Below are 72,089 nucleotides of genomic sequence, written 5' to 3'. Positions count from 1 at the left end.
ATGGGAGATGGGAGACTATTGATAGAAAGCACTGAGTGTTCCTGATGTAATGTTATATAACAATGACTGTGCTGTGCAAAGGTACATTTTACTGTCTCTGGAAAACAGGAATACATTCTCCTGGGGAACCGGCTTTTAGAAAAGATTCTTGTAGTTTCCTTCCAAGGGAAATGAAAGCAGAGAGAGAATGGAATTAGAAAAGCATCAGAGAAAGTTTAGAACACCATGAGCGACTACAAGATGATGTTTGAGAAATCCTCTGACTACTCTATCCTCCTCACTGCTTGAAAGAGATGACATCATTCGGGCTTTGGAAAGATGGCTTGGGCTATTTTGACCCATCTGATGGGTGACTTGATTACTTGCTTTCCGTGTTGCTTGATGCAGTCAGCAATATGAAATCGTCTTTAGAACAGCTAACGGGTTATGTAAATAACAAAGCCAAAGGCACTTTAAGATGTGCTACTAAACCATGCTCTTTATTAAGTTAACTAATATATGTAAAGAGTTTAGAACAGTATCTGGAATACAGTAAGTGCTCAATAAATGGTGGCTATTATAGCAGACACTATTTTTAAAATTTTAATTTTAAGTTCTGGGGTACATGTGCAGAATGTGCAGGTTTGTTGCATAGGTAAATGTGTGCCGTGGTGGTTTGCTATACCTATCAACCCACCACCTAGGTATTAAGCCCAGCTTGCATTAGCTATTTTTCCTAATGCTCTCTGTCCCTGCACCCCACCCCCCAACAGACCCAGTGTATGTTGTTCCCCTCCCTGTGTCCATGTGTTCTTATTGTTCAGCTCCCATTTACAAGCGAGAACATGCAGTGTTTGGCTTTCTGCTCCTGTGTTAGTTTGCTGAGGATAATGGCTTTCAGCTCCATCCATGTCCCTGCAACGGACAGGATCTTATTCTTTTTTATGGCTGTATAGTATTCCATGGCGTATATGGGCCATATTTTCTTTATCCAGTCTATCATTGATGGGCATTTGGGTTGATTTTATGTCTTTTATAGCAGACACTATTAATGTCCGCCCCATATTCCTTGGCCTTCCCCTGAGTTTGCCTGCATGTGCCACCTAGTTCCTGTGCACATCAACAGTTGCCCATTTTGAGTGCTGGGCTTCCTTGGTTTCTCTGCCCAAGGGCCTCCTTGGGTAACAGTGGAGCTTGTACACTTCTTTGCAGGAGAGGCTAGAAATGCTGGGGCATTTAAGGGTCCCAGGAGCAACCGTCAACCCATGAGAAATGGGACCTGATGAATAAGTAACCCAGCTTCCATGTTCTTAGCTGGGAAAATTCTGAGGAGTGTTCTACAAGCTTCCTAAGAGGATCCTCTTCAGGATTGAACTCTAGTTGCCCACAGCAGAAGCCTACTCATTAAAGCACCCTTTTCTTGTCCTTTCACTATTTCTTATCTCACTTTATCCACTCTATCAATTATGTTTCCTGGGATCACCTCCCATATACACTGCCCAAACCTAAGTTGTTTTTCAGGGTCTATTTTTTGGATGATCAGAACTGAGAAAGTATAGTTGGCATTAACTGCTGCTAAACATGGGGACCATAAAAGGTCATGGCAGAAAAGTTCATTACAGTATTATGTAATATGGCTACAAAGACCAATAGATGCGTGCTGATTTTTGGATTTATAGAAAATGACCAAAAATTATTCAAGTAATAAGAAATGGGCTTTTGGAATAGTAGCTATAGCTGGAATTTCCCTCCCTCAAAAAGCTCATGTTTACCAAAATGTAGAAAGAAGTAGTGGCTACGTGGTAACATTTACAGCACTCTTGTGCTCACATTTCATCATCTTTATTGTGTCCCAACATGGACAGCAAGACGTGTACAGTATGCATACACAGTGGCCTTCACAATTGTATTTGTTTCATGAAAAAAATAAGCAAAAAAACTGTTCAAGGCTTTTAGTTCAGTATAAATTCATTCCTCTAAGGAAAATGCCATCCTAAACATTTTTTACTTGCAAAACAATCTTCAAGCTATAGAGCAATTTATTTCACATGACATTTACAGAAAATCAACAGAAGTTGCTTTTATAACGTGTGAATCCACAAATCACGTTTCCTTGCTATGGTTATGCATTGAAATCTCTTGAGGTCTCTTCTGGTGCTGCCCCTGGGAGAGGGCCTTTAGAGATGATTGTTTCTGTTCACGTAAGTATCCTTTTCTCAATGGAAAATTTATATTATTCCCTACTGGGGTACCACTGCTTTCTCTACTCCCAGGCCCTCAAAGACAGTATTTGATGAGGATTGCTACCTTCTGCCTTAATACCTTCATAGTCTCCAACATTTCATATGGTGCTTTACTTGAAACAAACAAGCAAAAATTGAAAAATGAAATAACAAACAGGAAAACTGAAGTAGATTCAACATTAATGGTATGTAATTTAACTGACATAAAAATAATTTGAACATGGAAAAGTGGGTGAGTTCAATGAGTATAATTATAACAGAATCTTGAGATTTCATAACAACATTAGCATCCAGCCTTAGCACACTGTTATTCCAAATGACCTTTTCCCCCTTCCCATTCACTCCCTTCAGTACTTGGAGGATGGGTTTCATAATATCAGCTGAGCTAAGTGGTACTGTGGGCTCTCACACAGTGATGCTTAATCACAGCATCACTTCTCCAGCCTGGGATATTGCTGTTTACCTTTTAATGCTGGTCAACAGAAGACAGATGGTAAGCAATTGCTTTCTAATGACATGTTTGGAAATCATTACATTTAAAATGTTAATTTATTAAACTTTTTTTTTTTTGTTCCAACTGAGCCTAGATCTTTGATCTGAAGGAGTTATAGGTTATGAACAGGGACACAATGGTTACCAAAAGGAGGATAAATTAAAATAGGTTTGCAAATGAGTAAGGTGGTGTTGAAAGGGCAGAGGATGTGCTGTCAATGAAATGTAGGTGAACACAGAGTTTAGTTGTGATGAATATATTTTGTCTACAGTAAGCAAGGCATCCAGAAAATGGTCTATAAGAAAGTAACTCCCAAAGAAAGATTTTTGAGTGTCCACTGGCCCAAAGAAGGCAAGGATCTTGCCAGATCTTCCCACATCAGCTAACCTTTCTGGTATTGTTAATAGCCTTAAACACACAAAGCCACCTTGTGCAAGTGAACCGAGACTGCAAAGATTCTTTTAAAAAAATCTTTTTTATTTTTAATAAGTAGAGACAGGATATCACTATTGTTGCTCAGGCTGGTCTTGAACTCCTGGCCTTAAGCGATCCTCCTACCATGGCCTCCCAGAGTGGTGGGATTACAGGTAAGAGCCACAGCATCGAGCTCAGATTCCTTTTGAAGAGTATGACCACAAGAATTATGCAGAGGCCAGGCACAGTGGCTCGTGTGTGTTAATCCCAGCACTTTGGGAGGCCATTGCAGGTGCATCACTTGAGCTCAGGAGTTTGAGACCAGCCTGCCAACATCATGAAACCCCATCTCTACTAAAAATACAAAAAATTAACGGAGGATCACTTGAGCCCAGGAGCTCAGGGCTGCAGTGAGCTGTGAGCTGTGATCATGCCACTGTACTTCAGCCTAGGTGACACAGTGAGACTCTGCATCAAAAAAAAAAAAAAAAAAAAAAAAAAAAAAAAAAGAGAGAGAGAGAGATTATGTAGAGACTTTCAAACTTACAGGGGGAAAAAGGATTCTTGGTAGCCACAATGGCCTTCTCAGGACAGTAGGTCTCATTAAATCGGGGCTTTTTATTGTGATAGAATTCATATAAAACTTTTGCCACTTTCAATCAGGGCTTCGTACTCTTTTCTTATGCCATCGATCCCATTGGCAATTTGGTAAAATCTGTGGACCCCCTTCTCAGAATCACGTTTTTAAATGTATAAAATAAAATGCATAGAATTTCATAGAAAGGCAATTACTTTGAAACTTTGTGTCAAAGAATTTTAAGAGTCAAATATGTGAAACTGATATATGTCCTTCTTAATTAATCTATTAATAGCAAGATCTAGCAGGCAAGACTAATAACTAGCATAATTTTAAAGTGGTGATGAACAAAGAGGATATTTTGATTCAGCTGCAACAATTATGAGGTGAAAATATCTGTGACTTCTCCTGGTGGTAAGGGTCTCAAGTACAGATAATACTGCTGTAGGTTGTTGATTAGATTCATAATAGAAGCAAACACTAAGTTTTAGTCAGAGGTTAGTGTAATAAAGTAACATTTTTCTATCCAAGTTTATGAAACCCCTGAACTCTTAATACCAGATTAGGAACCCCTGCATGAAATGCAAGCCCCGCTGCCTCCGCCCAGTTTGTGGTTATTTAAGTTTGGAAGCAGATAATAGAGGGAGGGTAAAACAGTTGGAGCCAAGAGGGACTCAGCCAGGAATCCACAAGGTGAGGCCAGTACAACCATAGTGACAAGGTAACCATGGGGCACTTTTAAGTCAGTGATGCCTACTTTAACTCAAAAAGTTTTTTTTTTTTTTTTTTTTTATCACGTAGTGTCAATCATTTCTATGTTTCCCTCTGAACGCTTCAGTAAAGTCAGGTATATTCCAGAATGTATTTTGGGAGTGGCCTTTCCATGGCCCTTGAGGAAGGGTCTGATCTACACACTTGAGAGGCAAAGGCCACTGATCACCCAGGCAGATGCAGGAATTCTCAAGGATCACCAAAGTTCTGTGGAAGGCTTTGGACTTCTGTTGCATATAGAGCTGGGGGCTGGGTTGACCTAGACCTCCAAAAAACAGAGGGTCCAGATGATATCTGTTGTACTTGGTTTATATGGAATAAGTATTAATAGAACTACAGGAGGTGTGGGACAGATCCAGTGAGACGAGCTGCCTTCCCCTGCTCTTCAGCTAATCTCTGCAGTCTGGAGTATCTATTTTCCAGTAGAGTCATGCAGTGTAAATTAGGATTCTAGTTAAATGAAGAGCATCATTTTGCCTCCTCTGACCTTACACAGAAGTCGTTGCTTGCCTTTGCACTTGGATTGCTCCAACCATCATTGCTTACTCTTCCCAGTCATCTTATCTCAGATGTGAAAGATGGTGACACCACAAGCAGAGCTCTGTCATGGATTCCAGGGCCTGAGTGAGGTGGTGAGGTGTAGTGGTCTACACCTCACACTTTGGATCTGATCCGAGTTTGAATCCTGGCTCTGCTAATTGCCTTGTGCAAGTTCCTTCACTTTTGCAAGCAACAATTCTCTCCTGTGTAAATTGAGGAAAACAATTACACTTGATTCATAGGACTTTTGTGAGTACTAAACCCAATAATGTGGGTAGCACCTTTAGCGTGGTTTGTGGTGCATAGCAGGTGTTTAATAATATAGCTATGGCTAGGTGCGGTGGCTCACATCTGTAATCCCAGCACTTTGAGAGGCCGAGGCGGATGGATCACCTGAGGTCAGGAGTTCAAGACCAGCCTGGTTAACATGGCGAAACCCCGTCTCTATTAAAAATACAAAAAAAAAATTAGCCGGGCGTGGTGGCGGGTGCCTATAATCCCAGCTACTTGGGAGGCTGAGGCAGGAGAATTGCTTGAACCCAGGGGGCAGAGGTTGCAGTGAGCCAAGAGCAGGCCACTTCACTCCAGCCTGGGCAAAAAGCAAAACTCTGTCTCAAAAAAAAAAAAAAAAAAAAAAGTAGCTATGTTTGTTGCTATTAGTATTATTATCATTATATCACACCTCACCATATAAGAGAGGTTAGCCCTATTTTTTTTAATGTTAGCAAAAAGCACAGAAAATCTTTCCATAAAAATCTTAAATGTTCACAAGAATACCTTCTCTCTACTCCAGTTCCTACCCATATACACCCCCACCATATACACCCCCACCATATACACCCCCACCATTTCACTTCCTCATCCCCTTTCTCCTCTTCGCCTTTCTTTGGAACGACAAATGTTAACCTTTTTTCAAAAGAAACAGATTTTTTGAGAACCTGTTCTCATCCTCTGCCTCCTTATTAGCTGCTACTGTAAACACATGCATGTATACACACACGGCATGCACATACACGCACATGCACACACACACTCTCTCTCTCACGCACATGCACACATATTCCTCTCTCCCTGCAGCAAAAGAATCAAATCCAGGCCTCCTGCCTGGAACTGCAGAGCATTACCATCAGGCTGGTCCATTAAATATCATTTGAAAGTCAATTTTATCCCAGAGTGGTAAGTAGTATGCGTGCTTATGTCTTCATCTACCTTAATTAGGAAAAGCAATTTGCTGCACATTTCTTAAAAAAAGAAAAAAAAAAAAGCTGATCAAATTTGAGTTCCTGATAGATTGAAACACAGCGTATGTTGTGGTGGTGATACAAAGACGTGAAACCACTTCCCACATCTAAATTATGGCTTGGTCTAAAAACAGTCCAGCCTTATGACTCTCGTGTTTTCTAAGTAACTTGTGCAATTGCCCATAATTATGGAAATAGGGGCCATCTCCTGAAAGCTAGCCCCTCCTCATTTTGTTTCCCAAACCGAGAATAGAAAACTCAATTTTGAGTCTATCATTGGAGATCTTTCCATTCCATCATATTTTCTGTGATTCGATACCATTAACAATCTCAAGACCATTTTTGCACATCTACTTATGCCAAAATGGTTAGAGCAGCTGAGAAGCTACAGCTCTGTTGAAGGCGGGTCTCTGCTTTGCTCATTTGTTTCTTTTAACTAGGCCAGGCCAATTTTAACTCACATGGATACCTCTGGCTTGAGTCTTCCTGGTATATGAGGAGGGTGCCAGTGGCAACTTAGCTGGTGCTCCAACGGCCTTGGAGTGTCTGGAGGGCTGCAGGGACAAGCCCATTGGAAGTCTTTGTGCTTGAGGAACTAAGGAGTATCCTAAGAGGGAACAACCCCTCAGAGAAGGATGAACCAGGGATGAAGCAGCCAGGCCTAAGGAGCGTGGCCTGGTAAGACAGTTTTGGACTTTAGAAGGGAGGTGTAATTATGAGTACACGCCCTGTGGTCATTGGCATGCTAAACTGACCCCTGTGCAGCCTCTGAACTCCTGTTTGGGTCCTGGTGAGAAATGAACTGTCATTCTTGCACCACTCTCTATATTCCATTTGCCAGGAAGCAGCCAGATAACTACTTCCAAATCATAAATCAGATCACTCCTCTGCTTAAAAACCTTCTATGGCTTTCCACTCCACTTAGCAGTAAATAAAACTCCCCTTCTAAGAGCCTACAGAAAACCGACCTAAGCAGATTCTGCTGGCTTCTCCCACCTCATTTTCACCCCTTTGCCCTGAGTTTTCAACCACACGGTCTTCTTTGTCTTCCTTAGCCAGGCCCATTCTCACTCTACTGCCTACATATTTGCTATGTCTTCTGTCCTGATTACTTTGCCCTGGAGGATCTCTCCATATCCTCCAGATCTCAATTTAAATATTACCTCCTTAAAGAGTCATTTTTCTGAGCCCTCTGTCTAAAGTGGCTGCTGTCTCATGCCCTCTCATGCACCAGTAACTCTCACGTACCATTCCCCTTTGTTTTACTCCTAGTCCTTATCACCGGCAAACATGATATTGCTTGCTTATTAATTGTTTGTCTCTTACCTCTTGAGTATGGGGTCTGTCTTAGTTAGCTTCCCTCTCAGAAGCAGAGCCTGAGACAAGGGTTTGGTGCAGGTTCTCTATCTTAGAAGATAGAGCCCCTCTAAGTATAATATTACATAAATAAAGGGGTTTGATGTAGGAATCAGAGCTTACGCAAATATGGAAGGATGCAGGGGAGTGAAGATCAAAGAGACTGAAGCTGGAAGGTCAGAGAAATGGCCCCTGATGACCTCAGCCTGCAGCAAAGCACGGAAATGGTTGGTTCTCAAAAGTTCTCTGGGAAATTATGTCACATCTGTCTTCTACAACTTTCTGAAAATATTAGCCTCTTGGCCTCTCCTAACTTCTGCCTTTCCAATCTCACTTAGGTTCCTCTCATTGGCAAAGTGTCTTGAAGTGTGTCTGGAACTATTCACTGTAGCCATGCTGGGATCAGAAATGAGGCTGAACGGAGATGAGGTGCCTGATGCAGAGATACTGCCTGTCTTTTCATTTCTCTGCCCCAGACCCTGAAATAGTGCCTGGTGCACCATAGATATTCAATAAGTGCTTGCTGAGTGACTGATTCACAAAAGGTCTGTAAGTAAAAACTCACAGAGTTGTGTCATTCAATTTGGGAACCCAGCAGCATCCAAGCCACCTTGCTATGGGACCACTTTAGTAGAGGGTACCTCAAAAATCTAAGAGGCATTTGCTATCTATTGTTCCAGACAGTTGGGCTCTGACAGTGCCTCAAGGTTCCAGGCTTTAATGACTGTGCTCAGTGGATAGTAATAGAACAAACCGGCTAACAGCAAGGGGTGGTGTATAGACATAGAGATATCTGAGCAAACTTGTTCACGAGCACGTGTGAAACACCCCTGGGACCTCCTAGAACTACTATTGATAGGGGGAGGGATGACTAAAATGTCTGCTATTATTTGTAATATAAGTCCATCAGGACCATTGGCTTGGCCAGGAAAAACTCAAGTAATAACAATATCTATGAGAAAATGTGTCATGAACATAGCACTCAAGGATGGGGCACATTGCGTAAAAGTTCAGAAACTCTTAGAATAGGAACTACCCATGGGATTCCATTAACCAGTACAAAATTGTACTGGCTGGGAAGAGGGAGGAGGCTATGAGTTTTACAGTGTTGTTCCTGCATCTGTTGATAATGTGGCATGGAAGACAGCATGAGTCCAGAGGCCTAGGGCCTGAAAGAAATCAAGTGGTGGAAAGTTGCATTAGAATTTAAATCAAAAAGGGAGACCAAAGCATGAGTCATGTACAGGGCAGAGCATTAAAAAGCCCTGTACCTCTGTGTAGTAAGCATGAGCCTGCTGAGGTCCGGGGGTTAGTTGATGAGATATATGAGTGCTGTTCCATGAATTCCATAATGGAAATACATGCTGTTCCAGACGTTATTCAGATAAGATGTTTATAAACATCTATGCAGTGTACAGCTACTTTAATTCTCAGCTTTTACTTGAATCCTCCTGGGCATGAAGATGGCTCTTCATCATTTGGAATATGCTATTTCTATGTTCACTCATTCAACAAATATTCACTGAGACCCTACTATGTGCCAAGCAATTAGTTAGCACTAAGGATGCACTGGTGAACAAAACAGTGCTTATATTGACATATTTATCCAAAAGAAATAAAAGCATACATTCATACAAAGACCTATAGACATACGATCAAGGCAGCTTTATTTGTAACAGATGAAAACAACCCATCAACTGGAGAATAGATCAACTAGCTGTGGTACATCCATAAGACAGAATGACTCAGCAACAAAAGGAAACAAATTATTGGTAAATGCAATCACATGGATGAATCTCAAAAGGTATGCTAAGAAAGAAGCCAGGCACAAATGACTACACACTGCAATTTCTTTGATATGATACCATTCTGAAACAGGCAATATTATAGGAACAGAAAATAGATCAGTGGTTGCCAGTGGCAATAGAGGATTGACTGCAAATGGGCAGAAAGTAACTTTTGGGGTGTTGGAAGTGTTTTATATCTTGATTGTGGTGGCAGTTTTACGACCGAATACACTTATCAAACTCATTGAACTTTACTCTTCAATGTGGACTGAATGCTCAAAAGGCTGCGTATTACTGTATGTAAATTGTACCTTAATAAACATGACTTAAAAAAAACCATGATAGCATATATTCTAGCAGGGGAGCAGAACTTACGACTTAGATGCAGCAGACCCACTTGTGCCCCACAACACTTCCTGTCAGCCCACCTCTTATTTCACCTGCTGCTCCAGGGGACAGTCTCCTGCAAACTTGTGCTTGCCTCACATTCACAGCATCTCTCCTCAAGCATGCACTTTATGCATTTTTACTTTCAGTTCTGGGGCTTCTCCAACATCTTGGGAATTTTTGGCCTGCAGCCTGGATGTGGGGTGCATTAACTACCAGGGGTGAGCTCAGCACTTCAGGCTGAAATTTCTAGGAGGCATTCTGTATACTTTTCAGGAGGTCTCAATGGAACTGAGCCCTCATGGCCCAAGTGGCAACCTTATGAAAGCACCCTTACATTGGCCATTGGCTTTTCCTCCTTCCCCATCTCACTTTCCCCATTTCCTCACTCCTGCTTCATGGGATAACCTCCCCTAATAAACTGCCTGCACTGGAGCCCTTCTCTCGGGCTCTGTTTATTTATTTGTGATTTCAGGGACCGAAACTGAGACATATTATAATCTCAGATGATAGAAAGAAAAAGCAAATAGAGGAGCTAGAGAGATAGTAATGCTACAACAGATAAGGTGAGGAAAGATTACTAGGAAGTGAGGACTTCTGAGCAGAAACCTGAACTCAGCAAAGGAATGAGCAATGTGGCTTTTTAGGGGAAGAAAATTTGGGGCTGAGGAAGCAGTAAGCCTAAATATGGAACATTCTAGAAATGTCAAAGAGTTCGCTGTAGCCGTAGCTCAATGAGAAAATGATTAGGGCCTAGAGCTAGTAGGGCAAGTTCATGTAGGATTTCATAGGCTACAGAGGGGATTCTGGACTTCATCCTGAATGATTTAGAAACCAGTGGAGAGTTTTGAGCAGAGGAATAAAATGATCTAAGTGTTCAAAAAGACAATTCTGACTGTTGTGTTATGATGAAACTGTAGGGGTTATTGGTGGAAGCAGGGAGAACAGCCAGAAGTCTGTTGCAATAGTACTGATAAAAAATGATGGTAGATGAAACCTTGGTGGTCATGGTAGTTTCTGCTGAAAAGTGATCCTGGATAACTTTGCAATTATAACTGACAGAATTTGCTGATGGATTGAATGAAGAATATAAGAATAGGGAGAAGATTCAGGATCGATAGCAAGATTTTTGTTTTGAGGTATTTAAAGAATGGTATCATCTGTTGCACTGGTTTGGGTAAGGGGAATAAAGATCCTGGTTCAGCCATGTTAAGTTTGAGGAGCGTAATCTAAGTACAGATTGTTGAGGAATCAATTGAACATACAAGCTAGCAGGTCAGGACAGTTGCCAAGGCTAAATAAATAAATTTGGGAACTGTCAGCAAATGGCTAATATTTAAGGCCCTGACATTCAGGATGAGATCACCTAAGCATCAAGAGTAGACAAAGAAGAGAAGAGGTCCGAGGACTGAATGCTCTGTCATTTAGAGGTCAGGAAGATGAGGAGTAACCAGCAAAGGAGACTGATATGGTTGGCTCTGTGTCCCCACCCAAACTGCATCTTGAATTGTAATCTCCAGGTGTTAAGTGAGAAACCTGGTGGGAGGTGATTGGATCATGGGGGTGGCTTCCTCCATGCTGTTCTTGTGATAGTGAGTGAGTTCTCACAAGATCTGATGGTATAAATGGTAGTTTTCCCTGCACTCTCATACACTCACACTTGCTCCTGCTGCCTTGTGAAGAAGGTGCCTGCGTCCCTTTCTGCCATGGTTGTAAGTTTCCTGAGGCCTCCCCAGCCATGCAGAACTGTGAGTCAATTAAACCTCCTTTGTTTATAAATTACCCAGTCTCCGGTGTTATCTTTACAGTAGTGTGAGAACGGACTAATACAGAGACTAAGAAGGGAAATCAATGAAAATAGGAGGAGATCCAAGAAGGGATGGTGTCTGGCAGGCCAAGAGAAGAAAACATTTCCAGAAGGAGAAATGATGCTGATGGGTCAAGTTAGGGAGAATTCTGAAAATTAGTCTTGGACTTAATTGTAGGGACCGTTGGTGATACTAAAAGTGAAGTTTCAGTGGGACAGTGAGGATGAAAACCTTGTTAGAGTGAATGCAAGAAAGAAAAAAGGAGGAAGTAGAGCAAATAGAAACAACTTTTGAGTTTTGCTGTAGAGGGAGCAGAGGAACAAGGCAGTAAGTGGAGGGAGATATGGGGTCAAAGAATATTTTTATTTCTGTTTTTGTTGTGTTTTAGATTCATAATGTAAGAGTGAGTTTGTGTGCTTGTGGGCGTGTTTTAGCAGGATGGGCTAACTTCATGATGCAGCAGCAGACAGGAGGGAAGTCTCAGTAGGCTGGGAGGGTATGGGATCTGATTAACATACGGATTGCTTTGGCTTTAGAAAGGGGCATGGATAGTTCGTCTACTATGACAGAAGAGAAGATTAAGTATTTGATCACAGAGGCAGAGAGACTGGGATATATGGTGGAGGATATGGAAGTTCTCTTCTGATTACTTTCGTTAGTGAAATAGGCAAGATCATCAACTAAAAGTGAAAATGAGAAAGGCAGTATTGAAGATTGGAGGAGAGAAGACAAAGGGTGATAGAGTTGTTTTAGAGACTGAAAGAATAGACTGACTAGGGAAGTGTAATAGGCAGCATTACAGACCTACTTGGAAGTTTCTGGTCATGAATTTAAAGTGAGACCAGTAATCATGGAGCTGCCTCAACTCCTTGCATGTCAGTGCCAAGGAAGTGGAAAGGTGGATTTAAACAGCATAGGATGTGAAGGTAGGAGAAAGAGGTGAGGGAACTGAGGTAGTTGAAGTGGTAGGAAAGGGAATGGGTGTTATCGTGGGATGAAAGCCAGGTAAGAAGGGAAGCAAGGTTACTAAAGGAGTTAAGGGGAGTGAAAAGCTGTAGGATCAGTGGATAAGAACTCCCAATGAGATTCAGGAATCATTGGAGTTGGGAGATGAGAGAGTAATATGGAAAGCTCGAAAGTGGTAACTGGAAAGTGGGAAACTTGAAACTGAGATATGTTGGGAATGCAGTCACTGGTAATGACAGGTCTAGAGTGTGACCTGCTGAGTGGCTGAGGCAGGGCAGAGACACAATTGTTGGAGGAGAAAAGGTCAAAGATCTGAGAAGCTGGAGATTTGAAAGGATCAACTCTGTTGGAGTTGTGGTCATGAATTTGAGAATTTGACCACAAGAATTATGATAGCACCAGCGGTGGAGGAGGTCATGAACCAGGTGCTTAAATATTTAAGAAACGAGGAGAAAGGGGTGACTGGGAGATGTATGATAGCAGCAAGACATTTTGCATACTCTACCTGTGATGTTCATTCTTTTGGTTTGTGGATTTTTTGTTCAACCCCTTCCCACCCTTTTCCCAACTAGTTATGCTGTGAGGTCATGGAAGGAAGGGACTATAGTGTTATCTTCTTTTTGGCAGCTAAGCTAGTGCTTAGACCAGAGGTATTGGTTACTTGATTGGCAGAGGGAGCAGGACCTTCTTTCCTCAGTCCTTTTTCTAGAAATTCTAAAATACCAGACATCTGTCCAGATGCATTTCAGCCCTTGTAGCAACTACCCTTGTAGCAACCACATTTCTAAAGATAGCACAGTCAAGTTAACTCCACATTACCAGTTATTTTTAGGGTGCAGTCAATGCCAAGCCTTGAAGTTGAGGAAATAATTTCTTCAAATCTACATAATTGTGGCCAAAGGTTAGGCCTTAGTAAAGCTGTGAAGCAGTCAATGTTGTTTCAGATGCTTTTTAATCTCACTGTATGCAAACCGTAGCACCCAGTTCCCCACTCCTTTACTTCCCCTAATCAGAGCTTTTCAAGAATGACCTGTTAATTCCTGGTCTTCGCCCTGACTAATTAAACCAGCATCATCGGGACAAGGCCCAGGAATCGGTATATTCAATGCTTGTCAGGCATTTCAGTGGGCCGTTTGAGAAGCCCTGAACTAAAATAGTGAGTGGTAAGGTTGGACCTCTCCCAAGTGTTTTCATATTTTAACAGTGACCTCTTTAAGGAGACAACACTGTCAAGTCCAAAGGAGCCCATTTTGGCTGGGTGTGGTGGCTCATGCCTGTAATCTCAGCACTTTGGGAGGCCAAGGCAGACAGATCACTTGAGGCCAGGAGTCTGAGACCAGCCTGGCCAATATGGTGAAACCCCATCTCTACTAAAAATACAAAAGCCGGGCGTTGGTGGCATGCACCTGTCATCTCAGCTACTTGGGTGGTTGAAGCACAAGAATCACTTGAACCTGGGAGGCGGAGGTTGCAGTGAGCCAAGATCATGCCACTGCACTCCAGCCTGGGAGACAGGACTCTGTCTCAAAAAAAAAAAAAAAGAGACACTCTCTAATGGAACTTGGGGCACCTGTCAGGATACTATTAAGCAGCAGAGGGCTGGTCTGAAGCTGTTAAATTTTTTAAGTCAAGATTAAGGTGGAGCAAGAGATGCTACCAGGTGTAGTCAGACTTTAATGATTTAATGATTCTCAGTACGTGGTCCCTGAAGCAGCAGCAGCAGTTTCGCCTGGGAACTAGTTAGAGATGCAGCTTCTTGGGTCCCACTCCAGACCTGTTGAACCAAAAATTCTGGGGGTGGGGCCTAACCATCTGGATTTTCATGAACTGTGATTCTTTTTTTTTTTTTTGAGATGGAGTCTCACTCCTTTTGCCCAGACTGGAGTACAATGGTGCTATCTTGGCTCACTGCAACCTTTGCCTCCTGGATTCAAGTGATTCTCCTGCCTCAGCCTCCCAAGTAGCTGGGATTACAGGTGTCTGCCACCATGACTGGCTAATTTTTGTATTTTTTAGTAGAGACAGGGTTTCACCATGTTGGCCAGGCTGGTCTCGAACTCCTGACTCAGGTGATCCACCCACCTCTGCCTCCCAGGTGCTGGGATTACAGGCATGAGCCACCATGCCCGGCCCTCATGAGCTGTGATTCTGATGCTCACTCAAGTTTGAGAACCACTGTTCTTCCAACTTGTGAGTCTGAGCCATGGGGGCCCCCTTCCCATGTGACTGAGCTCAATGTAGATTGATCTCACTCACTCTGTAGATGTACAATGCTCCCTATGCATGGTAATCTGGGATGTGGGAGTGGTTCCTTGCTCTGATTACTGTGCCAGGCTGCGGGGCTGCAATCATGTCTATCTTTTCTGACGCCACTCTGATAGGTAGTGGGACAAAGACTTTTGCATAGACAATAGCTCTTCCTCTCACTCCAACATCCGAAAGTCTCCTCTATGAGTGGTCACCCCACGTTTACTCTCAAAGCAGGTCTAGAGTAATACACTCTGATGTGTTTATACAGCAAACCATTTGTTCTGACAAGGGAGGGTTGCCTCCTGATGAGCTTCATGAACATGCAACTGTTGGTGTGGCTTTCAATGCTAAAAGCTATAGGCTAACACCTCCCAGGTATTGCCAGGGCTATCCCACTACAGCATTAAAGAATGTCACTAATTTAAACAGACACTTAAGTAACATCAAAGTAGTAGTGTCCGTCTTATGCAAAGTCACATACAAATGATTTGGAATTATTTCCCTCCCTGCCTCTTTCATTAGTCCAGAAAACAGGGGTTTGATTAAATTATACAGGAGTCTTACATTGGCTGTTGATTATTTTTCAACTTGTTCTATTATTTAAAAGTAATAGAGATTGCACAGTTTTATATGATCTGATTTTTATTCAGATTTGTAAGTCATTCACATCAAATTAAAATTCCTATGGGCCCTTTAAAATACCTTGAATTAAAGTTTATGATTTAATAACTAAAGGGTACAGAGGGAATGTGAACTTACTTTCTGAATCTTCAGTGATATGGAAATTTCCAGAAGCTTCACAGCTTCTCCAAATTAACATTTCCTCTGTTTAGCAGACAGGGTAGTGATGGGGGGAGGATCCAGGTCTGTGAACCAAAATACCTGCATTCAGTAGGCTTTACTGAAAGTGAGTTAGTACAAAGAAAAGAATTAGAATACTTGGTCACTGGCCTTAAACGACTTAGAAAACCAGAGGACAGACAGAAGGGAAAAGGGGGAAAAATTAAATGTGTAAAAGGCTGGTAGTTTTAAGAAAGTCACAGTGAATACAAACTCCTGTACCAGCACAATGTCCAATTCTAGGGAAAAGATCTTCTGTCTTTTCCCTCCTCCTTGTTTCCTTCCTTCCCTCCTCCTCCTTTCTCTCTTTATTCTCCCCCCCCGCAACATCCCTTTATCAATGAATCTATATTACTGAGCAGGCATTCATTAAACTTCTCTTGGTCCCAGAAGTGTGGGAAGTGCCATGTATTCTTAGACCAGAGCTAGAGGGACCTCTGCCTGGGGCCTGGGGGGTTCAGACCCTTGCTACTGAAAGTGTGGTCCATGGACCAGCAGCATCAGCATCACCTGGGAGCTTTTTAGAAATGCGGACCTTGAGCACCACCCCAGATTCAACGCATCAGAATCTTCATTGTAACAAGATCCCTGGGTGATTCATGTGCACATTAAAGTTTAAAAAGTGCAGTCAGTAAGTCTTCCCTTGACATCATGGATTGATTTTTGGAAACTGTGACTTTAAGTGAAATGACATATAATGAAACCAATTTTTCCATAGGCTAATTGATATAAATGAGAGTTAAGAGACCTCCTATGGCAGGTCACAAAAACATCACCAAATTTGTAAATGAAGACCAAAACATTGAAATAAATGTAAGCCATACATACATTTAAGAGCGATTAATGAAAACACATAGGATAATTATTTACCTACTTATTCCAGTTCAGGGTCATGGGTGGCTACAAGTCCTGAGTCTGCTTGCGGGGCCTACTATGAGCTGACTGTACAGCCAGTTCCCCTCGACCTGCAGGGTGGGTGTGTCTGTTTAGAGGGCAGAACAGGGAGGTCTGTGGAAGGAACTTGGTGAGGCAGCTGAGATAGCCACATACATGGGCTGCCAGGCTCACTCAGTGCAGGATGGACCTGCAGGGGGTGAAGGGTGAAAGGGGATGGCTGAATGTCAGCTCTCTCTCTCTCTCTCTCTCTCTCTTTCTCTCTCTCTCCCTGTCTCTCTCTCTCTCTCTGTCCCTTTGCTCCTCCAAATTCCGGTGTGAGACTCCAAAGAGCCTCCAAACTCTAAATGCACACCTGGCCTTCCAAATTGTTATGACAGATTACTAGTCAAGATAGAAGGAATAACTTTTTTTTTTAATTTAAGCATTTGTTAGCTTGATACATAACTTTTAAACATTCATACATATGGTATGTAGGCCTCTGTTTGTACTCTTGCCTCAGTCCTGCAGATGTTAAGGGCGAGCCTGCTCCTGGTGAGATGTAAAGACATCTGAGGCTTTCATGTTTTCCAAGACAGCATGCCCCTCTTTGTCTTCCGGAGATTCAAAGCTAGAGTGGCTGTGCCGAGTCTTGTCTGCCTAGCTCTCTCCCTAAAGCTGCATTCCTTTGTGTGCTTGAAGACTCTTCCTAAACCTCATGGCCTTCTGTTTAGATTGCCTTTAGGATTTCCTTATAGGAGCTATTTGTCCAGCCTTTAACAAATCTTCCTCTGGCTTCTCTATGATTGCTCCATATCGCTGTTTTGGGGTTCAAGCTTGTAATAGAAGTAGCATTCTATCATAAGCACCTGCCCAATGCAGGGTATAGAACCCAGGACCTCCAACTCAGCACCGAGCATCCTGGGCCTGATGCCCAAAATTATGATTCGCTAAAGGCAAGGCCCAGGGGTTTGCATTTTTAGCAAACACCCTGGTGACTTTGAGGCTGGTGGTTGGCGGGCCACACTTGGAGAAATCTTAGTATGGAGGGAGGGTGACCTCACTGTCCCTGTGCTGCCTAGTTCCGTTTATATCCTAGGTCCTGACTGCCAATTAGCTGTACAGACACTGGTGACTCACAAGTGGCTAGGAGCTCATGAAATCCCCTGCACTGAACTGAACTAATATTTATTAGGCATCAGCTCTACATGGAGGAATGTAATAGGCACTGGGAACCCACTAAAGAATGAGACGTGGCTCCAGTCATGAGGAGCTTGGACTCCTTTTCTGTCTATTTACACTAAGTTAGGACTGTCATTAATATAATTTAGGAATATCTATTTTGTTTTGTGAGTAGTCCTAGGTTGGAGAGGAAATAGGCGCAAGACAATACAGAGGAATGATGCAATATCTAATGGTGAAAGAGGATGTATTGACTGTATGTATCTATAGTTACAAAATAAAACATTCTAACGATCCCAACTGCAGTTATAAGAAATCCGTCTTATCAAAAACCATCCATTTAAAAAAAAAAAAAAACAAGCCACCAAAGTGGAACTTTTGAGTTCATGTGAAAGAATTTTAAAAAGACTTTCAAGGAGCTATTACTAAGTCTGTACAGCCACACAATTACGTGATACATGGGAAAATATCTATTTTGATTTATTATCTGAATAAGAGGAAAACTTTTTTGTTTCTTTTTAGCCTGGAATTACCCAACTTGATTGTCTGTGTTGTTCCCAAAACTCAAGGTAATCATTTGGCCCGAGCCTTTGATATAGCTGGGGTGTGGAATTAGAGATACAAACAGTATTCTTTTTGTTAAATTCCATGCATAGCTTCTGAAGCCTAGCACAGTGGCAGGCATCCCCAGACAGAGCACAGAAACCCACCTGGACACTGTTGTCAATGTTCCTCTCACACAGTTCTCTGAGGAAGTTAAGAGCCTCTGAGGGAGTTTGTTAACTAAATGCCTTTTAGTCATGAGGCTTATTAAGACTGCTTTTAACATATATTTGGGGAATTCATGAAATATCTATTTTTTGTAACACCCTCCATGCCTACCACACCCATCAGTCCCTGATTTCTGTCTCAGAAAAAGCAAAGCTGTGTTTATGATTTATTATCAGGCCAGAGCTAATGATTACAAACCCCTCCCAGGCTGCGTCTGGGGAGTAGGGATTCTGTCTGTGCTCACTAGGCACTTGTGGGGAGGATACATTTCTCACAGAAATGCACCTAAACTGTGGGAGATCCTCTGCCCTTTTCTGAGAACGACCCAACTGTTTGGTTCTCCGCTTACTACCCACTCCTTCCCACTGCCTTTCTTATCTTTATTCAATATGTAGAAGATACTCAAGTGGTCTTAGGTTAAAATTCTGAGCTCCCAAAGCAGATTTCAGAAAGGAACATCATCATGCTTTTGGGATTGTGAAATAAAGCCACACCGGACCTCTACGCAGAGGGCTCCTCTTTTGAACTCTGTAGGTGATCCACACAGTTCATTGCACCAATCATATTCCCTGGCATTTCAAGTGTGGGACCACTCAAAGCGGCCCCAAGCCTGGTATTTCTCTATTTTGTCCTCCATTGGAGAGCATGGTTGTGCCAAGGCTCTCTAGCCAGGACAGCCCATCCTCAGGCCACCCAGCTCTGTGAGTGAGTTCCCTGCACAACCTGTGACTGACTCACGGATGCAGTGGGGCTGATCTTCACACGGCACCCCAAGTAGCCTTTTCCAGTTCACATCTGCCACAGGGCAGCCAAGAGGGTGGTTTAGGAAGTAGAGAAAAGGTGAAAAGACAGCAGAGTGAGCCAGCTGTCCTCTCTCTCCTCTTTTTCCTGCCCCCAGTGACTTGCATTTTCTCGGAGACAGCTGTCATTCTGGTCTCCCAGCCATTCTTAGGAAGAGACGTGCCTGGCTCCGGGAAGGGGCAACTTCTCTGCATGTCAGAGGTAAGGGGAATCATGTGACAAGTAGATGGGGGAAGAGTGGGAGTTAAGGGTGGGAGAGGGCCCAATCTAAAGTCAACAAAAATCCTATTTTTCTTCCCTTAACTTTACACTCTCTTGTTTTCCCAGGCTGTATATTATCTGCACACACACACACACACACACACACACACACAAACAAAGCTCGAATTCTCTCCACGTTGCCCTTTGTTGATGGCTATCCGGACACCTGCCTTAACTGCTTCCAATGATGAGGCTCACTCTCTTCTGAGGCTGCCCTTTAAAGTCCACTATACAAATATCCCAGATACCCACTTGTATGAGACAGGTTCAATGTTGAGAACTCAGCCAGACCAGGGCCTCTGAGGACCACAGGCTTAGACCAAAATGGTTTTGGCCTTTAAAATGAAACCATGAACTCAGTTGCCTTCCGGGTCCACCACTCCCTGGCTTTGGACAGCTGTTAATTCTCAAGGAGCCTCTTGCTGGGTCTTTGTATGTTTAATGTAAACAACACTGTTGTGTTTCAAATTCTGTTACAACTACCTTTGCTTCCTGTATTTGCTGAAAGTGGTGTTCTTGTTTTTGTTTTTAGTGGGAGTAGGGAGTCCAACTAGCCTAGGTGAAAAGTCTCTAGGTAACTCTGTATAAAGAGGTGCATTTTTCAAATGAAATGAAGATAGATGGAAGTTGGAATCACACAAAGGACATTGGACTTGAATTTGTCCCGAGATACTTAGATACTGGAATACTTTTTCACTATGTTTTATGTTTAATTTTCTTCTGGTGTTTGTTTTGCTCCATTCTCCTGGAGGCGATTCAGCTGTTTTTTACTAATGGTTCTGAGGACATTTCTGTTGCAAAAATTTATCAGCTAGGATCCTTTGCAAGTATTTAAAAACCCAACTCCAACTGTCTTAAGGGGCAGTTAGAGAAAGTGCAGGTTTGCATAATCGAGAAGTTCAGGGTAGATGGTGGCTTTAGGTAAGGCTTGATCCAGGGGCTCTGGTGCTGTCACCAAGACCCATTTCTGTCCATCTGGAGGTTGAGCCCGACTCTTCTCCTTCCATTGGCTTTCTTCTCAGACTTCACAAGGCAATACGGCACTGCCAATAACTTCTCATTATTTTCTCATTTTAAATTCTGCTAGTCCAAATCAGAGGGAAGCTACCAGACATGAGCTACCGGAAAATAACTCCCTTTCTGTTTCTCTTTTTTACGCCCTGATATGAGAGGTGGAGCCCTGCCTAGATCATTTGGACTTAAGATCAAGGGAAGAATCTGTGTCCAGATAAAAATCTGGGTTGTTGTTAGAAGAGAGGGTAACGGGTACTGAGAGACAAACAGGGAATGTCCATAAGAGAGACACATCAGTTTTCTTCTTGGATGCTGTCACCCCCTCAGTAGGATGCATATGTAAATATACATAGGAAACAGTATTGGCAGCTACAGCTTCAAACAAAGCAGGGACAAATCAGGAGCTTTTTTGGAATGGAACACCAAGAGGAGTTTCAAAATAAGTGACAAAACTAAGAGGGTGATGGAGGAAATTCCACTCTGGGTGGTGGGAAGAGGAGAAAAATGAGGAGAATCAGAGAACACAGTTCAAGTTGTTTGGCCATAGTATCCTCCAATACTATATAATAATATGAATAGCAATACTTTGCAATAATGTGTATTATGACTTCAGAAACTACCTAGGTACTTTACATGTATTAATGCATTTAATTCTCACAATAACCCTATGAAGGGAAAACAATCAATATTGTAATCATCCGCATTTTACAGATAAGGAAATCAAGGCCCAGAGAAGTTAACAACTTGCCAAGATCACAGAGCCAATAAGTGGCAGTGCTGGGATTTAAATCTTGGTGGCTCTTAACCCCCTGTATTACAGTGTCTCCAGTGTATGAAATGAATGCACAGAAATGGCAATACTCTGGTGGCCCTAGGGACAGAAATATGGCTAAGAGAGTGCTTGAGTCATTCTCTAAAACTGGCAGCCTCAAGGACATAGAAGGATGAGGACCAAGGAAAGGAAAGTTCACTTCTTCATGACAGAAGTTAAAAGGGAATAATTATGTTCCACACAGCACAATAAAGTATCAAGACTACAGACTACGGTAGAGTAGGTGAAATGTAGGGTGTGGATTAGCAATCAGAGGCCCTGAGTTCTTTGCCAGGTCAGCCACTAACTCGTAGTGCAACTGTGGACAGGTCACTTAACCTCTCTGTGCCTCAGTTTTCTCTTCTGTGAGTAAGGATGACTGTTGTCTTGCCTCCCTTCTTGTATCATTATGGAGATTAGACAAGATAATGTGAGATGAAACACTTTGTATAGAGAACTCATAGTCATAATTATGCTTTCTATAGCCACTTAAAAGCTTATTTGCAGTAATTTATGACATTGCCACTGAGGTACTTTTATTTTTAAAAAGCCTGTTTTTCTAAAGGATATTATACAGCATCTTCTAGAAATAACTTACATTTTTAAAATTATGTATTCTGTGTAGATAATTTAAAAAAACAAAGATGAATACAAAGAAGAAAACAATGAAGTCACCCAGAAAAAATCTACGCAACATTATTTTTTCAATTGATTTTCTATGCCTGTCTATGCTTTTTTAAAAGCAAATAATGTTTCAATCTAATATTTTTTCTTACATACATGCACTCTTTATTTTTTGCTATCTACTTTTTTCCATTTAATGCATTATGAATGTATTTCCTTGTCATTAATCTTTTGCAACGGTGATTTCCAAATTTTCTGACCATGATCTGTAATAGAAAAATTATTATATTGCTACCCAGTAGGCACACATATATAAACACACATTTGCCCAATAGTTATCTTCATTATATATTGTGTATTCTGATATTTTCTATTCTATTTTATAATGAATTAGTATATAAGTTAATACACTATGTCATGATTCACTACTTGATTACATGAGCCACAGACAGATCATATTTTGTAGTTTGAAAAATATTAACCCACAACATCAATTTTGTTGGTTAGATCGTAGTCCATTGGTAAATAATTATTTACCATAATTATTGAACAAATCTCCAATTGTTGGACTTTCTTATTATTTCCAATATTTCGGCATTCATTCTCTTGTTTATTAAATTGTTAAACCAATATGTATTGAGTGTTTACTACATGCCAGGCACTATTCTAGTTGCTGAGGACACAGAGGTGAACCAGACATATTTGGTCCCTACTGTTAATGCACTTGTATTCTATGGAGGATGGGGAGACAGACAATACACACACCTAGAGACCAGGAAATCCCAGGAGACTGTGATAAGAATGGATGGAGTACGGTTACTTTAAGTGATGGTTGGGAGCTCTCTGAGGGCCACTCTCTGGGGACTCTCTTAGATGCCAGCTCTCTGAGGGTTGGCATTTAAGCTGATATTATAGTAACAATAAGATATTGTTGAACTAATTCTTGAGAAAATCTGGGGTAAGAGAATCTGGGCTGGGAGAACAGCTAGCAGAAAGGTCCTAAGGTCGTTGAGAGCTTGGCACATTTGAGGATCAGAAGGATGGCCTGTGTGACTTGAGAACAGTGAAGAAGGGGGAGTGGCTATAAGAGATTAGTTTGGAGAGGTTGTTAGAGGGTAGATCATCCAGAACTTTCTATTACAAACATACTCCATCTTTGCTTACATCCGCAGTTAAGTAATGAAGAAAAAGCTCAAGAAGTGTCCTGAACAGCAGCAGCTGTGGGTGGGGAATGTTGAATGTCTGGGAGACTGAGAGCTGCTCCAATTTTTTGAATGAAGACTTCTGTGCTAAAGAGGATCTAAGGTTTGTTGGAGGAGCATGGCCCTGGTACAACACTTTGTCCTTTCCCAAGTAGGTCCTTCACAGAGGATTTAAGCAATAGAGTATTTTGTTTTAAATTCTGAGCTAATTTATTTTTTAAAATTTGTATTTCAGTAGCTTTAGGGGTACAAATGGCTTTTGGTTACCTGGATGAATTGTGTAGTGTGAAGTCTGGGCTTTAGGTGTACCCATCACCCAAATAGTGTACATTGTACCCAACAGGTAATCTTTCATCCCTCATACTCCAGCTAGCCTCCCCCATTCTGAGTCTTCAACATCCATTATACTATGTATGCCTTTGCATACCCATAGATTAGCTCCCACTTATAAGTGAGAACATGAAGTGTTTGGTTTTCCATTCTCAAGTTGCTTCTTGCTGCAAAAGACATTATTTCGTTCTTTTTTAAGGCTGGGTAGTATTCCATGGTGTGTGTGTGTGCGTGTGTATGTGAATACATATATATGGATATATATGAATATATATGGATATATGTGGATATATATGGATATATGTGGATATATATGAATATATATATGAAACTGGATCCCTATGTATATACCACACTTTCTTTATCCACTCATTGTTGATGGGCACTGAGGTTGATTTCATATCTTTGAAATTGTGAGTTGTGCTGTGATAAACAAGTGTGCAGGCGTCTTTTTCATAGAATTGACTTATTTCCTTGGGTAGACATCCAGTAGTGAGATTACTGGATCTAACGGTAGATATACTTTTAGTTATTTGAGAAATCTCCATGCTGTTTTCCATAAAGGTTGTACTAATTTACATTCCCACCATCAGTGTTTAAGCGTGCCTTTTTCACTGCATCCACACCAACATCTACTGCTTTTTTGCTTTTGAATAATAGCCATTCTTACTGGGGTAAGGTGGTATCTCATTGTGGTTTTAATTTGCATTTCCCTGATGACTAGTATACTGAGCATTTTTTTCACATATCTGTTGGTCATTTGTATATCTTCTTTGAGAAATGTCTGTTCACGTCATTTGTCTACTTTTTTTTTTTTTTTTGAGACGGAGTCTTGCTCTGTCACCCAGGCTGGAGTGCAGTGGCGCTATCTCGGCTCACTGCAAGCTCCACCTTTCGGGTTCATGCCATTCTCCTGCCTCAGCCTCCCGAGTAGCTGGGACTACAGGCTCCCGTCACCACGCCCGGCTAATTTTTTGTACTTTTAGTAGAGAGGGGGTTTCACCGTGTTAGCCGGGATGGTCTCGATCTCGTGACCTCGTGATCCGCCCGCCTCGGCCTCCCAAAGTGCTGGGATTATAGGCTTGAGCCACTGTGCCTGGCCATTTGTCTACTTTTTAACAGAATCAGTTTTTTTTCTTGCAGATTTGTTTGAGTTTTTTGCAGATTGTAGATATCAATCCTTTGTCAGATATACAGTTTGCAAGTATTTTATCCCATTCTGTAGATTTTGTATTTACTCTGTTTATTATTTATTTTGCTGTGCAGAAGCTTTTTAGTTTAATTAAGTACTATTATTTATTTTTGTTTTGTTTCATTTGCTTTTGGGATCTTAGTCATAAATTCTTTACCTAGGCCGATATCTAAGACTTTTCCCTATGTTATCTTACATAATTTGTATGGTTTTGGGACTTAAGATTAAAGTGTTTACTTCATCTTGAGTTAATTTTTGTATACAGTGAAAGATAGGGATCGTTTCATTCTTCTACATGTGGCTATGCAATTTTTCCATCTCCATTTATTGAATAGGGTGTCCTCTCCCCACTTTATGTTTTTGTAGGCTTTGTCAAAAATCAGTTGGTTGTAAGTATTTGACTTGATTTCTGGGTTCTCTATTGTGTTCCATTGCTCTATATGTCTCCTTTTATATCAGTACTGTGCTATTTTGCTTACCATAGCTTTATAGTATAATGTGAAATTGGGTAATGTGATGCCTCCAGATTTGTTCTTTTTGCTTATGATTGCTTTGGCTATTTGGGCTTTTTTTGGTTCTATATGAATTTTAGGATTTATTCTGTGAAAAACAGTGTTTGTATTTTGATAGAAATCACATTGATCTATCAATTGATTTGGGCAGTACAATTATTTTCACAATATTGATTCTTCCAACCCACGAGCATGGGATGTATTTCCATTTGTTTGTTTCATCTATGATTATTTTCATTAGTGTTTTGTAGTTCTTCTTGTAAAGATCTTCCAACTCTAGGTTAATTATGTTCTTAGGTAGTTTACTTTTTTGCTGCTATTGTAAATGGGATTGTGTTCCTGATTTGATTCTCAGCTTGGTAATTATTGGTGTGTGGCAGTGCTACAGATTTGTGTACATTGACTTTGGAACCTGAGACTTGCAATAAGGTTTTTGCTAATTTACGGCCTGGTGCTCAACACCTATGGCAAGGCTTGACACATAGTAGGTGTTCAATAAATGTTTGTGAAGCAAACAAATGAATACATGAACATCCCCCAGGCCTAAAGGCAAAGAACGGTGGTAATTTTTGACAAATCATTATTGCACATTCAAGTTTTTTCGAATGTGACTGTCCATTATCATGCTAACAGAGAAAAAAGGACTTTCATGTGATGAAGAAGAAGAGAGCATCTATTTCAGCCCCTCTTCAGTAAAGTCACAGATAATCTCTCAAAAGCCACTATGTATTTATTTGGTTTTTTTTTTTTTTTTTTTTTTGTAATGAAATGCCATGACGCTTCACCAGCTGCTTTTTGCAATGAAAAAAGATAACACATTGGGATTACCAGGAACAGATGTTGAAGAGGCCTAGAAATCTGATTTTTCCACATCAGGGACCCTGTTGTGTACTGAAATAAATTGACAGGGTTGTTGGAAGTTAGATTGTTGGTTTCTTTGAGATTGCTTATTGCCTTGAAGAAGGGAGGGTGGGAAATACCATCAGAATGGACAGTGCTGGAAGAGCCTCCAAAGGAAGCCTTTGCCTGCCAGGGTCTCCCTGCTGCTTTGGCACTAGCTCCATGTGACACAGCTTTCCCCTACTCTGCGTGCTCATCCTCATCATAAACCCACGCCCTGGGTAAACATGAATGGGGCAAGACAGACACATTTTATTCTGGTGCTTAATGAATGCCTCTCTTGACTGTTTTTCATCTTCTGAGTAAATGGCCTAGGCCTGGTGCTTTGAGATACAAAAACCATTTCAGTAATCCGTGTAGGGCAAAACATGTGGAATAGGAGAGATCTCTGAGAGATCAACCAAATACCTCCCTAAGGAATTTGAACTTACAGGTGTGGTCGCCGGGTAAGAAAACTGCTTTGATCTTCATTGAAATAATTTTCCTTGTGGAAAGAAAGAGACATCCTGTCTATGTGGGAAGGTTTTCTTTCCTTTTTAACAAGATTGTTCTCTGTCATTTCTTCAACTTCTAATTGAAGCATAATGTCCATACTGGAAGTGCACAAATCATAACCATATAATTTGATAGATTCACATAAAGCCAACACAGCCACGGAACTACAACCTAGATCATCAGAGTGAATGTGACCGGCACTCTGGTCCTTTCCCCTCATGCCCCTTTCCAGTCACCTCCCCCACGAAGGGTGGCCACTATCTTGTCTTCTAATACAATAGATGAGTTTTGTCTAGTTTTGAACTTAATGTGAGTGCAATCATGTAGCATACACTTCTTTGTGTGTGTTCAGCTTCTTTCATTCAACACATTTGTGAAATTCATCTATATTGTTATGTATCATTGTAGTTCAGTTATTCTCATTGGCATAGAGTCATACGTTGGATGCATATACCACAGTTTATCCTTCTTACTTTTGATGGGTATTTGGGTAGTTTCTAGTTTCTTTTACAGTTATAGCTAATGCTGCTTTAAACATTTCTTTCCGTGAGCCTATGTACCCATTTCTATTGGGTATATTCCTAGGAGAGAAATTGCTGGGTCATAGGTTTGTGTATATCCCACTTTAGTAGATGCTACCAAACAGTTCTCCAAAGTGGTTGCACCAATTCACACTCCCACTGGCAGTGCACAAGAGCTCTGGGCTTCATTATTTTGCTGTTGTATCGTCCTCCCCTATGCCTCTATCTTGGGTAACTTTCAGCCACCACCACTGTGAATATCTGAGTATGCCTTGGCAGGATTTCACTTGAAAAAGGCTGTTCTCTGGAACTGTCTTTCCTGCTTTCTCTTAAGTACTTTCTGTAGCCACGGAAGTACAGACCGCTTAGCATCTGCTCAAGTACAAAACTGATCTTTACATAATGCTGGCTGGGATTGGGGGAAGTGCAACTGGAAGAAACCATTCTAGTCATTGAGCTTTGTTTTTCAGAATTATAGTCTTAAAATGTCCCTGATTCCCTGGATGTTAATGCTTGCAGAAGGAATAAGTGAGAGTTAAACTTTCCTTCTGAAAAAGAACATAAGCAGGGATTAAAAATGAGTTATAAGAATCAGTAAGAATTATAGTTAAGGGTTGGACTGCCTGGGTTCAAATCGTGGCTCCATCATTTACCATGTGACATTAGGCAAATTACTTGAAATCTCTGCTTCAGTTGCCTCAGCTGCCAAGCAGAGAGAATAGTAACATCTACGTCATAGAGGTAGATTTGTGAGGACTAAATGGATTAATACAGGTGTAGCTCTTGGAAGAATGCTTGTCATGTGGTAAGTGCTATGTGAGTGTTAGCTGTATGAAGTGCCTATCTTAAATCTTGAACCCTAGAAGTAGTTCCTGTGATGCCACAGAGTCATACATTGGGTACATATACCTACGCTGCAGCTAATAGAAGTGTGAACTGGTGCACCCACTTTGGAGAACTGTTTGGCAGCATTTACTAAAGTGGGATATATACAAATCTATGACCCAGCAATTTCATTCCTAGGAATATACCCAACAAAAATGGGTACATAGGTACACGGAAAGAAATGTTTAAAGCAGCATTAGCTATAACTGTAAAAGAAACTAGAAACTACCCAAATGCCCATCGAAAGTCAGAAAAATAAACTGTCTTGTTCAAGTTCAATTGAAAGAGTATTCTCAGGAGGGGGAAGACAGGAAGCAGGACAGGGCACAGGAAGGAACTAGGGATGTGGTTGAGTTGGAGCCCAGCTTTAACCTGATTCTAGGGTGGTTCTTGGAGCATAAATGACACCAGAGTTATCTTACCATGAAGCAAGGGGGTTGACATTTTATACTCTTATGTTGGTCAGTCATTGGCTACAAGATGCCAGGGCTGGGGCACTTTGGACTGGGGACTCAGTTCCTGTTAGCTGAGGACAGTCCTCCAGGGAAGCCTGCAGCTGTAAGCTCTCAGCAGTCAACAGCTCACAGCACCTGGAAGCTCGGTGCACCTGCCAAAAAGGGGATCTGGGCAGGGCAACAACACTGTTTATTTTTCATAGCCAGGCTTTTATTGTAGTGACATCAGAAGAACTGCAAGGCCAATGATAAAGAAAGTCTTTTAGAGGTAAGACACATACCTTCCTCGCATTCTTTTTCAGGAACAGGACTGTCCACATGTGCTCATGAGCCTGAGAAGTCTGTACCTGCAGATGAGTGATGAGCTTGTGAGTGTACCTGCTCCTCCAACAGCAGTTGCCTCTGTGTAAGCTTAAAGCATTAAGGCTCCCCTTGTCATCATGTTCCTTCCACTCAAGCAGCCCCTCCCTTAGCCTTGCTTCTTGGGATACTTACCTTTCTAGACCAATACTTTTAATCTAAGTTTTTCTCTGCCTTCTGACCATCTCTATTCCTGTGAGGGAAGTGAAAAGAAATATACAAAAGACATCATCATTTATTGGAGGCTCACTGGCTCCTTGATCTGTTTGCTTGGCAGTGAAATGTCACCACACCAAGAGCTCATGACTTAATCAGCATTTATATAATCTGCCCCTCTCTTTGGAGATGAAGCCAGTGAGCTCTGCTAGATGCATGTTTGATTTCTAGGAGGTATTTCTGCTGGCCGTGACTCTCTCAGTATCCAGCTCTCCACTTGCACAGAACAAGGCAACATTAAAGCAAGCTGAGTCACTCTGTAGACAAATAGGAAGGCACTTACTTCCCTGTCTCTGCTCCTGGGGAATGCTGGGAGAGCCTGTGAACACCCCGGCACTAGTGGAGCTGGGAGTTTTAAAGCACTACATGAAAAACCAGACTCATACTAACATACAGGTTTCCTAATTTCAATTCAACAAAGTGGGAGAGGTGCACCTCAGCCTACCTGGGAGGTAAAATCTGGGAAAGGAAACTAGAATGTACAGTGGCACTAAGCTGAAGTCTGCAACATGTACCATTTCCGAGCATTGGTTTGTTAGATAGTAAGTAGTTCGTTTGCTCATTCATTCATTCAACTGATTGGTATTCAGCAACTATCCTCTATGTGTCAGTTTCTGTGCTCCATGCTGGACCTATCAAGGAAATTAACCACAAAACAAATAATTGCAATTGTAATAAGTATTATAAAGGGCCAAACCCAGTAGGAATTGGGAGCTCTAGCATATTGCTTATTACTACCAGGAGAGAATTTGGGAAGATTTTTAGCATAGGGACTACTATTTCTGACACACATGAAACCTTGTAGGTTCATCAGAAGGCCAAAACCAAAAAGGTTAAAAAATAAATTTCTGGATTCCAGTGCTTTGCATGCAATGAATGACTGCACAGATGCCTGCCAGTTCATTCACACAATCATGTGACAAACATCTGAACACCTCCAGGACACACCAACTGGACGGACTCATTTTTGATTCCTCAAATATAGTCATGTGCCACATCATGACATTTCAGTCAACGACAGATTGCATATACAACGGTGGTCCCATAAAAGTATAATGGAGCTATATGATGGAGTAGGCTATACCATCTAGGTTTGTGTGTGTAAACTCTATGATGTTCACACAATGACAAAATCGCCTAATGATGCATTTCTCAAAGCGTATTCCCACCCTTAAGCGATGAATATCTGTAGTAACATTTTTACATTCTGTATCAAGGGCATCATCCCTTTCTTCTATCTTCCCTGTGCTACTCTGCTCAGATATACCTGAAGATCAGCTGGGTAGGTTAGAATTTAAAAGAAAACCCTGATGGAAGAAGAAAATGATTCCATCAAAAAAAATTGCTAATTGTGTTTTCTAGACCTTTTCCCCAAGGATGTTTTCAAGCAAGCGGTGAATTGTCATGTGCAAAGCAGGAGGGCTTGTTTATATCTTTAACCTTGATGAACAATGGGAGAGCTGGCCAATGTCCGTGTGATTGTTGGTCACTATGTGACTCAGTGGTCAAAACAAAACCCATGGGACCTGACTCCTGAGGCCCGTGCTTCACTATCAGCCATAACTTCCTCATTTCTTTTTATGGCTAGTGGATTTGGCCCTTTAGATAGCATGGCATGAAGCTAGCACAGTCATCAGTTCAGCATTTGAGCTAAATGGAGGCAGCATAGGCCAGATAGGTAATGTAATATAGTAGCACAGTGGCAGCAAGAGCAGCAGTAGTAATAGTGATAGCAGGAGTAGGAGTAGCAATCATATTGTGTGTGTTGTGCCCTGCACTTAGCGCTTGTCCGCATTATCTTATTTAATTCTCTCAATGGTCTCAGGATATATGTACAGTTGACCATCCACATCCATAGTTCCACATCTGTGGATTCAACCAAACTTAGAAAATATTTTTTAAAATAACAATACAAAGATAAAAATAATACAAATTTTAAAATCCAGTACAGTGTAACAATCGCTTTGGGAAACTGAGGTGGGAGGATCATTTGAGGCCAGTAGTTTGAGACCAGCCTGGTCAACATAGTGAGATAGCATTTACACTGTATTAGGTATTATAAGTAATCTAGAAATGACTTAAAGTATGCAGGAGGATATGCATAGGTTACATGCAAACACTAAGCAATTGTATATAGATTTTGGTATCCATGGGAGGTTTTGAAACCAACCCTCCACAGACACCAAGGGACAACTGTGTTGGTATTATTGTTCAATAGAGGTCAGCTAACTTGCCCAGGGTTACAATGGTTTAAGTGGCAGACTCAGAACTGGAATCAAGATCTTTCTGACCACAAGATTTATTTTCTTATTTCAATTCATCATTTCTCAAGAAAGTGAGCTTTGGCATAAAAGAATAATAAAACTGCCAGTTAAAACTCTATGACCATGGTGAGGATATTTAAACATTTTGTCCTTTGGTTTTCTTCTCTGAAAAATGAAAATAGCTCAGAAGGGTTGTGAAAATTATATGGATTAATTAATTTAAAATCTCTGGCACATAGTCGGCACTTAATAAATGTTGGTTTCCTTCCTTTTTGAGAAAGCCACTTGGATTCCTTTGCAAGATGGAATCAAGGAAGCATTAGCTCAAATTGAAGCTTTTTAGAGATCTGAAACTAATACTGCCTGAGTTTTTCCAGCTCCGGAAGGAGGCTAGTGAAATATCACAGCCCTCAGCCAGGTGGCCTATTACTGAGTAAACCCTGACAGGAAATGGTGGCAGGGGACTACTTCTGTTAAACACGGTAGCTGATATGCAAATATAAGCCATTGTACTGCCATATAAATATTTAGTTTGTGTGATACTATAGTTACTCTGAGAGAAGAGAACTAAAAAACTCAAGCTGTAGGTCACTGAAATTGTTCATTTTTGGTAAAAGAGATTCTGGCAGTTTGAGACTCCATCCATGATTGATTGTTGAAGCTTCCAGAGAGTAAGTCCAATGACTCTGCATCTCCTGTACTATGATTGGGCACTGAGTCACACTCCCAACCCCACCCTGGCCCTCTATGGCACTCCCCAACTGGCATTCCTGCAAGCTTTCCAAACCAGGACACAGTCATACTTCCCACAAACCTGCTTAGGGCTTCCTGTGACAGCGGACACTTGAGGAGCGCTTGGTCAAGGCCTAGGTTTAAGTCATGGTTTTGCCTCAAGGGAAATGAAACTCCTATCACTCTTGCTCATAAGTCTTTTTGAAGAACCAACTTTTTTTTTTCAGTTCAGGGGTACACGTGCACGTTTGTTATATAGGCAAACTTGTGTCATGGGGTTTTGTTGTACAGATTATTTTGTCACCCAGATATTAAGCCTAGTGTACCGATAGTTATATTTCCTGATCCTCCCCCTCCTCCCACCTTCTTTCCTCTGATAGGCCCCAGTGTCTGTTAGAACCAACTTTTCACTTCTTGAGTTTCTCTATTGTCCGTTTACGTTCTTCTGCTTATCTTTATTATTTCCTTCCTTTTGCTTTCTCTGAATGTAATCTGTTGTATTTCTCTTCTTGGAATAAATAATGACATCACTAACTTTTAGCTTTATTTCCTAATTTATGAATTTGAAGCTATAAATTTCCCTGTAACATAGCTTTGACTGCACCACACAAGTTTTGCTATGCTATATTTTCATTATTACTCAGTTCAAAGTTTTTTTTCTAACCTTTATTGGTTTCTTTTTTTTTTTTTTTTTTTTACCTAGGAGTTATTTAGAAGTATAATACTTAAGTTCCAAATATTTGAGGATTTCCAGTTATATATCCTTAAATTGCTTTTTAGTTTAATCTAGCTGTGGTCAGGGAACATACTCTAAGTGATCTCAATTGTTCAAACTTTATTTTGATGTGCTTTATGGACCAAGTACATATAATTTTGGCAAATGTTTCAAGCACACTGGATTTATATACATATACACACATATATAATGTATATTATATATATTATATATAGTATGTAATATTAAATATATGCACAAAATATATCAATCAAATCAAATTTAATTGTGTGATTCAAATCTTCCCTATTGTTTCTAATTTCGTGCCTGTTGTTTTTTTCTTTCTCTATCAGTTGTGGAGGGAAATAACTAACAAGGCAGAAATTATAACAATGATCCAGGTCTCATAATGAAGCACATATACCTACATTTTGCATTCCTTGGATTCTTTTTCGATAACTTCCTGCTAACCAGAAAGATGTGAATTTGGGAAAGGTGGTCCAAAGGTTTTCTGGTGGGCTTGTATTTTCAAATGTAAGGGAGTTGCCTTACAATCCTCACCATGATTGTGAATTCGTCTGTTTCCTCTTTATTTCAGTCAATTTTTGCTTTATATTTTAAAGCTACGTTATTACATACATATAAGATTGTTTTATCTTCCTGGCAGACTGTGACCCATTTAATCAAATGTCCATCTTTTTTCTTGAGATAGGGTTTCACTTTGTCACCCAGGCTGGAGTGCGTGATCTTGGCTCACTGCAGCCTCCATCTCCCGGGCTCAAGCAATCCTCCCACCTCACTCTCCCGAGTAGCTGGGACTACAGGAGCACGCCACCATGCCTGGCTAATTTTTGTGTTTTTTGTAGAGACGAGGTTTTGCTATGCTGTCCAGGCTGGTTTCAAACTCCTGGACTCCAGAGATCCACCCATCTCGGCCTCCCAAATTGCTGGGATTACAGGCATGAGCCACTGCTCTTGTGAATGGAAGTTTACTTCTTCTGGGAACTTTGGTTGTTACTATTGTTGGATTTATCACTTTTTAGTGAAACAAGTTACTTCCTAATGGTGGTAAGAAGACCCAGGGCACGATTCCAAACACTTTCCCCAAAGGCTCACTCTTGAAAACACAAGACCATCAACAAGCCATTGGACCATCCTTTTTCAAATACACATCTTTCTGGCAAACAGGGGATTCTTCTAAAATAATTTGAAGAAATGAAAAATACCAGCTTATGTGCTTCACTCTGAGTCATTTCTGTCCTGCTAGGTGCAATCTTAGGGTTTATTCCTGACTTTTCCCCCTGAGCAAGTCTTACTCAGCTCAGGTGATATAAGACAGTTGCACAACTTATTGGTCTTTTTGAGTAAATATTTACTTGAGCTTCAGTTCTTTTTTAATTTTAAAATTTTAATTTTTAATTCTTGTGGGTATACAACAGGTGTAAATATGTGTGGGTTACATGAGGTATTTTGATACAGGCATGCAGTGCATAATAATCACATCAGGGTAAGTGTATCCACCACCTCAAGCATTTATCCTTTGTGTTACAAACAATCCAATTATACTCTTCTAGTTATTTTTAAATGTACAATTATTTTTGACTATAGTCACACTGTTATGCTAACAAATACTAGATCTTATTCATTCTTTCTATTTTTTTGTACCCATTAACCATCCCGACTTCCCCCCCACCTACCCCACTACCCTTTGCAGCCTCTGGTAGCCATCCTTATACTCTCTATGAGTTTAATTATTTTAATTTTTACCTCCCACAAATCAGTGGGAACATGCAAAGTTTGTCTTTCTGTTCCTGGCTTTTTCATTTAACATAATGACCTCCAGTTCCAACCATGTTGTTGCAAATAACAGGATCTCATCCTTTCTTTTGGCGGAATGGTACTCCATTATGATTACTGCCATATTTTTCTTTATTCATCTGTTGATGACACTTAGGTTGCTTCCAAGTCTCGGCTATTGTGAACACTGCTGCAATAAACATGGGAGTACAGATAACTCTTTGATATACTAATTTCCTTCCTTTGGGGTATATACCTAGCAGTATTCCATGGTGTATATGTGCCACATTTTCTTAATCCAGTCTGTCACTGATGGACATTTGGGTTGATTCCAAGTTTTTGTTATTGTGAATAGTGCCGCAATAAACATACGTGTGCATGTATCTTTATAGCAGCATGACCTATAATCCTTTGGGTATATCCCCAGTAATGGGATGGCTGAGTCAAATGGTATTTCTAGTTCTAGATCCTTGAGGAATCGCCACACTGTTTTCCACAATGGTTGAACTAGTTTATAGTCCCACCAACAGTGTAAAAGTGTTCCTATTTCTCCACATCCTCTCCAGCACCTGTTGTTTCCTGATTTTTAATGATTGCCATTCTAACTGGTGTGAGATGGTGTCTCATTGTGGTTTTGATTTGCATTTCTCTGATGGCTAGTGATGATGAGCATTTTTTCATGTGTCTGTTGGCTCTATGAAAGTCTTCTTTTGAGAAGTGTCTGTTCATATCCATTGCCCACTTTTTGATGGGATTGTTTTTTTCTTGTAAATTTGATTGAGTTATTTATAGGTTCTGGATATTAGCCCTTTTTCAGATGAGTAGATTGCAAAAATTTTCTCCCATTCTGTAGGTTGCCTGTTCACTCTGATGGTAGTTCTTTTGTTGTGCAGAAGCTCTTTAGTTTAATTAGATCCCATTTGTCAATTTTTGCTTTTGTTGCCATTGCTTTTGGTGTTTGAGACATGAAGTCCTTGCCATGCCTATGTCCTGAATGGTATTACCTAGGTTTTCTTCTAGGGTTTTTATGGTTTTAGGTCTAACATTTAAGTCTCTAATCCATCTTGAATTAATTTTCGTCTAAGGAGTAAGGAAAGGATCCAGTTTCAGCTTTCTACTTATGGCTAGCCAATTTTCCCAGCACCATTTATTAAATAGGGAATCCTTTCCCCATTTCTTGTTTTTCTCAAGTTTGTCAAAGATCAGATGGCTATAGATGTGTGGTATTATTTCTGAGGGCTCTGTTCTGTTCCATTGGTCTATATCTCTGTTTTGATACCAGTGCTATGCTGTTTTGGTTACTGTAGCCTTGTAGTATAGTTTGAAGTCAGGTAGCGTGATGCCTCCAGCTTTGTTCTTTTGGCTTAGGATTGTCTTGGCAATGTGGGGTCTTTTTTGGTTCCATATGAACTTTAAAGCAGTTTTTTCCAATTCTGTGAAGAAAGTCATTGGTAGCTTGATGGGGATGGCATTGAATCTATAAATTACCTTGGGCAGTATGGCCATTTTCACAATATTGATTCTTCCTATCCATGAGCATGGTCTGTTCTTCCATTTGTTTGTGTCCTCTTTTATTTCACTGAGCAGTGGTTTGTAGTTCTCCTTGAAGAGGTCCTTCACATCCCTTGTAAGTTGGATTCCTAGGTATTTTATTCTCTTTGAAGCAATTGTGAATGGAAGTTCATTCATGATTTGGCTCTCTGTTTGTCTGTTACTGGTGTATAAGAATGCTTGTGATTTTTGCACATTAATTTTGTATCCTGAGACTTTGCTGAAGTTGCTTATCAGCTTAAGATTTTGGGCTGAGACAATGGGGTTTTCTAAATATACAATCATGATGTCATCTGCAAACAGGGACAGTTTGACTTCTTTTCCTGAACTGAATACCCTTTATTTCTTTCTCTTGCCTGATTGCCCTAGCCAGAACTTCCAACACTATGTTGAATAGGAGTGGTGAGAGAGGACATCCCTGTCTTGTGCCAGTTTTCAAAGGGAATGCTTTCAGTTTTTAACCATTCCATATGATGTTGGCTGTGAGTTTGTCATAAATAGCTCTTATTATTTTGAGATACGTTCCATCAATACCAATTTATTGAGAGTTTTTAGCATGAAGGGCGGTTGAATTTTGTCAAAGACCTTTTCTGCATCTTTTGAGATAATCATGTGGTTTTTGTCTTTGGTTCTGTTTATATGCTGGATTACGTTTATTGATTTGCATATGTTGAACCAGCCTTGCATCCCAGGGATGAAGCCCACTTGATCATGGTGGATAAGCCTTTTGATGTGCTGCTGGATTTGGTTTGCCAGTATTTTATTGAGGATTTTTGCATCGATGTTCATCAGGGATATTGGTCTAAAATTCTCTTTTTTTGTTGTATCTCTTTCAGGCTTTGGTATCAGGATGATGTTGGCCTCATAAAATGAGTTAGGGAGGATTCCCTCTTTTTCTATTGATTGGAATAGTTTCAGAAGGAATGATGCCAGCTCCTCCTTGTATTTATGGTAGAATTCGGCTGTGAATCCGTCTGGTCCTGGCCTTTTTTTGGTTGGTAGGCTATTAATTATTGCCTCAATTTCAGAGCCTGCTATTGGTCTATTCAGGGATTCAACTTCTTCCTGGTTTAGTCTTGGGAGAGTGTAAGTGTCCAGGAAATTATCCATTTCTTCTAGGTTTTCTAGTTTATTTGTGTAGAGGTATTTATAGTACTCTCTGATGGTAGTTTGTATTTCTGTGAGGTCGGTGGTGATATCCCCTTTATCATTTTTTATTGTGTCTATTTGATTCTTCTCTCTTTTCTTCTTTATTAGTCTTGCTAGAGGTCTATCAGTTTTGTTGATCTTTTCGAAAAACCAGCTCCCGGATTCATTGATTTTTTGGAGGGTTTTTTGTGTCTCTATCTCCGTCAGTTCTGCTCTAATCTTAGTTATTTCTTGCCTTCTGCTAGCTTTTGAATGTATTTGCTCTTGCTTCTCTAGTTCTTTTAATTGTGATGTTAGGGTGTGAATTTTAGATCTTTCCTGCTTGCTTTTGTGGGCATTTAGTGCTATAAATTTCCCTCTACATACTGCTTTAAATGTGTCCCAGAGATTCTGGTATGTTGTATGTTGTTCTCATTGGTTTCAAAGAACATCTTTATTTCTGCCTTCATTTCATTATGTACCCAGTAGTCCATTCAGGAGCAAGTTGTTCAGTTTTCATGTAGTTGAGTGGTTTTGATTGAGTTTCTTAGTCCTGAGTTCTAGTTTGATTGCACTGTGGTCTGAAAGACAGTTTGTTATAATTTCTGTTTTTTTACATTTGCTGAGGAGTGCTTTACTTCCAACTATGTGGTCAATTTTGGAATAAGTGCGATGTGGTGCTGAGAAGAATGTATATTCTGTTGATTTCTGGTGGAGAGTTCTGTAGACGTCTATTAGGTCTGCTTGGTGCAGAGTTGAGTTCAATTCCTGGATATCCTTGTTAACTTTCTGTCTTGTTGATCTGTTTAATGTTTTCAGTGGGGATGTTAAAGTTTCCCATTATTATTGTGTGGGAGTCTAAGTCTCTTTGTAAGTCTCTGAGGACTTGCTTTATGAATCTGGGTGCTGCTGTATTGGGTGCGTATATATTTAGGATAGTTAGCTCTTCCTGATGAATTGATCCCTTTATCATTATGTAATGGCCTTCTTTGTCTCTTTTGATCTTTGATGGTTTAAAGTCTGTTTTATCAGAGACTAGGATTGTAACCCCTGATTTTTTTTGTTTTCCATTTGCTTGGTAGATCTTCCTCCATCCCTTTATTTTGAGCCTATGTGTGTCTCTGTGTGTGAGATGGGTCTCCTGAATACAGCAAATTGATGAGTCTTGACTCTTTATCCAATTTGCCAATCTGTGTCTTTTAATTGGATCATTTAGTCCATTTACATTTAAGGTTAATGTTGTTATGTGTGAACTTGATCCTGTCATTATGATATTAACTGGTTATTTTGCTCACTAGTTGATGCAGTTTCTTCCTAGCATCGATGGACTTTACATTTTGACATGTTTTTGCAATGGCTGGTACCTGTTGTTCCTTTCCATGTTAGTGCTTTCTTCAGGATCTCTTGTAGGGCAGGCCTGGTGGTGACAAAATCTCTAGCATTTGCTTGTCTGTAAAGGATTTTATTTCTCCTTTGCTTATGAAACTTAGTTTGGCTGGATATGAAATTCTGGGTTGAAAATTCTTTTCTTTAAGAAAGTGGAATATTGGCCCCCACTCTCTTCTGGCTTGGAGGGTTTCTGCTGAGAGATCTGCTGTTAGTCTGATGGGCTTCCCTTTGTGTGTAACCCAACCTTTCTCTCTGGCTGCCCTTAACATTTTTTCCTTCATTTCAACTTTGGTGAATCTGGCAATTATGTGTCTTGGAGTTGCTCTTCTCGAGGAGTATCTTTGTGGCGTTCTCTGTATTTCCTGAATTTGAATGTTGGCCTGCCTTACTAGGTTGGGGAAGTTCTCCTGAATGATGTCCTGCAGAGTGTTTTCCAACTTGGTTCTATTTTCCCCGTTACTTTCAGGCACACCAATCAGATGTAGATTTGGTCTTTTAACTTGATCCCATATTTCTTGGAGGCTTTGTTCATTTCTTTTTACTCTTTTTTCTCTACACTTTTCTTCTTGGTTCATTTCATTCAGTTGATCCTCAATCGCTGATACTCTTTCTTCCAGTTGATCAAGTCAGTTGCTGAAGCTTGTGCATTTGTCACGTAGTTCTCATGTTATGGTTTTCATCTCTATCAGTTCTTTTAAGGTCTTCTCTGCATTGATTATTCTAATTATCCATTCATCCATTCTTTTTTCAAGGTTTTTAGTTTCTTTGCGCTGGTTATGTAGTTCTTCCTTTAGCTCTGAGAAGTTTGATCGACTGAAGCCTTCTTCTCTCAGCTCGTCAAAGTCATTCTCGGTCCAGCTTTGTTCTGTTGCTGGCGATGAGCTGCGTTCCTTTGGAGGGGAGATGTGCTCTGATTTTTTGAATTTCCAGCTTTTCTGCACTGCTTTTTCCCCATCTTTGTGGTTTTATCTGCCTTTGGTCTTTGATGATGGTAACGTACTGATGGGGTTTTGGTGTGGGTGTCCTTTCTGTTTGTTAGTTTTCCTTCTAACAGTCAGGACCCTCAGCTGTAGGTCTGTTGGAGTTTGCTTGTGGTCCACTCTAGACCCTGATTGCCTGGGTATCAGCAGCGGAAGCCGCAGAAGATAGAATATTGCTGAACATCGAGTGTTGCTGTCTGATTCTTGCTCTGGAAGCTTAGTCTCAGGGGTGTACCCTGCCGTGTGAGGTGTGAGGTGTCGGTCTGCACCTAGTGGGGGATGTCTCCCAGTTAGGCTACTCAGGGGTCAGGGACCCACTTGAGCAGGCAGTCTGTCCATTCTCAGATCTCAACCTCTGTGCTGGGAGATCCACTGCTCTCTTCAAAGCTGTCAGACAGGGGCATTTACCTCTGCCGAAGTTTCTGCTGCTTTTTGTTTAGCTATGCCCTGTCCCCAGAGGAGGAGTCTACAGAGGCAGGCCAATCTCTTTGAGCTGTGGTGGGTTCCACCCAATTTGAGCTTCCTGTGGCTTTGTTTACCTACTTAAGCCTCAGCAATGGTGGGCGCCCCTCCCCCACCCTGGCTGCTGCCTTGCAGTTAGATCTCAGATTGCTGTGCTAGCAATGAGGGAGGCTCCATGGGCGTGGGATCCTCTGGACCAGGTATGGGATATAATCTCCTGGTATGCTGTTTGGTAAGACCCTTGGTAAAGCGCAGTATTAGGGTGGGAGTTACCCGATTTTCCAGGTGTTGTGTTTCTCAATTTCCTTTGGCTAGGAAAAGGAATTCCCATCCCCCTTGTGCTTCCCAGGTGAGACGATGCCTCGCCCTGCTGTAGCTCTTGCTGGTCGGGCTGCACCCGCGGACCAGTGCCAACTGTCCAACATGCCCCAGTGAGATGAACCCGGTACCTCAGTTGAAAATGCAGAAATCACCCGTCTTCTGTGTCGCTCACACTGGGAGCTGGAGGCTGGAGCTGTTCCTATTCGGCCATCTTGGGTGCCGAGCTTCTGTTCTTTTCATCACCGTCCTGACAGTTCTACATCTACCACAAGTTGTAGAACTCTCTGGCTTTTTCTCCCCGTGCAAGATCAGCACCATCCTTGTAATACAAAGATGCATTTGTCCATCACTTGAGTGATCTTTTTGAGAGACCACTTTACCTCTTCCCTACTGAGTAGTGGATGATAAGACCTACTTCTAGTCCATTCCACCTGACATTTGAAATATCACCTTTTTGCACCCATTATCATATCCACTATTAAAGGAATCTCAGCATCCTGATGTCTTTTTGTCTATAGGAAACCTAGTCTGACTCAAATCTGCCATTAAAGTCTGAAGATGCAGCCACTGATCAGGCCTCAAACAGGCTTGACTTGCACATCTTATCTCAGAGGATATCAATGTGATTCAGGGTTACCCACTAAAACCTGAGCTCCAACTAGCCTTTTGAATTGGCTAACAAGCTCCTTGTCTGCCCTGATGGAACAGAACATCAGACACTATGTGGGGGAAGTGACAGGGAAAGTTCTAGAATCTAAAGCCATGGTTTTCATTTGGGAGTTATGGGCAGTAGGGAAAACACTTCTAAAATGCAAATTCCAGACTACACCTTTGGCCTACTAAATCAGAACCCAGGGTGGAGGCACCCCTTCCCCTTCTTTCTCCTTTCCCTATCCAAAGAAAAGCCATGGTAGCAAGGCACAGAGGAGGTTGAGGTGCCTGTGTGCTAGGGTCAAGAGAGCACTGGCATCTAAGAGTGGTAGGTTTGCCATCATTTTGACTGTGCCAGGGCTCAATAGATAGTCAAGAATAAAATTATTGGACAGCAAAATTCCTAAATACAGGAGATATAGTGCAGCTATACTATTTATTCACTCTGCATCTCGAAGTAATTGATTCAATCTCTTAAACAGCAATTTCTTAGATAGGAAGTGGGCTAACGAGATAGGTGTTTGGTAAAAGTTTAGTGCTTGACAAGTTGGTTTTTGTTGTTGATGCTATCAATAGCATTCTTCAAATGATGAAGAATTAGATGTTATCTTCAGTGCCTTTCAAGATTCCAAATGAAAATTGGCTGACTCAAGGTTGATTTATACTAAACACTTCCTCATTATGATAAGCAGACATCTCACGGCCAAGTTGGTTTCCCCTTTCTTCATTATCATTATTTTAGGGATGCATGTTTACAATTTTTTAACTCTCTTGGAAAGAAGTTTGGTAACATGTATTAACAGGCTTCAAATGTCTCTTCCTCAGACCAAGTACATTTTTAGATAGCTATTTTATTTATTTATTTTATTTTTTGGAGAGATTATCACTTTTACTGCTTTATCCATACCATCTTACGTATGACCAATAAGAGAATTTCTATTCCCTAATAGTGAGAGCTGGTTTATCTTACATTCTAACAGCAGGAAACTCTATCTATGATATTTCCAAATTTGCCAGAGTCCATGTCCATAATGATAGCTTCATGGCTTAGAAAATTCTGATGTGCCTGATTCTGAACAGAATTTCCTACCTACAGTGTATCTTGTTGCAATCATATTATTCTTTGTGAATTGGCTGTACATTTTGGTATAAAAAGAATGAGAACCCCATTCCCTGATCATTCAAGATAACTGAGTTCACCACCTTATGGAGCAAACACAATCCCAAATGGATTAAATTTTCAGCACTAGTTGATAACTATTTTAATATGAATGGTTCTTCGTCAGCTCTCACTTCTTTCTGCTAAAAGATTCTAAGGAGATGGAAAGCCAAGCTTGGGTACACAGAATACAATACCTTTGTTTTACTTGAGGTGATTTTACTTGGGGTGTTTTACCTTTGTTGTTTCAGGTGGTACATTCCCAAAATATAACCATGAACCTCGGATTAGATGTTGATGACCACTCAGTCCTTCTTAATAGCAATGAATGGAAATGGGTTTTACCAAGAGATTTCAAACATTTTCTTGCTTCCACATAAACCTTTTGATGTATTTTCTAACATTTCACAACTAGATTAAAACATAACACGTAAGGGGTCTATTACCCCTCCCAAGCCCATCTCCATTAAGAAACAACACACACACACAAAAGAAACAGGCTGCACAATAAAGGGGTCACCTTACACGATGCACAAAGCTGTGCATGTTGCCTTCTCTCACATACTTATGGTAACTAATGCTCTGCACACAAGAGGGGCTCTATAAAAGTGGTCAAATGACAAAAATAGTAGGTTGTATAACAAAAACAGCAGACACTAAAATGATAATTCTCATATTCACAAAAGCAGAGGCAGGCCTTTTCTTGTGACTGTTAGAAGTTCTGTATGGATGAATGCTAGGTCAATATCAGAATTGTTTTCCCATCTGTTTTGCCACCCACTCCCTGCTATTGGTTTAGCATGTTTTCAATACCTCAGTAACTCAAAGGTCAAATGTTTCCTTCCCAGGTGTATTTCCAGCCTCTGTAGTAAAGAATTTAAGCTCTCATGTCTCATGAGGAGTCTAATAAATTCATTGTTTTGCTTAGTCTGATGATCTTAGCCAGAAGCAGCTAGAGAGCTACATTAGTATTTGGTTTATTTCAAAATTGGTGAGCATGCTTTGCATTTTGAAAATCCCTAGTGATAACTCTTAGGAAGAGCCCTTCTGGCCACTCAGAGGCTTATCTGCAAATGGATGGGTGTTTTCCTTAAATGTAAAACCCAAAACCATAAGAACCCTGGAAGAAACCTAGGCAATACCTTTCTGGACATAGGCATGGGCAAATACTTCATGACAAAAATGCCAAAAGCAATTGCAACAAAAGCCAAAATTGACAAATGGGGTCTAATTAAGCTAAAGAACTTCTGCACAGCAAAAGAAACTATCATCAGAGGGAATAGGCAACCTAGAGAATGGAAGAAAGTTTTTGCAATCTACCCATCTGACAAAGGTCTAATATCCAGAACTTACAAGTAACTTAAACAATTTACAAAAAAAAAAAAAAAATCCCATTAAAAAGTGGGTAAAGGATATGAACAAACACTTCTCAAAAGAAGACATTTATGCGGCCAAGAAACATATGAAAAAAAAGCTCAACGTCACTAATCATCAGAGAAATGCAAATCAAAACCACAATGAGATACCATCTCACACCAGTCAGAATGGGGATTATTAAAAAGTCAGGTAACAATAGATGCTGGCAAGACTGTGGAGAAATAGGTACACTTTTACAATGTTAGTGGAAATGTAAATTAATTCAACCACTGTGGAAGACAGCATGGAGATTCCTCAAGGATCTAGAACCAGAAATACCATTTGAGCAATCCCATTACTAGGTGTATACCCAAAGGAATATAAATCATTCTACTATAAAGACACATGCACACGTATGTTTACTGCAGCACTGTTTACAATAGTAAAGAGTTGGAACCAACCCAAATACCCATCAATGATAGACTGGATTTAAAAATGTGGTACATATATACCATGGAATACTATGCAGCCATAAAAAGGAATGAGATCATGTACTTTGCAGGGACATGGATGAAGCTGGAAGCTATCATCCTCAGCAAACTAACACAGGAACAGTAAACCAAATACCGCATGTTCTCACTCATAAGTGGGAGTTGAACAATGAGAACACATGGATACAAAGAGGGAAACAACACACACCAGGACTTGTTGGGGGGTGGGGAGTGAGGGGAGGCAACTTGGAGGATGGGTCAGTAGGTGCAGCAAACCACCATGGGACGTGTATTCCTATGTAACAACCTGCACGTTCTGCACACGTATCCCGTTTTTTTTAGAAGAAATAAAAAAATAGAAAGCTATTTTACAGAAATAGACAAGCTCATAAAATTGCTTTCATTTTTTCAATAAAGTATTGCTTGTCAACACTAAAATATTATTTGGAAGAAGTCAGGAGTTCTTTTTTCTTCACTAGTAAATTCTTAGGACCCTGTCACCCAGAATGTGCTTAATAAATATTTGTTAGATAAATGGATGGATAATTACATTCTACCTACTTGTCTCTGCATAAGTCGTTAAATTGATTAACCTTCAATTTTCTTTCCTATAAAATGGGGTTAATAATATTTAACTCTGGAGTATTTAGAAGAAAATAGCTGTAGTGGATGCTGTGACTGGCCACCTGGATCCCCTTCAAAGAATGACACATTCATTCCTCCAGTTGTTGGGACTGCTGGCAGCTGAAAACACTCAGCTGAGTCCAACTTTGCAATTTGCTTCAGCTGCAGAGAGCTACCTTGTCCCAAATCATGCTCCATTTTCAGGGCATCCCACATCCAGTATATAAAGGCTTAGCCTCCCTTGTCCCAGCTGAGGACAACTCTGATCAGCCACTTTTATCTCTTGAGCTCTCTATAAGGTCAACTGAGGCATTCATTGCAGCCCATTTTTTCCATCTGTCCACTCCTGCTTTCTGTCCCTCCCTTCCACAGGTGTTGATACCAAGAGAACACTAATAATTCTCCTACCTACTAATCTGTCTATCAGAGTCAGCTTCCCAAAGAATCTAAATAGAGATAGCAGAGCATAGTATATGCTAACTAAAACGTTTATTGGGTCTGGCAGTCAGAGAGAAGCAAGAGTCCACAAGAACACATGACTGTTTTGTGAGCTCTAACAGTCCTAATAGAAGTGTTTTCTGTTAAACCTTTGTGGATAAAGGTCAGGGAAGGAGTTGCAGTCAGAGCCTACAGACCTAGATCTGTTCTAATCAATACTGTGTCATAGTTAAACAAGTGGACTTTGGAATCAGACAGCTCTGAGTACATACGCCAACTCTGCCATTCACCAGTTATATGACCTTTGACAGGTTATCTCTCTTGGCCTGTTTCCTCATCTACAAAATGAGGATTATAGGAAACCTACCTAGGCTGGGTGTGATGGCTCACACCTGTAATCACAGCATTTGGGGAGGCTGAGGAGGGTGGATCATCTGAGTTCAGGAGTTCGAGACCAGCCTGGCCAACATGGTGAAACCCTGTCTACTAAAAAACACAAACATTAGCCGGAGTGATGGTGCATGCCTGTAATCCCAGATACTTGGGAGGCAGAGGCAGGAGAATCGCTTAAACCCAGGAGGTGGACGTTGCAGTGAGCCAAGACCACGCCACTGCACTCCAGCCTGGGGAACAGAGAAAGACTGTCAAAAAAAAAAAAAAAGAAAAGAAGAAAAGAAGAAAAAAGAAAAGAAACCTACCTCAAGGTTGTTATGAGAATTAAATGAGATAAAGTAGGTACAGCTCACAGCAGGGGTCTAACCAGTGCTTATAGGAGCTGTTGTTATGCTGTGGTCAAAAAAGACTTATAACTTAATCTGGGTTAGGAAATGACTAGAGATCTAGAGATGCAGAGAGTTGGGCTGTGATCAGGTAGGCAATTGTGAGTATCTCTGCTGTAGACACAGAGATGCATGGCTCAGATCTGCCTCCAAGGGAAAGATGTTGTACCCCAGCTGTCAGCTCTGTCAGGGTTTGCCTCAGCTGCGGGAAGTGAGCTCAGCCTTAGAGTATGCCCTTGTCTTTGCAATGATGAATGAAAGGGTGGGTAGGGGATAAAGGTCTAACCACTTTAGCCCAACACAGGACCATTCCAAAGCCCCTCAGGGAAGGAGAGCTAGCTGAGAATTTGTCCAGCATGTGTCGCAGCTCAACTTCTTCCTGTACCCAATTCAGCTTTCCCCTCCTCCCTGCCATAGGTGTTGATCCCTCATAAACAGCCTTCACCTCAACTCCATTTCAGAGTCAGTTTCAAAGAATTTAGCCTGTGAGAAAGTCTGAAAGCACAGCTAAAGGGTAACTCCTCAGACCCTACCCCCATCCTCCCCCACTTCCTTTGTTCATCCTTTTATCTTTCAATCTTATCCCTTTGTCTGTGTTTTGTACTTTCAATATTCAGAGCATTGAGTTTTAATGGCCTGTTGTACACAGCTTGTCCACGAACTGTCAGGTCGAGGCAAAAGCCTATTTAGACAAGTTGTCAGGTTGAACGGGAGAGGGAAAAAAATCCTAAATCAATGTGTTTTCGCATGCAATCACACATGGGCTAATTTATCTGCAGCCACGTTCTACCCTGCCAGTTGGCATAGGAATCCTCAGTCAAGGGGGCTGCAAGTTGGCTGATTAACAGAGCGATTTTTATTGGGAGAAGGATAACACAATTGTTTTATGGTAATTATCACCATTTGAACCTGTGCACATGCTCATAGGGAAGATGAAAGAAAAGGCTCTGTATGGATGATGAAGTAGCTAGAAACATGCACAAGCCAGAAGGCTAGAACTATTTAGAATATTAACATTCTATACCTTGTGAAAAACCCCTGGAAGGCGACAGATTGGCTACTTTTTAAAATAGCCCTTGTGCCTTATCTGTGGGACTGAATGCAAGTACGTTCTGTTTTTAGAGTTGGGAAAACAGGAGGGTAGATTACTAGGGTGACTTGCTTAAAGATAACAGCCAAGTCCATTTCAAGGCTGAGAACAGAGCCAACCATTCTGAAAGTGCTGAACTAGGCCATTAAACATTCTCCCTTACATTTCACAAAAACAACTAAACAGAAACAAAACACCAGAAATATAACCCTCAAAAAAAATAACACACATACACACATGCTTGCACACACACACAGGAGATAGATTTTAGAGCTTTGTTGCTGTGATAGTTTTAAATTTGAAATACACTGAAAACTACAAAATACGTCCCAGGTGAATTGAAGACTTCAGCTGGGAAAACACAGACTTTGGTATTTTCCCCTTTGATATCTGATAATTCTCTTTGCATCTTTGTCCATTCCCGCTGTCATAGCTGAGTTTAGGACAAGGACAGAGTGAGATAAGTCTGTCACCGCAAGGTAAAAAAGACAAGTGGAGAGTGTAAAAATGGTTTGCAGACTGGAAATGTCTGTTTTAAAGGTTTGTGGTATATGATTAACTTTAAAAAATCTTGCTTAAATTGTTAAGAACAAACTCCTCCAGGTCTGCAGCTGTATCTGTGGCTAGAATTAGAAACACGTAGTAATGGGGGCTATGACTTTTGAAGATCTTCCCACTTCTATTACTTTCTCTGCTTTTTATTTTTATTCCCTTTACAAGTAAGGATCATTAAATGATACCTCTCTCCTCATGGCTGGAGCAGAAGAGGGGAAGGGCACAGAGCAAGAGCATTTCTGACAATCATTTTAAGAAAACTCAGGCTTAGAAATCAAAACAGCTTTCTTTCCCCAAAACCAAGAAGACAGATAAAAGTCTGGGCATTCGGGAACTCCCACCCAATTGAGAAATGTGTGCCCCAGAATGGAACATTAGGAAGCTGAGCTGCTGAGAACGCTTAAAACAGATCCCACAGGCAAAGATTCTACTGTGCTTCCACTTGTAGAATGTCTTAGAAAGACAGATTTTATAATTGAAAATAAAAACATTTGATATGTGAATGTAAAAATTTATTTTCCCCTTTGTAAGGCCACCACAAAATTTTGCTAAGGGAGGAAAGATCAATTCTCCATTAAAAAAAGATGTGCAAATTAAGCAAAGCATCATGATTTATTTCGTTGTGATGGACTTGGAAGGATGAAATTGGCAATGGAGTATGGAACCAGGTATCTCTCAGCCATAGCTTCACATATGAGCTCTTTTTTGGTTGTTTGTTTTTAAATCATCAGCTGGTTTCTCTCAATTTGCTAGAATTTTCTAGAAAACAAGTTTTAGTCTCCATTTGATGTTTCTCTCAAAATCACAAATGATTTTTTTTTTTTTTTTGAGACAATGTCTCACTCTGTCATCCAGGCTGGAGTGCAGTTGCACGATCTTGGCTCACTGCAACCTCTGCCTCCTGGGCTCAAGCAATCCTCCCATCTCAGACTCCCAGGTAGCTGGGGCTATAGGCATGCACTACCACCCCCAGCTAATTTTTGTATTTTCTGTAGAGACAGGGTTTCACCATGTTGGCCAGGCTGGTCTTGAATTCCTGAGCTCAACTGATCTGCCCGCCTCAGCCTCCTAAAGTGCTAAGATTACAGGCATGAGCCACTGTGCCCAGCCAGATTTTTTAATTCAATAACCTATATGGTGTAGCCAGCCTGTGTCAGGCCACTGTGCTAGGCATAGGAAACACAGGGCTAAAAGACACAACCTCTGCTCTCAAATTGCATGGAGTCTAACAAAGGAGTAGGATAAAATGATAATGACAGGACAGTGTGGGGGTAATGAGAGCAAACACTCAGAGATTACTTTCTTTCAGGCACTAGTCTAAGTGCTTACAGGTGTAACATCATTTAATCCTCACCACAACTCTATGAGGTAGGTGAGTACAGGTACAGAAATGTTAACTTATTTGCCAAAGGTCACACGGCTAGTAATTGAGAGTCAGAATTCAAACGTAGGCAATCTGGTTTAAAGTGTATGTTCTTCACCTCAACACTGGAGATGTGGCAGCCCCCTTGGGTTGGGTGGGATTCAGGTGGGCTTGGGGTGGGAAATCTCAAGGAAAGCTCTCTAGAAGAGATGACACAACAGCATTAAAAATACTTCCATGACCATGTTAAGATGAATGTGCATGATCACCCAACCAGTGTGCAGATTAGAAAGCTGAGAGTGAGCAGAGAAAGAGAAAGAGAGAGAGAGAGAATCTTCTAGGACTTTCAATACATGACTACGTGGAAAAAGGGTCCACACTGCTTGAGAATAGTGGTGCTGTAGGGCAGTATTTCCATAGCTGTTGTCTTGGAACCTTAATGCTCCCTGAGGCAATAATAGGCAGTCTACAAAATAGGCTTCCAGGATCAATGCTGGGGTTCAACAGAGGTGAATAGGTTTCTTTACCTCTGAACTTGCAAGAGTCTTTAACATACTAATGTACACCATGAAACTCCGAGAGGTGAACAGAATTTGGCCACAAATCATCCATTAACAGAAAGCTCTATGAAGCTCTTATTCATAGAACAAGGGTCCCAGAAATAGTCTGGGAAATGCTGTCTTCCAGGAGGCACATAAGGGCTCAACCTGTCCTGAATTCTGAGGACTGCTCTGCTCCTTAGCTGTATGGTAACAGAAGCCCTGTGTCGGGTGGTGTGCAGTGGGTAGTGGGTGGAGGATTTGGTGTTAGTGTCTTCTTTTCTGTCAGTGCCCAACTCCTGCCCAATTACTTAGATACTTTTCCTGGTTCCCTGACCTTTTGATCCCCAGTTTTCTCCTAATGGCTGTAGACTCTTTCTTTGGTTCACCTGCCAGGACCTGTGAAGCCAACTAGGAGCCAATTTTTCTAGACTTGATCTTTGAACACGAGGAACCTGTTAGCATAAACCTTCAAATTGGCTTAGCTTCTCCTGACTGCACCTGCCCTGGCCCTTCCACTCCCTCCCTTCTACCTTTTTCTCCCTCCCTTCCTCCCTTCCTTCCTTCAACATTTATGATTTGCATTCTGTGGGAGCCACAGAGTTATAGGGTTTAGCATGGTCATTTGCAACTTACAGTTCATGTCAAAATTCTGCAGTAGCTGGCCAAACTCAAGTCATGCGCCTGCTCCCTAGCTAGTAGCCTGAGGGGACATAATTATTGTAAGAAGTATGTGGGAGAGGCCTCATGAAAGGCTAGATTTGTGAAATATTCTTCAGATATGTTTTTCAAATGCATGTAGATCCTATTGCAATTAATGAAACACTGTGTGTAGATACTATTAGGATTCATACAATAGATGTTTATGTATACTGAATTAGCATTGCTTTTGTCATTATGTATTTAAAAATCAATACATACTTTAAATACTATTGTCTTGTTGCTATCTATGAGTTTTTTGATATTGAAAGGGGGTTCTTCACACCATCCAAACCTCAGGCTTTGGAGTCAGCCAGACTTGGGTTCAAATCCCACTTCTGTCATAGATTAGCTGAGTGACTTTGGACAAGTTGCTTAATTTTTAAAGCCTTAATTTCTTTACCTGGAAATGGAAATTATCATACCTGCTTCATGAGTTTATGTGGCAATTAAAGAAAACAGTGAATGTAAATCATCTACCAAATTGCATGGTTGCTCAATGATTGATTATTAACATTGTGGAAAAATAGTGGAAACAGGAGGAGGGTTACAAAAGAGCATTAGCATGAGCTAGCTGAAAATCACAGGGGCTGGAGGTACCAAGGGAGACTAAAAACAGTCATATCTGTCATTACACATGTCCCGCATCTTTGGTTCTTCTGGGGTTTTGCATAAACCCCTTAGCTGAATGAACAACCAATGTGAGGAGACACTTGTTATATTTTGCCTATCCCACGTCTGAGGCCCCTTCTTGTGTTCCTGAGTGCGGCTTGGCGAGAGACAAGGAGGTAGGCGGTATCTCTTGTTTCGCAGTGACCATCCCAGTGGCAGTGGTAGTGTTCAGAGGTTGCTGTGCCTGGCACCATAACCAGACTGGTCTTGCAGCATGACCTCATCTGTGCTCATGTTCTCCAGCTTCTTTTGTTTATCTCATTCTCTTGCTTTTTGTCAAGTCTGTGAGCTAACCAATAACCTACCAACAAATTCATCTTCAACTTTTAAATGACCTAGGAACAATTTCTGGTGTCTGCAACCAAGAGAACTACCTAGCGCACCCAGGATGTCCACCAATCTCATCTGGCTTATCTTAGACATGTAGGCTCCAGATCTGATGGCCAATAGCAGACCTTTCTGCACAGCCCTATTCACATTGCAGAGACTTTGTGGATGACATTTGCTCTTGGTTCCATAGTCTGTCTGCCAGGGTGGTTGGTGGCAGAAAACTCATCACTCCATATTTCTTCTCTGTCCCTCCATGTTTGACTGTTTCCAGTTGTCAGACCAGAAGTACAGTGGGGGAGCAACTGTGAAGGTTGCTGGGGGTAATGCACAGCCAGGTCCTGACTGCTAACCCTGACGCACTGCAGAATCATGTTTGCAGGGCCACTTCATCTCAGTGAAGGTGAGAGCAGCTAGACCCATGCATAGTGGAGGATAATGCTGACTTTTGGCTACACTGCCATCTTCTTCCTCCTCACCCATATTGTATTCCAGGGATCAGGCCTCTAGGTTTACACTGGCTCTCTGTGACCTGTGAATGTCCTGGCCCCAGTTTACACTGTTGTTTGTTGTGAGAAAGGACAAGGTAAGGGTGAGTGCTGCTCTAAAATCCCAGGCTCCCTGAAAGTGCTCTACAGATCCCAAACGTGTACAACGCACTCTCGTTTTCTTTTCAAATTTCAGATGTTAATTATAAGGAAGAGAATTAGGTATATAAAACAAATTACATTGGCAGCGTTTGCTTTACTCGTGCACCACGGGGCCCAGGCTCCCCTAATGAGATGTGACTACAGATCATCGTGCTTCCTGCAAACAGCCAATTGCTTCTAATGTGGCAGAGTCTTCCTTGTATTGCCTGAGAATTAGCCACAGGTGTAGCATTTGACTTTGGAGAGCATCACCCTCCCAAGGCATGCGGTTAAGTCAGAGAGAAGGAGAAAGGCAGAGACAGACACCCAAGGTTTTAGAGCTTCCTCATAATTCCTGTTAGCTGCCCTTCCTCCAACCACCACAGCCACTCAAAACAAATGCTTAATCCGAGAAAAAACAGTATATTTATGTCCCTTTCTGTGGAAAGCAATTCTGTGGCTGCCACAGGATGCAGGCAACAAATGCTGTCTTTTATCAGTGTTAATAATATTAATGTCCCCAGCAAAGAACAAACATCCACTCTACCATGGGTCGAAAACTGTTTATGGCTAATTGGAAAACATTACTTAATGTTTTTCTTAATTAGAATTAATTACCAGACCCTAGTGAAGAAATAAGTCCATATGTGAGATGCTAAGACCTCACACTGTGATGTTAAATTTCCCTAGGAGAGCTGGTCCCTATTCTATCACACCCTCTAAACTGAAAGAGCTTGCTCCATTAGAAGTACCTCTGGTAACCTGTGTGTACCTAAATATCTCTGTGTTCTTTGTAAGCATGAATGCTCCAACAGTACTGAGATCAGCACAAGTAAAACTGGCTTATTGGTAAACAAAAAGGAGAAACATGATATTAGGTCTAAGGGGCATAGAGGAGGGGGTCTGATTTCTTGGGCTGACCAGTCACTAAATGATTATGGAATTTTGAGGCTCCTGTCCTCTTATCTGTAAATTAAAGAGGCGGGAATGGAGTTTTCTAAAGTTTTTTAATCTCAAACAGTCCGGCGCTCTCATTTTCCCAAAAAGCTAGCTTTTTGAGATAAATAATGAACAGTCCAGAGAAATTATTTTGATTAAATTTTTAACTTTGTTTAGGGATAGTCAATGTATCTATCTACAGAAACGGATTTTTTTTTTTTTAAGAGGAGCAACAAAGGAACTATTGAGCTAAGTCAAATGTGCAATTGCTTTGAAAATAACAAGTTAACATCTCATGAGAAAATATTAGTTTGAATGTATCAAGCTATATTCTGTAAAAACAGATGTTTGTTTGCACGTAGACTCGACCATTACTTGCTGTAAGAATTTCCCAAACCATGTTCTGAAGAATAGAAGTGTTTTCTAATCTGTAAGTATTGGTACAGTGGAAAAGAGAGGAAGTCTGTGGTTAAATAAGCTTTGGAAATGCTGAATCGAATGGTTATATAAGGTCTCTTCACAATGAGATCCTTAGGGCATTTATCATGCTGAGGGGCTTTGTGACTGTCCTGTGACGTACAGTTTGCAGTGTTCGATCTTATTTGACATTGGAAACCTTTTTATTGACATGTCAACAATTCGTGAAATACCAGTGAGCTACAAAATTAGTATAAGAAATAATATGCTGCTAGGGTCTGAATGTTTGTGTCCCTTCAAAATTCATATGTTGAAACCTAATCCCCAAAGTGATGTTATTAGAGATGGAGCCTTTGGGAAGTCATTAGGCCATGAGGGCTCCACTCTCATGAATAGGATTAGTGCCCTTATTAAAGAGGTCCCAGAGAGCCCCTTTTGCCCATTCACCATATAAGGACACATAGAAGGTGCCATCTAGGAGGAACAGGCCTTCCCCAGACATTGAATCTTCTAGCACCTTGATCTTGGACTTCCCAGCCTCCATATTTGTGAGTAATAAACTTCTGTTGTTTATAAATTACCTGGTGTAACATTTTTTTTGTAGTAGCCCAAACAGACTAAAATAGAAATTGGTACTGAGAAGTGGGGTGTTGCTATAACTAATGCCTAAAAATGTGGAAGAAGCTTTCGAACTGGGTTATGGGTAGAGGCTAGAAGAGTTTTGAAGTGCATTGCTGTGAATGTAGCCTTAACGGTGATTTTGGTGGGGGCTCAGAAAAAGAAGAGAGCTGTAGAGAAAGCCTCATTCTTCTGAGAGATTATCCAAGTGGTTGTGATCAGACTGTTGGTGGAAGTATAGATGGCAAAAGCCATTCAGATGAGGTATCAAAAAAAATGAAGAACATGTAATTGGAAACTAGAAGAAAGGCCATTGTTGTTATAAAGTGGCAAAGAACTTGGCAGAATTGCGTTTATATCCTAGTGTTTTATGGAAGGTAGAACTTATTTGTGATGAAATAGGAACTGCCACAGGGGCGAGACCACCACAGAAAGCCCCCACTAGGGCAATGCCTAGTGGAGCTGTGAGAGCAGGGCCACCGCAGAGCAACCCCACGAGATAAATGCCTAGTGGAGACACAGAATGGGTCTGCCTCCAAGACTCCAGAACGTACCAGTGTGCAAAACCAGCTTGGGAGAGCCACAGGCATGTGACACCAACCCACGAGAACAAAGAGCATGGCTGTGCACGCAAAGCCGTGGGGGTGGGGCTGCCTGGAACCTTAGGGACCTAACTCCCACCCTAGTGTAACCAGAAGGTACAATAGGAAATCAAAGATTATTCTCCAGCCTTGAGTTTTTTTTTTTTTTTTTGAGACAAGAGTCTTGCACTGTTGCCAGTAGTGTTATCTCAGCTCACTGCAACCTCTACCTCCCAGATTCAAGTGATTCTCATGCCTCAGCTTCCTAAGTAGGTGGAACTACAGGTGCCTGCCATCACGCCCAGCTAATTTTTGTATTTATAGTAGAGATGAAATTTCACTATGTTGGCTAGGCTGGTCTCAACCTCCTGACTTCAAGTGACTCACCTGCTTGGCCTCCCAAAGTACTGGGATTACAGGGGTGAGCCACTGTGCCTGGCCAGCCTTTAGATTTAATATTGTTTGCCTTGTTGAATTTCGGATTTATTTGGGACCAGTTACCCTTTTCTCCTTCCTGTTTGCCCTTTTCAAATGGAATATCTACCTTGTAACTGTCTCAGTGTTGAATTTTGAAAGCACATCATTTTTTTTTCTTTTCACCGGCTCACAGCTAGAGAGCAATTTGCTTCAGGATTAATCATACCTTGAGTCTCACCCATATCTGGAATAAGTTGATATTATGTTTAGATGAGTCTTTGACTTCGATTTTAAAGTTAATGCTGGTATGAGTTGAGGCTATTGTGATGGAATGAGTGAATTTTGCATGTAAGAAGGATACGAATTTGGGGTGGAGGGCAGGGGTAGAATACTATGATCTGAATATTTGTGTTCCCCACTTCCAAATTCATATGTTCAAATCTAATTCCCAAGGTGATGGCATTAGGAAGTGGGGCCTTTGGGAAGTGATTAGGTTATGAGGGCTCCACCCTTGTGAATGGGATTAGTGACCTTATGAAAGAGGCCCCAGATTGCCCCTTTTGCCCTTCAGTCATATGAGGTTACATAGAAGGTGCCATGCTGGTGCCTTGATCTTGGACTTTCTAGCCTCCAAACAGTGAGTAATACATTTCTGTTGTTTATAAATTACCCAGTATGTACGGTGTTTTGTTACAGCAGCTCAAATGGACTAAGACATACACTCTACAATTAGAAGAGTTTCTTTCACTATGTCATCTGGAAGCCCAAGCAAAACAAGCTTAGAAGAAAGAACAAACTAGAAAAATCCTGCAAATGTGGACTTTGATCAATTTCCTTCCTGATAAGATTCAGATAAGTATATGAAAGAGTTTGCCATTAAGAATCAGAACAATTAAGTTTGATTAAGTACAATCAAATGATTTCTTATAAGTGGCAAGTGCAAGACCCATTGATATGTAAAATAAATTTTATTTCTTGAAAAGAGTACAATTTTATTTGCTCTTAGAAGATTTTCATGTTGTATGATTTAGAAGACTATACAAAAGATAGAAGATGGTGGATAGCAATTTTATTTTTCTAATTTAATAGTTATTCAATCAAACTCTATTAATCTAAACAAGGAATCCTATTTTCTTTGTGCGAAGAAAAAACCAGCAGATAAATTTCTAAGTGTCACAAAGAGAATTGTGGGTGTAAAGTTCTTGTTATTATTAATATGAGTTAGGTGTAAAATAGCCAAAGAAAATCTGCTTAAAAATCACCATTATATAAAACTTACTCTAGAGAATAAAGATGACCCCTGGAATGTACTTAGCAAGACAATAAATAAAGGTGTAAGCATCAGGCGTTCTCTGAATAGGATATTTCTTAATTGGGTGGTATATTATTTTCCTCCGTCATGAGATATATATGTCTGTCCACAGAATAGATGCCTTAGGGATAAATCTTAAGGTGAGTAAATGATTTCATTCTGAGCATAAAGAGTTTTTGTACTTGTTTATTAGAAATACCATCTAAAACTCAGATTATTATTTTTGATTTAGGTTAACAATAATGTCTTGGTTCCTGTTTCTTTTTCTCTTTCCATGTTGCTTAGCACCCATTATCAGTGATGTCAAAAGATGGCAGGAGGGAAAAAAAGGATTAAAAAATACCACAAAATAATTGATCAGAAAGAGTACTTCTTGAATGCACTGTAATTTTGCTCTCAAGTAGGAATTCTAAACCTCCGCGGAGTGAATCTTTGTCTCATGGGAAAAGGATATTTCCCTTTCTGGATCGGTCAGAGCTCCCATCTGCCTCCCGCCATGAACATCCCTCATCATAACTGTGACTGTTATGCTTCTAGTTGAAAAGACACTGGATTTATGCTGTACAGCATGCACAAATGGGACACTGGCCTGTAATGTTTGATTGATCGGATTCGCAGGAGGCCGTCTGAATACCATATGAGGCGTGAGGCTGGTGTTCCCCAGTCCCTACAGTGAGCTGTAGTGTTGGGGATAGGCTAGGCCACGTGGGCGGGCTACACTTTTCAGACTCACTCGGTTCAGCTGTGGTGACACAAGCCGGGGGCATCTCAAGCTGTTTGGGGCTTGCACTAACCACGTGTGACAGACACCTTTGCTCCTGCTTCCCAGCAGTAGGATCTCAACTAGAAACAGTGGGAAAATCGCTCTTCTACTTGAGAGCAGACTACAGAGGTGAGGACTGACTTGTATTTCGTATTACAATGAAAGGATGCTTACACGCCAGCAGGATATTAAAACATAAATATTATAAAAGATGAGTTTGCAAACACTGTTTCCTCAGAGAAATTGTTTCTTATGCCCCAGACTAGGTGAGGGACCTCTGTTATATACTACCCTGAATTCCTTTTTTTGTGGCACTCACTGGCATTGTCGTGAATCAATCCATTATTTGAGGAATTATTTGTTTCTTATTGGTTCTCAAATATTTAATGTTAATTCCATAAGTGTAAAGAATTACATCTTTTTCTATCATTCTCCCCAGCACCCAGGGCAAAATGCGATTAAGCTCTTCCTTTCCCTTCTTTTCCCTTTTCTTCATGAATAATTTAATCCGAAAGACATTAGGTGGGACAGAACAAGATAGGTGTCCGTGGTGGAAAGGGGAGGGGGTGTGGAGGCCCTAGACTTGGATGTCAGAGCCCTAGCAGAGTAAGCAGGGTATCTGCATCCTCATACAACCAAGGGATGGGCTCATTTAACTCCTGTCCCACAGCAGACACTCTTGGTGTACTCAGCCACTTTGGAGAGGGGGGAGAGAGCCATCACATTATAAATGCAATTAGAAAAAACATCTGTTAGATTGATTTTTCATTGTTTCAACCAGTTCTTGTGGCATTGTAGAGACAGATCACTAGTTAATTTCATTTGATGGGCAGTAGTATCTGTGCTAATTGAATTTTTGACTGGATGGTTGGGAGTCATAAAAACATATTTGTATTTGTGTGTGTGTGTGTGTGTGCTTGTGTGTCTGTATGTGTGTGTGAGAGAAGGAGACAAGAGAGAGAGAGAAAAAGAGAGAGAGAGGAAACCACAACCTTTGAAATCAGGCAGATTCTGATTCAAGCCTTGGTTGCCTCATTCATAAAATGGGGTTGATAAATTTGCTTGTAGAATCGTGATAATTATATTAAATGAGCTGTCCATATTTATTCATGATGAAATCTTGACACAGATGCTCAAAGACGGGGTGCTTCAAAAAATTTTTGTGCTATGGACCCCCTTGGAAGTCTGGTGAAGGCAGTGAATTCCTTTTTGAAAGAGTGTTTTTCAAATACATAAAAAATAAATAGAGCTAAAAGGGAGCCAATTGTATTGAATATAGTTATCAAAATATTAGTAAGCACATTTGTGATACAGTAATTTATGTGTTTTATTGATATATTCAACAAGATCTAGTGACAGAGCTAATAACCGCCATAATTTTGAAGCAGAGATGAGCATAAATGATGTGTTAATACCAAGGTATTCTGAACAACTGTAATGTCATACAAATGAGTCTGTGACATTTATTGGTGATGAAGACACAAGTCTTACTAGTAAAACTGTTGTCTGTTTGCTATATTCATAGACAAAGACAATGTTATATGTTAGAAGTTGTAATAAAAATACCATTCTCTCCTCTTCTGAGTTCACAGACCTCTGAATTATAGTCTCGAATTCCTCAGTGCAGCCTAGGTTAAAACTCCTACTTTAAGATAACATTGACTTACACAAATTTTTCTACTCCCGTCACCTTCTCCAAAGGTAAGTAAATAGAGTCTGTGATGATAGCTGTGGAACTTTCTGCCCTCCAGCTGCCATTACGAGCTTGTCCTCAGTCTGGGATTCTGGAAGCTGTGCCTACAGCGTTCCCCTCCACCTTTTTTTTTCCCCTTGAAATAGAGTCTCACTCTGTCGCCCAGGCTGAAGTGCAGTGGTGCGATCTCGGCTCACTGCAACCTGCGCCTCCAGGGTTTAAGCAATTCTCCCGCCTCAGCCTCCTGAGTAGCTGGGATTACAGGCACCCGTGATCATGCCTGGCTAATTTTGGGATTTTTTAGTAAAGACGGGGTTTCACCATGTTGGCCAGGCTAGTCTCGATCTCCTGACCTTAAGTGATCCACCCGCCTCAGCCTCCCACAGTGCTGGGATTACAGGCGTGAGCCACCGCACCCGGCCCCCTCCATCTTATATTTGATGTTTCAGGGCATGAACTAGAGGAGCCTGTGTGTGCTTAGACATGGAGAAATCCTTGCAATGTCCCAAATACATTTGCTCTGCTTGCCTATGGAGGATATGTGTGTGTCCAGCATCCTTTAGGCTTTCCAGTTTTCATCGCTGGCCATGATGGGTGGGCTTGCTTCTGAGAAAACACTAATATAGCCATAGTCATTTGTGTTAAAAAATGATTTCCCTTGCCTCCAGCAAGCTATTTGTCCTCTGAACTTTATTTATAAACACCCCCACAGTTAAGGCATCTGTTTTTTCATGTTAATTTCGCCGGCACCAGTCTTCCTAGCCGGGAAGGAGGGTTTCAGCCTGTGGGTAGGCCAAGAGAGAGAAGCAGGTAGCATGAGTGTTAGGCTGGGAAAGAAAAGTTCACCACAGGCCCTGCGGAACAGGCAGATGGAAATGCAGAGGAAGCACCATTTCATTCTAACCTCCCTGGAGGTTTAGGGAAAAGGAAAGCTGTGAAGCCCTGAAATGAGCTCAGGCTGTAGAAACAAATGAGGTGGAGAAATGAAGAATCCAGGAAGAAAATAAAAGCCCAGTTTTTAAGTGGGTAAAAATTAAGCTGAAAAAGTTGAAGTAAAATGTCTTCTTACTTTTCTAATTAAAAAAGATAAATGATATGTGTGACTTTCCCCGCTTGGAAGCTGGCCTCTTGTGTCAGTTCAGAAGAAATCATTCAGAAACAACACTGACCTTGGAACTCTGGGATTACTGTTGCTACTCTAGCTACTTCTGTATCCACTGGCTGGGCTCTTTACAAACTCCCTTATGCCTCTTTTGGGGGTGAGGTGTGGAGAAAACTAGGTCGCTTGGAGATGAAAACAAAGGAAGGAGCAAAGAGTAGATGTAGTTTCGTGCTGGCTTTTGAGGCAAGCTGAAAATCAGCCTCCCTGAGGTGGCTCCTTGATGTATCACGTTAACAGTTGAAACTGTCCACTAAGAGAGCAGAGAGGGCTGTTTGCGGGTAGAAGAGGCAGAGGATGGTGTGCTATACAGCTGCTGTATCTGTCTGAGGAAAGGATTCCTCTCTAAGGCACTAGTAGCAGTGTGAGGTCCCTGGTTAGAAAAGTGTAGAAGGATGAGAGAATGATTAATTAAAACCTAGGTTGGCCCTGAGCAGATCAAATGAGTAATAATGAAATCCATCAGCATCCTTGGCAGAAAAAGAATTTTCCTAAATGCTTAGAACCAGCATGAAGGCCCTATGGAGGTAGTTTCGTGTTTCTTTAAATCATGTCCTTTTCTGTGGATAAAAGTCCTACATCCTTAAGGCCGGGTGCGATGGCTCATGCCTGTAATCCTAGCACTTTGGGAGGCTGAGGCCAGAGGATGGCTTGAGCTCAGGAGTTTGAGAGCAGCCTGGGCAACATACTAAGACCCTGTCTCTATGTTTTTTTTTTTTTTTTTTTTTTTTGAGACGGAGTCTTGCTCTGTCGCCCGAGCTGGAGTGGAGTGCAGTGGCCGGATCTCAGCTCACTATTGTTTTTAAAAGTTCTACACTTTCACTGTAGGAACTTAACTACATAAAGAGAGAGATGAAAAGTAACCTATAACATTACCACCCAGAACAGCCTATGGTTAACAGCTTACCTTCTTTATTTCTTCTGTTTCCTTGGTTTCGATTTCCTCCATAAAATGATAGAATGGACTATATTTATTTAAGAGCTATTTGTTACAGGGGAGGGAAGCTGGCAGAGGCCAGGCCCTGGGCCTCATGTTGCTCACTGTCCCATGTAGCACACAGTTTTGTCAGCTGCTTGCTTGCCTGTCCTCCCTCTTTGGACAGTGAGTTACTCAATTGCCCCCAGCAGTTAGACCATCCTCCTCAGTGCCCCCTTGCCATCTTGTATGACCCTCTTTTGTCATAGTGTGAGTTCCTTAAGTTGAACCCTCAGTACTATTTTTTTCAATGATTTTTTTTTTAACAAGCAATCTTGAATGCCTACTTTGGGTCAGGTCCAATGGCAGGTGCTTACACATACCTTTAATTCATTTAATTCTTCATTTAATTCTACCAGTTTTCCTATTCCTAGGGCCAGGCCAGTGTCTGGCATGCAGAAGGTTCAATAGGAAGGCATTTTGGAAAGAATGTGAGCACTGAAGTTAGACTGGGTTTGGATCCCAACTCTTCTGGTCAGCTGTGTGACCTTGGGACAGCAATTTAACCTCTCTAAACTTCAACGTCCTCATTTGTAAAATGGATATAATAAGATCTTCAATAGGGGCTTCTGGTGAATGTTAAATGATGTGATATATGCAAAATTCTCATGCATACTATGTGTTCCATATATATAAAATGAATGAATGAAGAAATGAAGAAAGAACGAGTGATCAATTAGAGTCCAAGGAAGCAATTCAAAGACTACTGTGGTTATCCAGGTAGAAAAGGAGAATGAACTCAACCTTCATGCCCCCAAGGCTTTCATTCTCTCCCTCCAAATCTGGTCTCAGAAGAAGCCTTAACATGAGGCATTGAACTTTAGGTGAACATGTAAGTTGACATGCTCCCTCTCTGAAAAATATTTGCATTTTAAGGCAAATTTCCAATAACCTAGTTCAGGTAATATTTTGTAGAATTCCAGAGGGCTCACAGTTTCCTCTGAAGCCCATCTATGAACCCTGTGCCATCCATTAAGAACCTCTTATGTCTCCACAAGTATTAATTGGGAGGGTCACAGATAAATTGTTAAGAGACTTTTCTGATAAGATGCATTTTAATTGGAAGCAAGTCAGGATACGATTTTAGTAATTGAGGCATGAAGGACTATACTCCAGTGGTGCCAGTATGATTGGACAAAAAAGTAGATTCCAGAGACTTTAAATGTTGAGAACTGAAAATCGTGAGGCCCAACTGGATGCTGTCTTTCAGAGAGAGAAATAAAGAACAATTCAGATAAGGCTCCATGTTTTGAACCTGAGCAGCCAAGGTAATGACACCATAAGGTAGTATAGAAGGGAGCTGGTTCTCTGGAGAACGGATGATAAATTTGATTTTAGCCATAGTGAATTTGGGGTGATTAGGAAGCAGCCAGCTGTTGGGGGCAGCAGTTGGGGAAGTAGGGTATTGACGACACAGTTGGAGGTGTAAAGTCCTGAAGGAAAACCATTTCTTCCAGCACCAACATCGTGATTCTGTGATGACTGGGAATAAAATTGGGGCTAGAGCTTCAATTGGGGGATCTTCATCTTAGATGTAAAAGTGATGGTGTCAGGAAGGTGGATAATGGCCTGAGAGAAACAATGTAGAGAAAAATAATAAAGGACCAAGTACTAGATCTTGAAATTAGCCCACATTTAGGGGTGAGGGAAAGAAGTGACCTGAACAAAGGAGTTAAAAGTGGCTGGAGAGAGAAAGAAAGAGAAGAGAGAGAGAGAGAGAAAAGATACAGTGCCACATAGGAGGACCTCTCGGCAGACAATGGACAACCCAGCCAGGCAAAGAATGAGGACATAGGCACATCTCAAAAGACTTAGACAGATGGAGACCAAGAGGGAGGCACCTCTTCCTACTGATACTGAGACAGCATTTGGGTAAGACACAAGCTGAGCTCCAGCCCAGGAGAGGGAGAGAGGGCAGCATAGGGAATTTTGAGTTTGTTTGAGCTTCAATCTGGATGACAGAGAAAATCACTGAAGTGTCTGACAGCCTATTAGTGATCAGACTATGTTTTCTGCATTAGACAGATGGAAGCTCCGGGTAGAATTTAAGTCCAGTTTAGAGGGAATATTTAAAAGTTACAATTTTGTGTACTTGAATTTGTGACTATAATATTTATCCTGCCCAAACCATAAGAATTTGAACACACAAAGGCATTTATTGTCTTCTTTCTTGACAGGTGTATCAACAAGGCACTTTAAATTCTTCAAAGCTCTTCCCCCTCATCTATCTCATTTGATTCTTTTCATCTGGCAGGTAATGCAGGCATCATAGTTTCCATTTTACAGAAAAAGAAACTGAAGCTTGAAGAGACATGAGAATATTCCCAAAGTCCCAGGGGCCAAGCAAGAACCTCAACCCAAGGACTTTGAACTCCTGATTCTGTATTTCTTCCATGCCAGAACTTCTGAGGATAGGTTCAGAAGTTCTTACCATCCCCTTGGAAGTCTGTTTGGGTTTATATCTTCCAAGTTATATAACACAAATTATAAAGTCTAATGGATCATTTGGGTAAATGTGTCACCAGTTCTGCTTATTGACTGTAGTGAAATAGGAATGTCCTGTGTGTGTGTGCGTGCGTGTGTGTATTGCATGTATGTGCACCTGTGTGCATACAATGGAGGAGGGACAATTCAAACATCATTTTGAAGAATGGGCCTTTTAGCATCCCTCAAAATGCAGGATAACATAATGGCCAAAAGCATTTGCTCATTGTAAGATTTTGGACAAGTTTCCTCCCTTCCCATTGCCTCAATTTCTTACCTATAAAATGAGGATGACAGTATCTATTTTGTATGGAGTCTGAGAGGATTAAATGGGGTCCCCTGTGTAAATTACCTGGCTCTCTGATTTTCTGTTGTAAGTACTCAAAACATGGTGGCCATTGTCACCAACACAAACAGTACTCTGTGGAGGATGGCCCACGATGGCTGCTCTACTTCTAAGTTCCAGGTAGTGTCAGGGACACTTGAGCTGCTCATGTGCAATCAGCTGTGACCTGAGGTTTGGCTTGTAGCCCCTTCTGCAGCCTTGAGAAAAAGCTAGTCAGGGCAAAGTAGGGAGGGATGAGTACAAAGGCAGACTCTGGAAAGTTATCTGGGTATGATCTAGTGGTGGGACCTGCTTTACAAAAGAAGGACTGTTCTTGAAAAATCTGTTACTATCTCCTAAGAAAGAAAGTAAACAGTTAGGACTGCAAACTCCAGCCCATTAGACTGGCCCTTTCTAAATAGTGGCTACATTTACTCACATAGTGAGTTTCCAAGGGCAGAGAGCACAGGCAGACCCACAAAGAGGTAAAGAAGGAACCTAGATTCTGACAGCCAGGCCAATGGCAGGGAGCTGCTCCAGCCCTACAGAGATAGGCCAGGCTCTGGAGGGCCCTCTAGGAACTTCGGGGATTCAGAAAAGAAGCTGGAAGGGAGAGATGTGTGGGAGGAGGGATGAGCAGATGGAGGAGTATCAGAGGCAGAGAGAAGTGATAGTATTTTCAGCAGCTTCAGATAAAATACAACAGATTTTCCTACATGGCCCTAAATCTGGGTCTGGGAGGCAGTTTTCAAAAGATGGGCTTGAAAAACAGTTTGAATAAGGTTGGGAGTGGAGATTGGGAGAGCATATTTTCTAAGGAGATACATGCAGGAAGGGGTCAGTTCCTGAACTTCTGTCAAGCTGTTTTCATTATTACATCCTGATTGATTGCAGGGGCTCAATAAATAATTGTTGATTGAATCAATGAATTAGACACACACCTTACATTGGCCATTAGCACATAAAACCTTGCTTTGGTTCTCAAGTGGAAAAAAAGGCCTGGCCAGCCCTGCCACTTCTACTTGGGCTGAATGAAACCTCATGCCCCAAGAAAGAAGTGACTTAAAAAATGTAGACCATTACCATGACATTCATATTGCAACTCTTCGAGTGAATTAATTATCCCAGCCAACATGATCTCCATTGGGGGTGAGGACTGGCAGAGCCTTTGCATGTTAAACATTTATAACAGGCTTTGTGGGGTGGAGCTTAGAGCATGGTCGTGCCCTTCTCCTATTAAAACCTTCTTTATGGAAAAGCTAAGCTCTTCTGATCAAACATTTTATAGTCAATTAATATGTGTGCTTCTTCTGGAGGTGTTTGCATTTTAAGCATGTTTTGTGTCCCCTACTAAGCAGATTTCTGACATTAAGGAGCATGTTGGAAAGGCTCCTGGAGTCTTGGAAGATGAGTTATTGCTGTCTACTGTGTCCTCATTACAGCAGGGCCTGGTTAGCACCCCTATGATGTTCCCCAGGCCCTAGTAGCCCTGGATAATTCATGTAGCTCTTTCTGTCACCAGCTTTGGACAGAGAAGGCAATTCATCTGCTGCCTTTGAACTGGTCAGCTGGGCAATAATAACCAACTAGAATGTAATTCAGAAGGGGCCGATTCCTTTAAATGCAAAAGTCTTGAGGTGGGAGCAGGTTAGCAGATTTAAGGACCATCAAGAACGTCACAACATCTGGAGCCTAGTAGTGGCCAGGAAAGTGGTAGGAGAACAGGTCCCAGAGGAAGCCACTGTAGGCTCATGTAGGGCTTTACAAGTAGGTCTAGGTATAAAAGTCTTTGAACTGGGCCGGGCGCGGTGGCTCAAGCCTGTAATCCCAGCACTTTGGGAGGCCGAGACGGGCGGATCACGAGGTCAGGAGATCGAGACCATCCTGGCTAACACGGTGAAACCCCGTCTCTACTAAAAAAATACAAAAAACTAGCCGGGCGACGTGGCGGCGCCTGTAGTCCCAGCTACTCGGGAGGCTGAGGCAGGAGAATGGCGTGAACCCGGGAGGCGGAGCTTGCAGTGAGCTGAGATCCGGCCACTGACAGAGCGAGACTCCTTCTCAAAAAAAAAAAAAAAAGTCTTTGGACTGGATGAGCTCACCTCAGTACGTGCGTGTACAGTAGAAAAGAGACTCAAGGCGTGTTCTAGTGCATTCCAAAATTTAGGATAGGGAGAAAGGAGGAAGATTCAAAAAGGAAACAGAGAACTAGTGGTCAATGAGGTGGGAAGTATGGAAGTATGTCACGTGCTGCTGAGACACTGAGCCCAATGAGATGGAGCATAGGTCATTGTGTTTGACAACATGGAAGCTGCTGGTGACCTAGAAGAGGATAATTTCAGTGGAGTGGATGAGCTGGATACCTGATTGGAAAGACAGCTGGAAAGACTAGGAGAAGAGAGAGTATGGAGATAGCAAGCCTAGACATATAGTTATGCATCTTTTAATGACATGGATTCGTTCTGAGAGATGCTTCGTTAGGCAATTTTGTCATTATGCAAACATCATAGAGTGTACTTACACAAATCTAGATGGTACAGCCTATTACACACCTAGGCCATATGGTATAGCCTATGGCTCCTAAGCTCCAAATCTGTACAACATGTGACTGTACTGAATACTGTAGGCAACTGCAACACAATGGTAAGTATTTGTGTATGTACACGTATCTAAACATGGAAAAAGTAATGTGTTGCACTATGCCATTATAATGACTACTATGTCGTGACAGCTGTGATGTCACTAGGCTATAGAAATGTTTTAGCTCTATTATAAGCTTATGGGACTACCATGTACATGTGGTCCCTCATTGACCAAAATATTGTTATGCGGCACATGACTGTATTTTATTTTAGCTTAATTATAGAATGGAGTAGGGAAATGGAGTGGTAGCTGGAGGCAACGATGGGGTTAAGAGTGATTGTTAAAGGTGAGCGACAGTTTGGGATGTTTCTATGCAGATGATACTTCCCAGTTGAAAGGGAAAAATTAATGGTGGGAGGAGGGGTATCTTTGAGGAGGTGAGAGCTGATGGGATTTCAGGGTGCAAGAGAGAGGCCTTAGACAGCCAACTCTTTCTGTGGGAGGGTCTGTGCAAGGGAGGGTAGAGATACAGAGAGGTGAGGATAGCTGCAGGTAGGCTTATGTGGAGTTTCATTTCTGATGACTTCAATCATCTTAGTGAATGAGAAGTAAGGCTGTGAGCTGAGACTGAGGAAGGAAGTTTTCTACCTTATTCTACTTTATTGAATAGTCAAGAATTTTAATTTAAAAGTTGTCCTTGGACGGGCGTGGTGACTCACGCCTATAATCTCAGCACTTTGGGAGGCCGAGGCAGGCAGATCACTTGAGGTCAGGAGTTCCAGACCAGCCTGGCCAATATGGTGAAACCCTGTCCCCACTAAAAATACAAAAATTAGCTGGGGGTGGTGGTGGGCACCTGTAATCCCAGCTACTTGTGAGGCTGAGGCAGGAGAATTGCTTGAATCGGGGAGGCAGAGGTTGCAGTGAGCCAAGATCAAGCTATCGCATTCTAGCCTGGGCGACAGAGTGAATTGTGTTTCAAAAAACAAAAACAAAAACAAACAACAACAACAACAAAATAAAACAAAAATAAAAGTTGTCCTTGCAGATTTTTCTTTTAGAAACATCAGTAAACCGTACAACATATGTACATGACTTTTCAAGCACAGCTTTTAGGGGGACTGAGCAATTTCAGGCATGCATGGTCTTTAGGGACGTTCTCTTCGTAATCAAAACACCATGCACTGGCCCCAACTGACTACAGACAGTTTTCAAACTGAAAATCTACCCCTCACCCCGAAGGGAAACATCAAACAGGGTCTTGTTTACATTGCAATGTTAATTTAAAAATTCTTGTTTGTTCTCTGGTCTATGACTATTTTGCTTTTTTGGATATTTATGGCATGCATTTTCATTCATTTCAAGTTCATTTCAGAAACCGTAATATGAGAAGTGACTATGAATGCCAATATTTGTGTCCCATTCTCTTACATATTTAAAAAATCCTCCTTCAATGGACTCTTCAGTGGATATCCTTGACTTGTTTTTCTGAATGTAGTGGTTGTCAAACTTGAATGTGCATCAGAATCCCCTAGAGGATTGTTAAAACCCAGGGTGCCAGGACCCCACTCCCAAAGTATCTGAATCTGTAGGTCTGGGATGGAGCCTGAGAAATTGCATTTCCACCAAGTTCCCAGATGATGCTAATGCTGCTGGTCTGGGGACCGCACTTTGAGAACACTGCCTTAATCCATTCTATAATTTCCTCTTTTCTAGTAGTTTTTGAGGGAGGGCCATGTGGCTGCAAGGTTTCTCTCTGGACCCGCAGGAGTGATGGGGAGGGTGATATAGAGGAGAATGGCTCACAAGCTTGCTCTACCCCTCTCTCCTCCCCATAGAAGCTCTTTAGCTACCCCTTACAGAGGAGACCCTGGGCTGGGTGGACCTTGGTTTTCCCTGCAGAGCATCTCTGCTAATTCTTGTGTCTGTCCTTGTCCGAAAGCTGTCATGACTGCAGCTGCCCCAGGGTGCTTTCATCTTTCAAGTCCTGATCTCTTGTGCCCCTTACCACCTCCTCTCACCCAAATCGCCTTTCCCTGCTCAGATCCCTGATCTCTGGCTTTCCCCTGTCTGCTGCCAGTTGCTCCCAGCAAGCTCTTGGTACCGGATGGATGGGCCTTCATAATAACCCTGGCAGGCAGCTGTGGGCCAGGGCCTCCCCTTTGAGGCAGGTGTGTCTTTGATTTCTAGATAGATTAGCAGCACACAGAAGCAAAGCCCATGTAAAAGGCTGGAGTAAAAGGACCAGCTCTCCACATGACACATGCCTGTAGTACACCGTGACTGGCAGGTAAGGGGAAAATCTATTTGCAGTACCCAGCAAGCTAGACGCTTGTTCTGAAGAGCCTGCGAGACCTAAAAATACCACAAAGGGTGGGAGGGAGAGAAAGGAAACTTTAGCATGGAATATTTTCAAAAAATTAAAAATAGAAAGGCCTTTGGTAAATGAGAGTCACCAGTTGCTGTTCTGCTCACCACCTATGGGGCTTTTAGGATTCCTAGCAGACAGCCAGTAGCTGGCGTGGCAGGAACAGTGACATTATTTTGAGAAGCAGAGTCAAGCCACCAATAGATAGATGGTAGAGGCAAGTGTGGAGAGATGAAATTGCCACGTGGTGGGCTAAATTGATTGGGATTGATAATAAACTGGCCTGGGAATTAATGAGATCCAATAGATGGGGGGTTCTTCTCTGATTTGATGAACCACTTTGTCAGGCTTGCTTAACCTTGGTCTCAAATCAGTGAGATTGTGTAGTTTGCAACAGGACCCTGATTATGCTCCTCTTTTTATTAGGATGCTGAAGTGCTGCCCCAAATCTCTTGTACAGTCCCCTCCTCCCTCTCCCTACCTTCTCCCCCTGCAGCCTTTTCATTCATTCTAAGCTCTGGCAGGTGTTTGGTTTGGTTTCATTCTTATTGCCTTTCTTAAAAAATGCCTGGATTAGTGAAATAAACAAATGTCTTCCATATGGATGAGCTTTCCCAATCAAGGACCTCATATATAAATAGATTGGGCCCAGCACTAGCAAAATCTTGGGATGAGGGAAGCTGTGATATGTTAGCAGAGTCTAGAAGGTTTACCTTGTATCTCTAGCCAGGTCTGGAAGAAAAATGGTACCTGAAAAAGGATGAGGCTTATGCAGAGGAGGAAACTGGATTTCTGCTCTCTAAGGGGTTCAACAACTCAACTCATCAGTGTAGGCACAGTTGGGAAGGGTTTAGAACAGGGGCACGTGTTCTCAAAAAGACAATTCCCAGGGGAACCCAAGGTAGACATGTAGGCTGCAGGCTCTGGAGGCAATCTGATTTATTTTCCAGTTCCCCTATAACAGATGAAGCAGAGAAGACCCTCAATAAATGTTTTCAAATGAATAAATGGGTGGTGGACTAAGTTGGCATTCATGCCAAATGACGGGACTTACCCTCAAGACTGGGGATTTTTCAGTGAGGAGTGCAGCAAACTGTCTTAGGGTACTCCAAGGACTGGCTGGTTATCGCCTGAACTGTGCCCAGATTGCACATTCCCAGCTGTCAAGTTACCAACTGTGTGCCAGAGGTCAGCGCCACCTCCACCCAAAGAGACAGCTGGCAGGGCCATTGTGTCAGTAATGTCACATACCTGAGCATGACCTTAAGCTGCCCTCACAGTCTGGCCCTGTCCTGTTCAGCTCATGAGCAAGATCAGGTCTGTGCATGGTTGAAAATTCCTCCTCCTGTAGACAAACTAGGTTGATAAATATTATATGTTGCTGAATTTCCATGGCACTCTCTGAGGACTCCAGGCACTCCATATCACAGATAGTCTTGATGTAAAATGTTGTATCATATAAGATGCACCAAAAACTCCTAGGGGTATATGGAGGTACTTAGATAAACAGGCAATCTGGGCAAAAAAATAACTCCAACTGAGTTGACTTTGGAGATAGAAGACTTGGGAGGAATTTCTAGCATTTTTAAAACAGCTTTGTTGTTGGGAATTCAGAAATATAGTATCTTGGGTATAGGTTTTATTTTTACTTTATTTTTGTTGAGGCAGAGTCTCACTCTGTCACCCAGGCTGGGGTGCAGTGGTGCGATCTCAGCTCACTGAAACCTCCACCTGCTGGGTTCAAGCAATTCTTGTGCCTCAGCCTCATGAGTAGCTGGGATTACAGGCATGTACCAACACACTCAGCTAATGTTTTGTAGTTTTAGTAGAGACGAGATTCCACTATGTTGGTCAGGCTGGTCTCAAACTCCTGTCCTCAAGTGATTTACCTGCCTCGGCCTCCCAAAGTGCTGGGATTACAGGCATGAACCTCCATGTCCAGCAGGGTATAGGCTTTAAAATGTACACTAAAGATCACAAGGTATCTAATTTAATATATTCAATACATAAGGTTCAGAGAGGTTAAGTGACTCTTCATGGCTTATCACCAGTTTAAAGCCTCACAATGTTAAAATCAGCTACCTGGGCTTAGAATGGAAGACAATTTCATCAGTCTTTCCATGATACCATTTTGCAGTTCCTTTTCATGGTGGTTCCTTTTTCATCTATGATTTCAAAAGCACGGATGGTTAAGAACATTAGGGAAGAGAACATTATAGAGTGTATTTTGTGTGCCTCACATGTACTAGGTACTTCATATACATGAGCATATATGATCCTAAAAATACTCCTTTTAAGTTGGTAGTAAAAGCTAGATTTTGCAGTTAAGGAAACCAAGGGTGAAAGAAGTGGCTAGACTAGTACACCAGTTTTAGGCATGTTAATTTGACTACAAAAGCCACGCTTGATTTACATTACCACACACACACCAGACTGCCAACCAGATTAGCCCAGAGGGCTCAGTAAGATCAGATCTTACTCTTGTCAACTACTAGAGTATAAGGGCACTGAGTTAAGACAAGGGAGATGTCAATGCGGCCTTAACACATAATAGAAGCCTGCACATTCATTCTTTGATAATCAGTGAAGCCATAGCAAAATTAAAATTAGGAAAGTTGCTAGTAAAGAATAACAACGTATAAAACCAAGACGTGAAACAGTGTTTCCTCTCCCTAAGTCCTTAGCTGCTGCTTTGGACTTTAAACTCATCTATCGGGTGAGGATAGCTTTTTCCAGTATTGAAAGAGCTCCTATAATGTTTGTGGAAAGATTGAACAAAAAAACAAACTTATTTTCAGAAGTCCCAGGTGCAAAACAAGGACCAATAGTTAGAAATTTTAAAAAGGCAGCTTTAAGTGAAAAGGAAAGAAGGACTTTCTAGCAAGTGGATTTGGGTGACTGTGGTTGCTTCAGGATGAGCTAAGTTCTTTTTCTCAGACATGCTTAAACAGATATTTGGAACTACTTTGCGAGTTGGCATTGAATAAATGTTGGGTTGGATGATCTCCAGGGGTCTGAAACATCTGAGAGTCCATATTTTGTGGCACTAACAGTAAGACAATCAATAGTTGACTGGACTCTGACTTTTCTAACCTGTCATTGTGCAACACCTCTGGTTAGTTTGCTCATCATTTCCGTCAATACTAATGGAAGCTGCAGTGAGCCCAAATACATCTTCAGTTGGAAACAGATTTAGCTCTTATCTGAGTCAATTCTGGTCTACTACTCAATGCCAAAGAAAGATTTTGCAGGGTGAGACACAAGGCAAATGAGTATGTATGGTTCTACTTGAGACACGGACAATTTAAAGAGAAGAGTGGGTGGGAGCCACAAGGAGGCTGGACTGAGTCCTCTGGAGGTGGTGACTTCTGCCTGAGAAAGTGGCTCAGCTCAGGTAAACTATGGATGGAGCTATGAAAGGACACAGATGTTATTCAGAAGTTCAGGCCATTACCTCTTTAAGGTCCCTTACAATCAAAGACTCTGGTTTTTAATGTGGAGCCATTTCGGAACAGGAGACCTGTTCCCTGCCACTTTTCTTTAGGTTAGGGACTTTCTTCCAAGTAATGCATCTATTAAAGTGAAACATATGCCAATCCTATGACCAGCAATCCACTTCTGGGTGTGTACCCAATAGAAATGGAAGATTTATATCCTCCAAAGGCATGTTTAAGAATATTCATGGT

The 72,089-nt window shown here is 41.4% G+C and overlaps 1 long non-coding RNA gene across 5 annotated transcripts; it reads left to right on the top strand.

Moving 5' to 3' along the window:
• The first annotated feature begins 19,397 nt into the window (after positions 1 to 19,397).
• LOC117078508 lies at positions 19,398 to 63,519 on the top strand. 5 transcript variants are annotated; one of them, XR_004435003.1, is made up of 6 exons: positions 19,399 to 19,480; positions 23,162 to 23,294; positions 55,437 to 56,944; positions 58,408 to 58,516; positions 61,295 to 61,475; positions 62,898 to 63,519. It is a non-coding gene; the product is annotated as an uncharacterized LOC117078508 (long non-coding RNA). The 5 variants fall into 5 exon arrangements; XR_004435006.1 differs by lacking the exon at positions 61,295 to 61,475 and having other exon boundaries at positions 58,401 to 58,516; positions 62,898 to 63,512; XR_004435004.1 differs by lacking the exon at positions 61,295 to 61,475 and having other exon boundaries at positions 55,440 to 56,944; positions 62,898 to 63,508.
• Positions 63,520 to 72,089: the final 8,570 nt, after the last annotated feature.

Source organism: Trachypithecus francoisi, unplaced genomic scaffold (assembly GCF_009764315.1).
Source record: "Trachypithecus francoisi isolate TF-2019V2 unplaced genomic scaffold, Tfra_2.0 Lachesis_group6, whole genome shotgun sequence".
Classification (NCBI taxonomy): Eukaryota; Metazoa; Chordata; class Mammalia; order Primates; family Cercopithecidae; genus Trachypithecus; species Trachypithecus francoisi.
Note: the sequence above shows the minus strand (reverse complement) of the source record. Positions and strands in the feature narration are given on the sequence as shown.